Source organism: Impatiens glandulifera, chromosome 1 (assembly GCF_907164915.1).
Source record: "Impatiens glandulifera chromosome 1, dImpGla2.1, whole genome shotgun sequence".
NCBI lineage: Eukaryota > Viridiplantae > Streptophyta > Magnoliopsida > Ericales > Balsaminaceae > Impatiens > Impatiens glandulifera.
This window is the reverse complement of record NC_061862.1, coordinates 161341905-161413993: the sequence shown is the minus strand read 5'-3', so window position 1 is coordinate 161413993 and position 72089 is coordinate 161341905. Positions and strand designations below refer to the sequence as shown.

Sequence of the window (72089 nt, the reverse complement as noted above, 5' to 3'; positions counted from 1 at the left end):
CCCTAAATCTATCAAGTCATTAGTTATTAACCATTCTTCTCTATGTTCTAAAACACTCAAAATTCAAACTAAATCTGGTTTTGATATAGAGAAGAGAGATCACAAGTTATTTGATTTTCGCAAGGTAGAAGAGAACATGCAGCTAGGGCTAGCTCCATTTTATTTTAACGATAGCTTCTGTAGTTTGGGCTGTACATGCACTTCTCTGCATACGCCATTAGATCTTTAGGCTGTGGTAGACGAGTAGCCAAACCTATAAACATGTATATTTTTTCTTAGTTAAACTTCCATTTATGATCTTATTATGAAGGAAGAAAACATGAAGTTATGTTCTCACCAAGTTCATAAGCTTTGGCAGCCACCTTTGCAGCAATATGGGCTGAAATCTTCCTGATCTTAGTCAATGGTGGATATATAAGTCCTTTACTGAAGTTCTCCTCTGTCACCTGTTCTGCTAGAGCTTCCGCTGTTATAATTCGCATCACAAATGAACAGAAATTTAATTTGTCAACAACTAAAATAAAAACTCAAATCCAAAAAAGAAAGAAAATTACAGGCAGCCAGGAGCATGTCGTCGTGGACACGAATTGCACCGGACATTATCAGACCCAAACCAAGACCGGGGAAGATGTATGCGTTATTTCCCTAGGTAATAAGAATTACATCAAGAACATACATAGGATGCACTTTTTTATGTTCTATTGTCTGAAATAGTAATAGAAATTTGAAAGAAATTCATACCTGACCAGAGATATAAGTTTTTCCTTCATATTCCACAGGATCAAACGGGCTCCCACTCGCAAAAACAGCACGACCCTATACGAAATTAAACAAAAATTACACCCTTTTTTCCACACATATGGCTATGTTTGTTTGTTACCTGACTCCATTTATATGCTTCTTCTGCTGTACACTCAGATTGAGAAGTTGGATTAGACAAAGCAAAAATGACAGGTTTCTGCATGCAAACAGCTCGTTAATTAAGATAAATAACTAATTTGACAATCGTAGTTCTAAAGCGAAAAAACTGTAATACCTCGTTGAAGGATGACATAGACTCTATTATTTCTTTAGTAAATGTTCTTGCGGCTCCTGATGTTCCTATCAGCACCGTTGGCTTAATTATCTGACAATTGAAGAACAATGAGTGATCAGTTGACTAAACCCATTGATAATTTGTTTTGTTTATGAAAGAAGGAGCTTACTTTCACTGCATCAGCCAGATCTCTAACTGGTTCGTGTTCATGAGCCCAAGGCTTCTTAAAATGTTGCAGTGATTCTTTACGTGAACGAACAATTAAACCCTGCCAAAAGACACAGCGATGAATCGAAAGAAATCTAATTCAAGAAACGGGATTTTTTTCTTACCCTAGAGTCCACAAGCCAAATCTTCTTGCGACTCTCCTCTAATGGGACTCCCGTCTGCATTAAGATCCACGAGTCATTTATACACAACACCAAAAAAGAAAATAATCGTGAAAATCATTATTGGTAACCACAAGATATGCACTTACTTGCTTTGATATTTCAAGAGCTATAAGTTCCGCAATACCTGTCCCAGCCTGTCGTAAACCAACACACATAAGTACATACATATGCAAGACAAACATGTTTTGTTTTTTTCTTTATGGAAAATACTATGCCAGAATATGGGTGCACACACACACACCTCTCCAGCTCCGAGGAATAAAAAGGTTTGCTCGGCTAAGGTTCCTCCAACTAACTTCCGAGACGCCATAAGACCAGCAAGAACCACAGATGCTGTTCCCTGAAATCATTCAAATGTAAAATAAGAAAAATCCTACTAAAGGCTTAAAATATATATCTTCTAAATGTGATCAAGATATTACCTGAATGTCGTCATTGAAAACAAGATGGGTGTTGCTATATTTTGCAAGCAGATCAAAGGCATTATGATTTGCAAAGTCCTCAAACTGCAAAATCAACATGGATACTATTAAGAAAACCAAACCCCTAGGCCTTGGAAAATATCATTATTATTAAATAAATATTTCACCTGAATAAGGACTTTCTCTCCATAAATCTGCTTGACAGCAGCCATAAACTCGTGTACAAGTTCAGCATATTCCTGGAATGGAAAGGAGATCAAGTTTATTCATCTCTTTAACATAGTTTAGATTTAACTCAGATCGAAACATGAATAATGATCTTTACCTTGCCCGTTGCTCTTCTTTGCTTAAGGCCAATGTAAAACTCATCATTAAGCAACTTTTCATTATTTGTTCCCACATCAATCGTTACAGGCAAACACTGAAACGATAAAAGCTCTCGTATTCAACATTTCATAATTACGAAAAATAAATAAACAAATACTTACAGCAGAAGGACGAATTCCTCCAAGTGCAGTGTATAAAGAGAGCTTTCCGACAGGTATTCCCATTCCCTATAATAGTATTCCAAAACCGTCAAACTTGTTTGGGATTTTATTATGATACAACTGAACTCGCAATCTATAATCGAAGAAGATGCACTCACCTGACAACCAAGATCACCGAGACCCAAAATCCTCTCCCCATCAGTAACAACAATCACCTGGATGTTTCTCTGAGGCCAATTCTTCAGAACCTCAAGAATTTTGCCTCTATATAAAGAATTTAGTGTTACAAACAAAACAAGAAAAAAACGTTGAGCTGCAGTTGGATCTTACTTCTCTTTCAGACTAATGAAAAGACCCTGTGGACGCCTGAAAATGCTGCCATATTTCTGGCATGCCTCTCCAACAGTGGGTGTGTAGACTACTGGTAGCAGCTCCTCAACATTCTCAATCAAAAGCTTGTAAAAGAGGCTTTCATTCATTTCCTGATGATAGCCATAATAAATAAGTAAGAACAAAATGAACCATTACATTACAGATCGATTACTGATGATATAAGAATGAATACCTGAAGATCCATCATGGCCATATATCTCTGAAGGGGTACTTGATACTGGCGGATAGTATGCATCATTTTCCTGACCTGGATGTAAAAAAGAAAATAGGAAGAACAGATCATCAAAAAAGAGTGAATTCGAAAACAGAGGAAATTCATTACAAGTCACCTGAAGATCATGAGAAACAACAACTGGTGGAAGAAGACCACGCAAGTAATGAGCATCCCTCTCTTTATCAGAGAAGGCAAGCCCTTTGTTGTGGTTTGGATCACGCAACAATGAATAACCACTGCATCATATATATAAATAAGTTCACAGATAACAATCGTCGAGCCAGGAGGTGAGTGTTTTTTCTTCTCCATTGTCAATTTCCAATATAATTTACCCGAAAATAACACCAAAGAGAATGGAAACAAACATAAAGCAATACAAAAGACAATCAACCACACAACTATATGAGAATATAGAAGAGTGATTCGTAAAGTTCTCACCTTGCAACAGATGTGCTCCAGGGAGTTACAGCATGTTCTTCAGTGGCAGTGTCCTCACCATAAAAGTCCTCCATCCCACCGCCAACACTAGTCTTAGGTTCGTTATCAAGCATGGTAGTGGAAGATCCATCCAGCATCTCTTTCAAAGTGTTCTCCATCACAACAGAGAGATTTCTCTCCCCCGACCGTCCATTTGCATTCGTGGAAGCCACCACCATCACCTTCGGTCCTTGGATTCTCCGGTCCGATTGACATAACCGACTTCGAGAAATCCCCCCAGAAAGCGAATTGTTCTGCCCAGATAAAAAAACAAAGACATCAACATTAGTGGGTTATTGCTGAAAATGAAGTAAGTACTAGACGATCTAAATATCATCCAACGAAATGAAATAGAGAATTCAGGAACTAGCATCAAAATGAAAGGTGAGAATCTAGGAAAGTGAATTGAAATGGAGGGTTTAAGGTAGATCACCAGGAAAGCGCTTCCATTTAATGAGATCATGGTGAAATGAATCGATCAGATGCTTGTATCTTCCTGGAGCTGAAGATGATGATGAAAGATGAACGGATGAAGGAGAAAAATGCTTGAATATTTATTTACGAGAGAGAAAGAGGAGAAACCAAGAACGATTCTTGGTGGCAGCACTTCCTTCTTTCCTTCCTTTCTCCTCTTTATCTCTCTACTTTGGACAGCGCCCTTGCTTGCTTGCTCTGCTCTGGTGATGGTGAGCCAGTCCAGATGTGAGGATCCGAATTTGTCGGTATTTACCAAAGTGTCCTTCGGGTTTAAATCAATCTTTTGGGTTGGGTCCCGTGAGATTAGGGCTTTCCATAATTAAAAACAAAAGAAAAGTGTTTATGCGGAACATCGAATTCATCGCCGACTTCAGACCAACTCCTGTCTGACTATGATGTTAAGTATTTTTAAATCAAATCAAATCAAATTGTCTTTTATATTATTTATTTATATATCACAATTTAAAAAACAAACAAATCAAACTATGTCAAATACCATATATTTTAATATGAAAAATATTTTCAATTCAAACATCGGACCAAAAAATATAAAAAAAAAAAGTTAAAAAAATAAACATCAACTTAAATTCATGTAATAGTTCAACAACTGCAACCCATATAAAAAATTCATTCTTCTTAATTAGATATAGTTGAGTTATTTGACATTATCACCTAAAATTAATTTCTTATTTATTGATTTAACTGAGTAATTTAATTATTCTTTTTTAAAATGACAAAATAATTTTTAAGACGATTCTCATTTAAAAATGTCGTGTCTAATTGTGTTAGTTTAAAAAAATTAATTTATTTTTTACTTAAATTAACATGTTTATCTTGAGTGTGATGTAAATTATATTTATTATTTTATTTTTTAACATGTCATTTTATTGTATTATTGTGTAATTATAATATTTTATTATAAATAAAAAAATTATTAAATTAATTAATTTTGCTTAGAATAATTGGTCGGTGCTTTATTTGACGGAATTAACAAAGCTTGGATGAAGTTGGTAAGAGAGAGGAGAGAGAAAGGAGTAGCAAAATACCCCAACACTTGGAGGCTGGTGGACCCTACTTCCTGTCAATTGTTCACTTATAATATTGTTTAAATTCCATTATTTTGACAAGTCTTTATTAACAAATTACCAAAAAAAAAACATTAATTAATAGTTTTATTATAAAAAAAAAACAAACTATTATGTAATTAAATTAAGTTAAAGGAATTTTAAATTAAATCATTATCTATGCTTAATGATGTGATAATTAATTTTTTTTTGTTAGACATGTATGGTACTAGAGTAGTGGACATGCCTAGGACAAAATACAAGCCATTACTACATTCAAAATGGGTAGTTGTTAGGTAGGCCCACTCTTTTATACTATTTCAACCAACTTCATTTTAAATTTTTTTAAACTCACTCATTTTTTTATATAAGAAAGTTTCATATATATATATATATATATATATATATATATATATATATATATATATATATATATATTATTAAAAATGATAAAATAATCGTGTAAACAACAAAATAAAAATAAAAATAAACAATACTCAATAAGTTTTGGCTTGTAAATTCTCGAGAAAAACGATTAACTCTCTGACAGACTATACTCATTTTCTTAAACGAATCTCATAAAAAGTCATACTAATATTATTATTAATGATACGCAATGAGCAACCACAATCATTGACTTCAACCAGATAGTCCATCAAAAAGTAATTTAGATGGTAACCCAAATTTTTAGATCTCTCATATCAGCCGCATCAATTCAAATTTCTCATTACTACCCAAAGACTCGAGCATCACCAAATTAATCTCAGTAATACTTCACAATATACTTCAAATACTAGTCACCCTTAACAATGTAAAAGTAAGTGAGTTGTTGATTCAACCTCACATACGACTAGCCATAATATAACATTTTTCATGCACATATCATCCGTTAGAATCTCACTATGAATAATGCTTCATCCAAAAACAAGATCTTAGATGGAATTTTTGACTCCCAAACTTTTTCTCAACAATAATTTTATGGAGTCATTTTAGCGAACAACTTGTAGTAATGCTCCACATGAAAACTATCCATATATTGTCAACGCATAACGTCTTATTCAGACGGTGGCACTTGATTGCGTCCTATCAAAAGTAAACTCTATTATGAGACAAAGTCTTCATAATGTTTAATCTTCTTCTATATCTAATTCGGCTAGCGAAATCACTAGACCGATGATCAATATTTCCTTAATTGTGACATTTCTACCTATAGTAATGAAACAATTTAATGATACGTCGTAACTAGAATTTTGACACTACATCAAATGTCGTCCCAAAATTCAATCGAAAACCAATCCCCACAATAAAACTATAGTGATTACGAAAACTTTTCCAAGTATATATATAATTTTGTGCATTTCATTAACAAAAAAAAAAAAAATCAAAAGTATGAATTTTTAAAATTTTGGACAATAAAATATAATTAATATTACATTTTTATATAATAAAATAAAAAATAGATGAAATTGGGCTTGAGCTTATTTTACTATTCATTCTATTATTTTTATAGGCAAGACTTTAATTGAAGCTCAGCCCATGGAAAACAACCCGACCCACTTGTTTTAATAACCCAGCAAAAAAAAGGACTAAATTAGAATTAAAAAAAAATGAATAAGATTTAGAAAAAAATATAATTATAATTTGCCTCGATTGCTTAGTTGGGCTTGAATTTGGATTTTTTTTACTTATTTTATGAATAAGACTAAAATATATTGTCTTTAAAATTTAATAATTTTGATTTTTTTCAAATGAACAAAAACATCTATATTCTTATTATAAGATATCATTTTTGTATTTCTAATTAATTTAGTACGTTTATAAATGAAATAATGTTTAAAAAAATGTGGTCATAAAAGGTTAAACACATAACCCACAAACACACTTAACCATTTAACCAGACGCAAAACTTGTCACTTGACGGGCTCAAACACTTGATTGCGTCCTATTAAAAGTAACTCTATTATGAGACGAAGTCTCTATAATGTTTAATTTTCTTCTATGTTTCGACTAGCGAAATCACTAGAACGATGATCAAATGTGTCCTTAATTGTGGAATTTCTACATATAACAATAGAAATAAGCCATGATACGTCTTAACTAGATTTTTGACATTAAACCGAATGTCGTTCCAAAATCTAATAAAAACAATTCCACTAGACTGATCAAATATATATATATATATATATATATATATATATATATATATATATATATATATATATATATAATTTTGTGCATTACATGAACAAAAAAATTTCAAAAGTATGAATTTTGTAATTTTTGGACAATTAAATATAATTAATATTACGTTTTTATAAAATAAAAAAGAGAAGAAACTGGGCTTGAACTTATTTTACTACTCATATTATTATTTTTATAGGCAAGACTTTAACTGAAGCCCAGCCCATGGAGAACATAACCCAGCAAACAAAAAAATGGACTAAATTTGAATAAAAATAAAATAAAAAATGAATAAGATGTAGGAAAAAATATAATTATAATTTGGCTCAATTGCTTAGATGGTCTTGAATTTTGATATTTATTTTATAAATAAGATTTAATATATTGTGTCTTTAAAATTCTATTTAATTAGGAGCAAAACTTGTCATGCTCGAACAAAAGATTTGTTGTTACTAGGAGAAAAGAGAATATGAAATGATGTTTGGGATAAATGATAAATTTAGGACTATAGTTAAATATTTTTTTGTCAAATTTAAGCCTCTCTTAATTTTGTTATCGTTTAAAAAACTATCGTCACCGTATTTTGTTGTATATTTAATACTTCCATTAACACCATTAGTTAAATTGAAAATATTTGTATCTTATTTCATTTATTTAATATATTAATTTTAAACGTCATTAAACTTTATATAATTATAATTTTTTTTATTAAATTCTCATCCAACAACTCATCTCCACCGTCTTTCCCTATAACATCTCCTCCCCACCGCTACTGTACCATCTCCTGCGCTTTCCGTTATTAGGTTTTTGTGTTCATTATTATCCTCGATAATTCAGCCTTTAACCTGCATAACTCAGTCGATGTGTTTGATCGAATGTAAGAAACAACAAAAAGAAGTGACAAAATCAGACACGACAAATCCCAATGGGACATGAGCGGAGATGCTGGGTGAAGCATTAGTCGGGGCGGGTGGAGGTAATTGAGGAGATGGGGTTGAAAGCTTTCATTGAAATGTTGAATTTGATAAAATAAAAATTATAAAAAAATTAATGATGTGTAAAATAAATATATTAAATAAATAAAATAAGATAACAAATATTTTAACAGAATCTTAACTAAACTAACCGTAGTTAGTGTAAGTATTAAATATAATAAAATATGGTAAGTAGAGTTCTTAAAACAAAATAAAATTAAGATAGCCCTATATTAAACAAAATCTTTCAAACATAATTTTAAATTTGTAATTTATCCCAACGATGTTTATAGACAATATAATAAATAAATTACTCACCTTTAATGTGTAGTTGGTAGAGCTGAACATCGTGCATAAACATTCGTACTCGACTCAGGCAAGTCGTGTTAGACTCTTAATCGTGTCGTGTTGTGTCGTGTCTCAATCTTATGCGTGTCGTATCGTGTCTTAACCCACTCAAAATATTATGTTTCAACTCTTTCGTGTCGTGTTATTCGTATCCACGAATTTATTCGTGTCGTGCTAACTCGTGTTTAAATTTGTATTTCGTGTTATTTCAACTAGATTTTTCATCATGTCAACACAAAAGTGTTTTGACACACTCATGTTAATTATTTATTATTTATATATATTAAATTATATTGGTAGTAAAAATTATAAATTATGATTATTAATTTATTTTAATTTAAAATTTTAAATTAATTTAATAAGTTAATGTATTAAATTTATTTAAAAAGTTATTTAATATGTAAAATGTGTAAATATAAATTTTAACATATAGTTTCATAAATAATAATTTAAAGGTCAATTATTTAAAATGTGCTTTAAAATATATAAATAATTATTCAAATAAAATAGTTAAATTTTGTTGTTATAAAGTTATTAATTTATTTTTAAAAAATAATATCTTAAGTTAGTTAAATATGATAAATATGAAATTTTATAATTTTTAAAATATTAGATAAGAATTTAAACTTAATTATTTTATTAGGTATATATGATATTTATTATTATATAAAATTAAAAGTAATGGAGATTTTTTTATGATGAAATATAATTTTTTTAATGTTTTATTAACTTTAAAACTTTTAGAGTGATTTAACATATTTTAATTAATTTATTGATATAAAAATGTGTAATGTAAATAAATAAATTTTTTTTAGGAAAAAATTATTAAAATTAATATATTATTAATTTTTTTATTTAATTTAATTAAAAATAGTTAAAAACAATTTAGGTTATAAAATATTTCTATAACTATTTGCTATTGTATTTTTTAAATTAATATTAATTTTATAAATTAAAATTTTATTTAATTAATAAATTAATTTAATCTTTTTATTTCATAAATTATATTTTTTTGTTTGGTAAAGTTTCTTATTAACTTGTAAAATTTTGGAGTTATTTAAGATTTTTTAAAATGATATGATGATAAATAATTAAATATGTGATCAATTAGTAGGAGAGATAATTTGAAAATATTAATGTAAAGGTGGGTAGTTTGAGTAAGAAGGTGGGAAAGTTGGGTAGAAATTATAAATATATTATTATATTATTAAAATTAAAATTATTATTATATATTTAATATTGAATGTATTAATAATAATTTAAATTATAAATAATTTAAAATTTTAAAAATTAATAAGTAATTAATAAAAATAATATCGAAAAGAAATATTAATAAATTCATATTTCTATTCATATAATTTTTTTATTTTAATTTATATTATTTAAGTTAATATTTTATTTTAATATTATATTTTAGTATGTTTAATTTTAATTATGAAATTAAATAATTTATTAATTAAATAAAAATGTAATAGGTTTAGAGAATGTTAATGTGAGTAGTTTAGGTAATGTGACTAATTGTGTTAATGTCGTTTCGAGTGTATACTCGTGCTCGTGTCTATACTCGTGTTGTGTCCGTGTCGACTCGTAACCGTGTTACGATCATATAAACTCATAATCGTGTCGTGATCGTGTCGTCTCGTGTTAACCCAAGACTCGAGTGAGATAATATCGTATCGTGTTGTTCCGCATAAATATCGTGTTAGAATCATATTGATTCGTATTTATCCAACTCATTGCCCAGTTCTAATAGTTGGTAATGAGACTGCTTTTAACTCCTTTGATGCAATTACCTAATTAGGTCAAACTCAAATATGTTAAATACAATCAAGATTAATATTATTAATTCATCCAAACATGGTAAATATTATATTTACCTTAATGAAAAGGTCAACTTCTATAATTATTCCAGCATCTTTTTCTCTCTTTGCAAGCTCCATTAACATTAATATTTTTACAATTTTCAAACTCAATAATGAGATTTTTAAAAAATCTTAAACTAAAAACGTAAAAAAAACATCTACCATATCGGGATCCAACTCCCCAACTCCTTGACACCTAGCGGATAAATTTAGGGTTTCTTTCACGGTCATGTCTCCAACGTGGACATCGTTTTGACTGATGTAAGCAGATGTCTTTTGTTGGACAAATTCATTAACTTATGACCATTATATGTAATTTCTCCCTTCACCTACTATTCATTTCATAAGTGCTAAAAACTAAACCAAATGTATTTCTCCAACATTATTATTAATACTATTATCATCAAGAGATAAAAGATACAGAAAATTGGTGGCCAACCTTCAATCTGGGGTACAATTTTCCTGACAAGTCTAACAAAATGACATAGGTTGAGTATTAGTATGTCAATTGTAGAGCATCATGCATAAACGTTTGTATTCGACTTGGACAAGTTGTATTAAACTCTTAATCGTGTAATGTTGTGTCGTGTCTCAATCTTATTCGTATCGTATTGTGTCTTGACCCACTAAAAATATTATGATTCACGGACACTTTCGTGTTGTGTTATTTGTGTCTACGAGTTTATTTGTGTCGTGCTAACTCGTGATTAAATTCGTTTAGTATTATTCCGACTAGATTTTGTCATCGTGTAACACAATTGTGTGCGTTGACATACTAATGTTAATTATTTATTTATTTATTTATATATATTAAATTATATTGTTAGTAAAAATTATAAAATATGATTATTAATTTATTTTAATTTAAAATTTTTAAATTAATTTAATAAGATAAATATATTAAATTTATTTAATAGGTAAAATGTGTAAATATAAATCTTAACCTATAGTTTCATAAACAATAATTTGATTGTCAATTATTTAAAACGTGTTTTAAAATATAAAAATAATTATTCAAATAAAATTAGTTGTTATAAAGTTATTAATTTATTTAAAATGTATATATATTAAGTTAGTTAAATATGATTTTTTTTTAAAAAATTTAAAATATTAAATTAGAATTTATACCTAATTATTTAATTTGGTATATGATATTTATTATTATATATAATTAAAAGTAGTGGATATTTTTTTATGATAAAATAAAATTTTTTTTTAAAATGTTTTATTAACTTTTAAAATTTTAGAATGATTTAATATTTTTTTTAAAATGATTTAGTGATATACAAATATTAATCAATTATTACTTCAATTAGTGGATATTTTTTTTAAAAAATTAATAGAATTGATATAATATTAATCTTTTATTTAATATAATTAAAAGTAGTTTAGGTTAAAATATATTTCTATAACTATTAGTTATTGCATTTTTTAATTAATATTAATTTTACAAATTAGATTTGTATTTAATTAATAAAATTAATTTAATCTTTTTATTTTATAATTTTTTTTTGTTAGGTAAAGTTTCTTATTAAGTTGTAAATTTTTTGAGTGATTTAAGATTTTTTTTAAATGATTTAATGATAAACAATTAAATATGTGATAAATACTAGGAGAAACGTGATAATTTAATAATGTAAATATGTGTAGTTTGAGTAAGAAAATGAGAAAAAAAGTGAGAAAGGTGGGTATAAATTATAAATATATATTATTAAAATTAAAATTATTATCATATATTTATTATTTAATGTATTAACAATAATTAAAATTATAAATAATTGATTTTTTTAAATATTAATAAGTAATTAATAAAAGTAATATGGGAGAAAATTATTAATAGACTCATATTTTTATTTATATATATTTTTTTAATTTATATTATTTAAATTAATATTTTTAATATTGTATTTTAGTATGTTTACTTTTAATTATAAATATTACATTTATGAAATTAAATAATTTATTAATCGAATAAAAATGTAATAGGTTTAGAGAATATTAATGTGTGTAGCTTATTTCTTGTTACTAATTGTGTTTATGTCGTTTCGTATGTATAATCGTGTTCGTGTCATGTTTATACTTGTGTCGTGTCTATTCTTGTGTCGTGTCTATATTCGTGTTGTATATGTATCGACACGTAATCATGTTATGATCGTATAAACTTATAATCGTGTCTTCTCGTGCTTGTATCGTGTCAACCCAAGACCCGAGTGAGATAATATTGTAATGTATCGTTCTGTACAAATATCGTGTTGGATCATGTCGGATTGTGTAACACTAAGTTGGATAGTTCGGAGCCTAAGTAGGGTCGAAAGTTGGCATGTGGAGGAGACGTGTTTGGTGGCGGACCTAGAGTGGCAGGGTCAACTAGAAGGAGTATATGGGAAGCTGAAGAAGATGAGGAAGAACTTCGATGGGCAACCCTTGAGAATATGCTAGATTGAGAACAAGAATTCTTAAATCGGCTGGAGATGATGATACTAACAATAAGGTTATCCACGAGCAAATTCATGTTAGGGAATTGAATGAGTGTCAAACAAGACTTTATCGATAGGCTTTTTAGAGTCGCATAGGAAGATAACGAGAAGTACTTGAAGAAGTTCAGAGCCATAATTGAAAGGTGTGTAATTAATTATTTCATAGACTTCCCTTTTCAAACCCATGATGTTTTGGTCTTTTAAAGTTGTTTGTTTGTCTGAGACAAGGTTGATGTTTTGGTCTTTTAAAGTTGTTTGTTTGTCTGAGATAGGGTTGGGATTAGTCTACCGACAATTAAAGTTAAGTACGAGCATCTTACAATCGAAGTTGATTGTTACATTGGAGACAAAGCACTTCTCACGTTGCTCAACGTCACTAAGGATGAAGGATCTTCAATGGCTTCTAAGGTTGGTTGCACTTCAAAGGTTATGAAGGTTCTATTTCTTTGTAGAGAGAGAAAATGACATTACTAAGTAAATGAGTCAATAATGAGTATTATATAGTCTAAGGCATGGTAGGGTGGAATGGACAAGTGTCACTAGAATTTACTAATTATTGACAGTTGGAGGATATGTGTCAATAGAATTTATTGAATATTGATAGCTGAAAGACACGTGTCCTTAATCATACTAATTTAACAACTAAAAGACATGTGTCTTTACTAATTTTGACACATGGCTAAGGCATGGACATATGTATGAGTTGTCAATTAAACTATGAGCTGACAATGTAAAGTATGACAAAACTATGAGTAAAAGTCAAATAATTAAAGGAACTTGTTCAAAGGATCATTAGCCTCGGTCCTAATAAAAAATCCACGATCCGAAGGCAAATTTCTCGGTCCTAATAGAAATTCTTGGTCATAATTGGAACTCTCGGTCATAATTGGAATTCTCGGTCTTGGCTCTTGAAATTTTTGGGTTCCTATTTCCTTGGTCGTGTGTACAATTATACTCGGTCAGAAAGTGATTTTTGGGTGTTACAATTCTACCCTACTAATAAAAAATTTCGACCTCGAAATTAGACTTACCGAATAATTCTAGATAATCTCGTTGCATGTCCTGCTGTATTTCCCAAGTTGCTTCATCACTTGAATGGTTGCTCCAAAGGAGCTTAACCATCTTGATCTCCTTGTTTCTCAGCTTTCTAACTTATGTAGCAGTTATCTTGTTGTGATTTCTTTATAGGCCAGATCAGGTGTCCACTGCATTTCCTTATTATAAATAGCATGGGTTGGATTGGGAATATATTTCCTCAAGTTGGACACATAGAACACATTGTGAACTGTATTTCAAATTTGGAGGAAGAGCTAATCTATAATCCACATCTCCAACTTCTTCAAGTGTTTTAAAGGGACCAATATATCTGGGATTTAACTTGCATTTTCCCCAAATCTAATGATTCTTTTGCAGAAACCTTGAGAAAAATGTGATCACCTTTATGAAATTTCAGGTCACACCGCTTCTTGTCTACATAACTTTTTTTGTTTTTTTTTTGTTTTGAATTGTTAATAACCTTTCTCTATCTTACTTACAAGGGCCACTTCATCCCAATGCAAAGGTCTAACCCACTTCATCCCAATGCAAAGGTGTCCTCTATATATCATTTTATATGAAACTGGGCGTAAACTTATTTTACTGTTACTATTCATTTTATTATTTTTATAGGCCAGAGCAAGACTTTAACTGAAGCCCAGCCCATGGAGAACAACCCGACCCATTTGTTTTAATAACCATCAAACAGAACAAGAAAAATGGATTAAATTTGAAAAAAAATTATGTAAGGAAAATATATATTATAATTTGACTCAATTGCTCAATTAGGCTTGAATTTGGATTTTATCTATTTATTTTATGAATAAGAGTCAAATATATTGTGACTTTTAAATTTTAATAATTTGATTTTTTTTTTTTCAAATGAACAAAAACATCTATATTCTTATTATAAGATATCATTTAGTATTTTTAATTAATTTAGTATGTTTATAAACGAAATGAAATATATAAATATATTATTTTGAAATTGAGTATTTTTCGAGATCTATCCATTTTAATTACTTTAAATTAGTTTTTAAATTAATTTGGACAAGAAAATTTTGAAAATAGACAGATTCAGTATTTTTTTTATAAAATTTTAAAACAATATAATTTTGTACAGTTTAATAATTTAACTTATTTTTTTTGTTTTAAATTAAGTATTTTTTCGAGATTGTACTAAAATTTTACCTACACAATTTATATATTTCAAAATAATTATTTTAAATAAATAAAATTAAAATAATTAAAATAAAGGTCCAAAACACAATTAAATGATTAATTGAATTAATTATTATAATAATTAAACTTTAATTAATTAAAATAATGGCAAAAAAAATAAATAAAATAATTTAGAATAAATATTGTAATTATTTTATCTCAAATTAATTTTAAGGGATAAAAAAATTAAAATAAATAATTTAAGATAAATGTTGTATCCATTTTATTTCAAATAAATTATTTATAAAAGTCTCAAAAATATATAAAGATAAATTAAACAAAATATATGTCATATTTATTAAAAATATTTTGTAGGTAAAAAATAGAGCCAAAAGAGGTTGAAAAAATTCAATTTCAAATAAGCTCTAAGGCTGAAAAGGGGTCGGAATCTATTATAACCGAAATAAGAAAAATTAGTGGACCCAACAGTTATCAGATGAACGTTCGTGATTCATCAAACAAACAATAGAGGACTGTGTAGCCCGCTGCAACGAAGGAGAAACGTTTTCGCGCATCACTAGATCAACTAACCCGTGCCTCAACGTCTTTAGCCCAGATGCAACAGAACGCCCAAGTGTAGACAGAACGCCCAAGCATCCGCGCTTTGACCAGAAACAACATCATTTCTCTTCTAGTTTGTCTTCTTTCTCGCGACGAACAACCATGATGATCGGCCAAAACTTTTGATTTTTCAAAAGTGGAACTCGACCAATACTAAACTAAAACGGCTGATTTGAAAGCTAATATGATCACCCTACCACGGTGATCATTTCACCTATAACTCTAGGCTTCATCATCACCTACGTCGAACAATTTGATGAAGAACAAATAAAACGCCATTAATGGATTTTGACTGAAAATTGATCCATTTGGTCGATCAACCAACCTTACGAGACTATAAATAACTTCCTCTAGGAAACCAAAAGCAAGGAATCTAATCTAAAGCCCTCAATCAATTCTAAACAAAATCTGCAATTAAAATTTTCAAGCTCTTCTTGAAAATTTTGAATCTTTGTTTAAGGTTGTAAAACTCGGATCTAAGCATTCATAAAAATTCTAAAAGAGTTCAAGAGTATTCTTCAACTTACAGTAAACTTCATTCATACTATAATTCAATTTACAAGTTAGGATGTTAGGAGCATATTCAAACCAATTTCAAGTCATCCCGATCATGTTTAATCAAAAAATAATATTTTTTATAATAATAAAAAAATTCAGTTCCTTAATTAGTTAAAACGAACATCTAATATTCATGTTTTGGTTTCCTTCGATCTTATAAGGTATAAGGAATCTATTGACAAGCTCCTTACACTTCATCAAACCTTAAAAATCAAAAACTCATTTTTTACTTCAAAAATTGTTTGAGTTAAATAGAACATCATCTCAGTCAAATGATGCATCATGACGATGTTATAAACGATCCTAGGGATTACGTGAAGCTCCCCATGCCCTTTGATCGAAGGATTAGGGCTCAAGTCACAATCATTAAACTTGTAGTTTTATGTTCTTGATGACCGACTAAAGGTTTAACCTGGGTTCGATTTTCGACCGAGAAAAATCGAACCTCCCATGCACCCGACTAAGGAAATCTAGCCTAAGATCGAGAGCTCCTCGCACCCCGACCAAGGAATCTCGCACTCGTCCAAAAATTCCTAGCCTAGGACCGAGAGCTCCTCGCACCCTGACCTAAGAATCTTACACCCGACCAAGGAATTTCTTAGCATATAACCGAGAGCTCCTCGCACCCAACCGAGGAATCTCGCACCCGACCGAGAAATTTATAGCCCAGGACCAAGAGCTCCTTGCACCCTGACCGAGGAATCTTGCACCCGACCGAGGATTCCCAACCCAGGATCGTGTGCTCCTTACACCTTGACCGAGGACACTCTACACTAAACAAATTTACAACTCTAAACCATTTTTTAAAAATATGAAAAAATAAAAAAATTCAAAATATTTTTAGAATATTTTTTTAAAAAATATTTTGATAAGGGCCTGTTAGGGATTTATTTTTAGATCCTAATACCTTAAAGTGATATTTTTTAGGTACTTTCCTCAATAATTATCGACATAATCGTAGATATCAACATTTAACGTATAGATATTTTTTAACGTATATGGAGAATATAGTGCGAAAGTCCTTTCTCAAGTATCACCAAACACTAAATTCAAAATATTTTTTGACTAAATATACGTTTGTATATATATACAAAATATTTTATTGATAAATTAAAAATCAATTGGCGACTCTTCATCGAATTAATAATTTTTTTAATTAATTATCTTTAATTAATTTAAATACACATTTCTATTAATCAAATTATGATTTGATTATTCTAAATTTAAAAGATTATTTAAAATTTGATCAAAATTTTGTTATAATTAAATTCAAAATATCATATTTTTCATAAATCTTTTAAATGTTTTAATAAAATGATTTTCGACACGCAAATCAAAATTTCTCGAATATCGATTTTTTCTGGGATAAGAGATTTCTGGGGTTATAGAGATGTATGCGCTTAAAATTATCGATTCGATTTGAATGTTTAAAAGTGTATGATGTGGGTAAATAGTTGAAAATCGAAACATTTTTTTTTACAAAATTAGTTAAGAAAAGTAAATAAAAAGACATAAATTTGTTCTTTTGAAAAAAAAAATATTTTTGATAATGAAAACCTCTTATAACACAATTTAAAATTGGATTCCAATTAGTTAAAACAATTTAAAAATTCACATATTAATTTACCTTCTAATTTAATATAATTATTAGTGTTTAATAGTCTAGTGGTAAGAATCGAATTAAAAAATAAAAAGTCACGAGTTCGAATTCAACTGGACTTTGTATTGAAACGGGGATCATGAATGTGAGTGTCAGATTAGTTCTCCTTAATTAAAAACAATAATTATTAGTGTGTTTTATAGTTGCACAATTGTTTTCTTTATAAAAAAATAGTTAGTCTTATTTTTTATAAACTAGCATGTATCCCGTGCATTTGCACGAGTAATAATATAAAAAACTGTGAAAAAATATTACGGTAAAATTTTTATGGGCGGGTCAACACACAATCCGACCCAAGTATCCATTTACTCTCACATATATCCAAATTAACCACATCTCTCGACCCGGCAATCCGAACACATTAAAAATTAAGCATCATTATATATATAGATTAGTTAGTTAAAAAGTTGAACTTATATTGTTAAAATGTCACGCGTTTATCAAATTTTGGGTTGAATTTAAAATATAAAGTGTTATTAGCTTAGTTGGTTAAAGGTTGTATTTGTTTTGTTAGGTTGCAAGTTCGAACCATACCTATAGGTTTTGACACGTTTTGACACATTTCAAACGTTTTTCACCATTTTGGCATGTTTAACACGTTTTGACACATTTTCCACGTTTTGAGACGTTTAACACGTTTTTGACACGTTTTTCACGTTTTCGACACGTTTAATACGTTTTTCACACATTCAACACGTTTAACACATTTGACACATTAGACACCATTTTCATGTTTTGACATGTTTAACACGTTTTTAACACGTATAACACATTTTTCACGATTACGACACATTTAACACATTTTGACACATTTTTCACGTTTTGGCACGTTTAACACGTTTTGACATGTTTAAAATGTTTTTCACGTTTTTCACATTATTAACACGTTTAACACGTTTGTAACATGTTTAACATGTTTTTACACGTTTTTCACGTTTTTGGCACGTTTAACACGTTTTGACACATATTCCACGTTTTTGGCACGTTTAACACGTTTTCCTCGTTTTGGGCACATTTTGACACGTTTAACACATTTTTGACACGTTTAACATGTTTTTCACATTTTGACACGTTTCATGTCAAACGTGTTAAACGTGACAAAACGTGTTAAACGTGACAAAACGTGTTAAAACTTATCAAAACGTGTTGACGTGCAAAAAAATATGTTAAACATGTCAAAAATATGTTAAATGTGTAAAACATGTTAAAATGTCAAAAATGTGTTAAACGTGTCAAAAACGTGTTAAACATGTTACAAAGGTATTAAACATGTTAAACGTGTTAAGAATGTGAAAAACGTGTTAAACATGTCAAAAACGTATTAAACGTACCAAAATATAAATAAACGTGTTAATGTGTGAAAAACGTGTCAAATATGTCAAAAACGTGTTTAACATGCCAAAAACGTGAAAAACATATCAAATTTGTAAAACACGTGTTAAACGTATGAAAAACGTGTGAAAATGTGTTAAACATATCAAAAACGTGTTAAACGTGCCAAAACGTGAAAACCGTGTTAAACTTATCAAAAACGTGTTAACGTGTTAGTTATGTTAAAAACGTGTTAAACGTGCCAAAAACGTAAAAAAACGTGTTGTATTTGTCAAAAATGCGTTAAACGTATTAAACATGTCAAAAACGTATTAAACGTACCAAAATATAAAAAATATGTTAATGTGTGAAAAACGTGTCAAATATGTCAAAAACGTGTTGAACATTCCAAAAACGTGAAAAACATATTAAATGTGTAAAACACGTGTTAAACGTGTGAAAAACGTGTGAAAACGTGTTCAACATATCAAAAACGTGTTAAACGTGTCAAAACGGGAAAACCGTGTTAAACTTATCAAAAATGTGTTAACGTGTTAGTTATGTTAAAAACGTGTTAAACGTGCCAAAAACGTAAAAAAATGTGTTATATTTGTCAAAAACGTGTTAAACGTATTAAACATGTCAAAAACGTGTTAAACATGACAAAAACGTGTTATTAGTATGAAAACGTGTAAACATGTCGAAAACTTGTTAAACGTACAACAAACATAAAAACGTGTTAAACGTGTAAAAACATGTTTTAAGTGTAAAAACGTGATAAAAATATGAAAAACGTGTTAAACGTGTTAAACGTGTGAAAAACATGTTAAACGTGTGGAAAACATGTTAAACATATCAAAAACGTGTTAAAATGTCAAAAACGTGTTAAACGTGCAAAAAACGTGAAAATCGTGTTAAACATATCAAAAACGTGTTAAAATGTCAAAAACATGTTAAACGTGCCAAAAACGTGAAAATCGTGTTAAACTTATCAAAAATGTGTTATATATGTTTAAAACGTGTTAAACGTGCCAAAAACGTGAAAATCGTGTTAAACTTATCAAAAACGTGTTAACGTGTTAAATATGTTAAAAACGTGTTAAACGTGTCAAAAACGTAAAAAACGTGTTTAACTTGTCAAAAACGCGTTAAACATATTAAACATGTCAAAAACGTGTTTAACGTGACAAAAACGTGAAAAACATGTTATTAGTGTGAAAATGCGTTAAACATGTCAAAAACGTGTTAAACGTGTCAAAAACGTGAAAACGTGTAAAAAATGTGAAAACGAGTGAAAAACGTGTTAAACGTATGAAAAACGTGTTAAACGTGTGAAAAACATGTTATAAGTGAAACGTGTTAAAAATATTAAAAACGTGTTAGATGTGTGCAAAACGTGTTAAACGTATGAAAAATATGTTAAACATGTCAAAAACGTGTTCGACTTAAAGTTGGAAGATGATTAGTTTATATTGGATTAATAATAGAGAATTAAACTAAATTTATATAATTTGGGTAATTTGGGTAACCCTAACCCAATTCAAATTAAACTCAACTCATACTTAACCCAACTCAAACTCAACCCAACCCATATTAACCAACCCAAATTAATATTTTGGGTTTGGGTTAGGATTGGGTTTAGGTAAACCCATATTATGCTCACCCCTAGTTTGCAGTATGCATTTTAATGGTTTTATATCCAATTCCATTCACTTCAATGAATGAATCAAATGTTCAATTGGAAGTGTTATTCATTGTGCTCAAATAGTTGTAATGTTAACTGCTTACTGATCATCATATATATGATAATAATGCAGGAGATAGCGAAGCTGTTTTCTTCCGGGTATGGGTATGAACTTAATTTGTTGTTTTTCGTATCCATATCCAATCAATTTTGACATAGCTCTCACCAGCTGCTTCCAAAGTATAATATTTTCTTTTGTTTCTGTATTGCTTTAGATATATTTACTCATTTGAAAACACTTTTTTGTATTTCTAAGTTACTACTATTAATTTATTATTATTAGTAAGAAAAAAGACATCTTCATGCTGATGGTTATCATGCATAATTATGTTTATTTTGGCTTCAATTTCCATGCATTCAAATAATATGTATGGGAATGAATTATAAAACATATATTTTGGATGCAGGCTTCTACTAGGGGAGACGAAGGTATGGCATTGTTCTTCGTCTGCTGCAACACTAACTGTGGCCACCGTTGGAGGAATTGAGGATCGATATAACTGTGCTTGTTTTTGGGAAGAATAAAGAATTATCAAACATTTCGAAGATGGTTATTTTGCTCTTTTTTCATATTTTATTTTTAGCTTTGCTCAAGTATTTATCCTTTAATATTATCAAATAATTAAACCTGCAGCTATTTTTATTTAAAACTTATATATTTCTACTATTAATTATTCTCTGTGCTTATATTTTATTCACTGCTGCAACTGTGAGGGGACTTGACATATCTCAATCGTGCGGACGAGAGGAGTCCAGTCTTCGATCGAACGGTTGCCAGGCGCAGAGGGAATCGGGACAGATGATGACAAAAAGATCTTGTCCTTATCTTCTTTTTGAGGGGGCGGCGCGTCGTTTCATTTCTTCTCCTGACAGTCAAAGGGGTCCTTCTACTTTTCATATATGTTTAAATGAGCCTTACAACTCTTTCGTCTTTTTATTCTCCATCCTGAACTTATTTGGCCCGTATCATAGCTGGGCCCTTGACATTGATTGATTGAATGCAAATCTGGGCTTGGCTGATGGACTGGGCAATGCATCCATTATTTCCTAATTTCTTTATTATTACTGATTGGTATAATAGGAATTATATTGGATATTTTTATTTTATTCTCTATATGTTTGCTAATTAATTAATCACAACACTTTAGAATTTTTATTTATTTTTGTTTCAAATACATTTTCTTTATCCTATATTTACTTTTACTATTAAATTTGGTCCAAGTAATTCAGATACATTGTATTGTATTTATTTCAGTATTTAAATATTCATTAAGAGCTCAAGTATGCTAGTAGACCTTGTTCTCTTTGGGTTATTTAAAAAATCGATACAAAATCCATTTTCCAATCAATCACTCATCACCAATCACATCACTCATATCATTAACCAAAATACAAAAATACCCTATATTTTAAATTATTATTATTTTATTTATATATATCAATACCTTTTAAGTCTTTTTACCAAAAATAATCATTATTTTCTCAAAATCATCATTCATCGTCCAATCTTTCTCTCTCTTGGTTTTTAAAAAAACCCAGAACTGTTGTTGGTTAATTTGAATAATTATAATTCAATTCGACTTATAGACAAAACCGAAATAATAATATTTTAGAAATTGTTTTAATTAAATTTACCCATTTATTTATTTTATGGAGTCACAATTATTTTAGTTTCCTCCAAAATGTTATTTTTTAAAAATAAAATAATGATTATAACCGAAGCATACCATACTGCCATAAAAAAATCTTATCACACCATACTGCCATACATATAATTGAACTTCTTTTGAGAAGAAGAATACAAACAAAATACAATATAGCTTATTTTTATATTTTTACCACACACGGGAATGAGTTTGATAAATAAATAAAATTTTGATTATTTTAGTTATTTAAGTTAAATAAATAAAATATTTTTTATTATTTAAGATTTTAAAATATAATAATAAAATTAAAATGATAGTGAATGAAGAATTCAATAATCAATAGAAATCATTCACATATATAGACAATAATATTATAGTATAATAGTTACCATAGCCAACATTTCCATAGTCATGATTTTGTTCGGGATATATTATTGTTGGGTTAATTTATCCCAACAATATATAAACTTATATGTATAAATTTATATACAATAATGATTTTTTCTAGCTTTACCTTCTTCATTGTTAAATATGCCATACGTGTTCACATCCCTCCCTGGTGCAGACAAAGATCAGATTCTCCCCTGTTCTGTTTCTGTTTCTGGGATCCTACGTACATGCAGGGCGGGGCCAGGATTTGAAACTTACCCGGGCTAAACTTTTATTAAAAAAATTTATCCGGGCTAGTTTTATAGTTTGTTGTCACCAATGCCTTTTAGCGATGGAAAATAACCAATAACGACGGTAATTTACCGTCGTTATTGATAAAATACATACAGTATAAGGCAACCCGGGCTACAGCCCGGGCCGGCACGTACTTGGCTCCGCTGACACATGACACATAAAATTGAATACCACATTCGAATGATTGAGTCAGAACAATATATTATATTAGAGATATATATAATATAGCTTTATGATCTTCTCTCTTTTGTTAATTAACCAATTAAGAAAACCTACCTTGTAGAAAACCTGATCCGTTGCCACAATACTCACAATTCTCACCTCTCTTAATTGGAAGAGAGGGATTGCTGAGTATATCTCTTGCTTTTGGTAACATAAAGGAAGATTCTGCAAAATATTCATCCTTTATTTTTTCTTCTTCAGTGTAGCGACACGTGGTGCATGTCCGAACCAACGAACACTTCTTCCTCGTAGTTTCTTTCCGTTCATGTAAGGTACTGTTGTGGCTACAAAAATAATTGACTACAATATTAGTATATGTAATATTTATGTGTGCGTGCATGCATGCATAACATAGGGAAGATGAAAATTAAATAACCAAACCATTTGGGACAGAGCTTGATATTTGACTCCATTATTTTGGAGCTTTCTTGAAATGATTTCAGAAGAATGAAGAAGATCGAATTGACATGAAATGAAATGAACTTAAAGTACTACTTATTTATAAACTCTCTATTCGTGTTCCAAAAGTAAGTGTTCCAAAAGTCTTCACTTCTGTTTTTGGGATCTACGTACATGCAGGGCGGGGCCAGGATTTGAAACTTATTCGGGCTAAACTTTTATTAAAAAAATTTATCCGGGCTAATTTTATAGTTTGTTGTCACCAATGCCTTTTAGCGATGGAAAATAACCAATAACGACGGTAATTTACCGTCGTTATTGATAAAATACATACAGTATAAGGCAACCCGGGCTACAGCCCGGGCCGGCACGTACTTGGCTCCGCTGACACATGACACATAAAATTGAATACCACATTCGAATGATTGAGTCAGAACAGTATATTATATTAGAGATATATATAATATAGCTTTATGATCTTCTCTCTCTTTTGTTAATTAACCAATTAAGAAAACCTACCTTGTAGAAAACCTGATCCGTTGCCACAATGCTCACAATTCTCACCTCTCTTAATTGGAAGAGAGGGATTGCTGAGTATATCTCTTGCTTTTGGTAACATTAAGGAAGATTCTGCAAAATATTCATCCTTTATTTTTTCTTCTTCAGTGTAGCGACACGTGGTGCATGTCCGAACCAACGAACACTTCTTCCTCGTAGTTTCTTTCCGTTCATGTAAGGTACTGTTGTGGCTACAAAAATAATTGACTACAATATTAGTATATGTAATATTTATGTGTGCGTGCATGCATGCATAACATAGGGAAGATGAAAATTAAATAACCAAACCATTTGGGACAGAGCTTGATATTTGACTCCATTATTTTGGAGCTTTCTTGAAATGATTTCAGAAGAATGAAGAAGATCGAATTGACATGAAATGAAATGAACTTAAAGTACTACTTATTTATAAACTCTTTATTCGTGTTCCAAAAGTCTTCACTTCTGTTTCTGGGATCTACGTACATGCAGGGCGGGGCCAGGATTTGAAACTTACTCGGGTTAAACTTTTATTAAAAAAATTTATCCGGGCTAATTTTATAGTTTGTTGTCACCAATGCCTATTAGCGATGGAAAATAACCAATAACGACGGTAATTTACCGTCGTTATTGATAGAAAACATACAGTATAAGGCAACCCGGGCTACAGCCCGGGCCGACACGTACTTGGCTCCGCTGACACATGACACATAAAATTGAATACCACATTCGAATGATTGAGTCAGAACAGTATATTATATTAGAGATATATATAATATAGCTTTATGATCTTCTCTCTCTTTTGTTAATTAACCAATTAAGAAAACCTACCCTGTAGAAAACCTGATCCGTTGCCACAATGCTCACAATTCTCACCTCTCTTAATTGGAAGAGAGGGATTGCTGAGTATATCTCTTGCTTTTGGTAACATAAAGGAAGATTCTGCAAAATATTCATCCTTTATTTTTTCTTCTTCAGTGTAGCGACACGTGGTGCATGTCCGAACCAACGAACACTTCTTCCTCGTAGTTTCATTCCGTTCATGTAAGGTACTGTTGTGGCTACAAAAAAAATTGACTACAATATTAGTATATGTAATATTTATGTGTGCGTGCATGCATGCATAACATAGGGAAGATGAAAATTAAATAACCAAACCATTTGGGACAGAGCTTGATATTTGACTCCATTATTTTGGAGCTTTCTTGAAATGATTTCAGAAGAATGAAGAAGATCGAATTGACATGAAATGAAATGAACTTAAAGTACTACTTATTTATAAACTCTTTATTCGTGTTCCAAAAGTAAGTGTTCCAAAAGTCTTCACTTCTGTTTCTGGGATCCTACGTACATGCAGGGCGGGGCCAGGATTTGAAACTTACCCGGGCTAAACTTTTATTAAAAAAATCTATCCGGGCTAGTTTTATAGTTTGTTGTCACCAATGCCTTTTAGCTATGGAAAATAACCAATAACGACGGTAATTTACCGTCGTTATTGATAAAATACATACAGTATAAGGCAACTCGGGCTACAGCCCGGGCCGGCACGTACTTGGTTCCGCTGACACATGACACATAAAATTGAATACCACATTCGAATGATTGAGTCAGAACAGTATATTAGATTAGAGATATATATAATATAGCTTTATGATCTTCTCTCTTTTTTGTTAATTAACCAATTATGAAAACCTACCTTGTAGAAAACCTGATCCGTTGCCACAATGCTCACAATTCTCACCTCTCTTAATTAGAAGATAGGGATTGCTGAGTATATCTCTTGCTTTTGGTAACATAAAGGAAGATTCTGCAAAATATTCATCCTTTATTTTTTCTTCTTCAGTGTAGCGACACGTGGTGCATGTCCGAACCAACGAACACTTCTTCCTCGTAGTTTCTTTCCGTTCATGTAAGGTACTGTTGTGGCTAAAAAAAAAATTGACTACAATATTAGTATATGTAATATTTATGTGTGCGTGCATGCATGCATAACATAGGGAAGATGAAAATTAAATAACCAAACCATTTGGGACAGAGCTTGATATTTGACTCCATTATTTTGGAGCTTTCTTGAAATGATTTCAGAAGAATGAAGAAGATCGAATTGACATGAAATGAAATGAACTTAAAGTACTACTTATTTATAAACTCTCTATTCGTGTTCCAAAAGTAAGTGTTCCAAAAGTCTTCACTTCTGTTTCTGAGATCCTACGTACATGTAGGGCGGGGCCAGGATTTGAAACTTACCCGGGCTAAACTTTTATTAAAAAAATCTATCCGGGCTAGTTTTATAGTTTGTTGTCACCAATGCTTTTTAGCGATGTAAAATAACCAATAACGACGGTAATTTACCGTCGTTATTGATAAAATACATACAGTATAAGGCAGCCTGGGCCGGCCTGTACTTGGCTCCGCTGACACATGACACATAAAATTGAATACCACATTCGAATGATTGAGTCAGAATAGTATATTATATTAGAGATATATATAATATAGCTTTATGATCTTCTCTCTCTTTTGTTAATTAACCAATTAAGAAAACCTACCTTGTAGAAAACCTGATCCGTTGCCACAATGCTCACAATTCTCACCTCTCTTAATTGGAAGAGAGGGATTGCTGAGTATATCTCTTGCTTTTGGTAACATAAAGGAAGATTCTGCAAAATATTCATCTTTTATTTTTTCTTCTTCAGTGTAGCGACACGTGGTGCATGTCCGAACCAACGAACACTTCTTCCTCGTAGTTTCTTTCCGTTCATGTAAGGTACTGTTGTGGCTACAAAAATAATTGACTACAATATTAGTATATGTAATATTTATGTGTGCGTGCATGCATGCATAACATAGGGAAGATGAAAATTAAATAACCAAACCATTTGGGACAGAGCTTGATATTTGACTCAAATATTTTGAAGCTTTCTTGAAATGATTTCATAAGAATGAAGAAGATTGAATTGACATGAAATGAAATGAACTTAAAGTACTACTTATTTATAAACTCTCTATTCGTGTTCCAAAAGTCTTCACTTTTTTTTTTGGAAGAAGCTCACACTTAAGGCTGGTTTGTTTGAATGTAATAATCATAATCAAAATATTTAAAATCACCCTCCATAATAATTACATAACTATTCATTAACTAAAATATTATTTATTTTTATTTTTAATTTTTTAAAATATTTTTATTAAAACAATATTCATATCAAAATCATCACAAATTATTTGAATAACTAAACTATTTAAATAATTCAAATCCAAACCAGATCTAAGACTTTGTTTCATATTTGAGTTTTTTAAAAATTAAGGAGAAAAAGTTTGTAAAAATTACCGATAAAAACAAATTAAACAACAATATAAAACAAAACAAACAAACTCGAATCAAATAACCATTAGTCAAGGAAGTCTTTTTTTTAACAGTTTGCTAAGAAAGTACTTATACATTGTTTGTTTCGGGTTATTTAAATAATCTAGAGGGAGAAAACAATGATTATAATTTTGAAAAAATGATAATGTTTTTTTTTTGTTAAAAGACATAAAGGGTATTCATATATATAAATAAAATAAATAATAATAATTTAAAATAAATGGTATTTTAGTTAATAAATTGATTTATTTGATGAATGAGAGAGGGAGTGATGTGATAATTGATTTTGTTGAGTTATTTGAAAACCTCAATAAAAAACGGGAAGGCATAAGGATATCTCTGTTCATAATTATACAAATAAATTCAATTACTATTCATTAACTAAAATATTATTTATTTTTATTTTTAATTTTTTTAAATATTTTTATTAAAATAATATTCATATCAAAATATCACAAATTATTTGAATAACTAAGCTATTTAAATAATTTAAATCCAAACCAGATAAAAATTAACTAAGGCTTTGTTTCATATTTGAGTTTTTTAAAAATTAAGGAGAAAAAGTTTATAAAATTACCGATAAAAACAAATTATTTGTAAAAAATACAAATTAAACAACAAACAATATAAAACAAAACAAATAAACTCAGAGAATCAAAGTCAAACAAGTGTCGTTTTTATATCATACTTATTTTTACAGTTTTTATTTTTCTCTCTTCTAACAAACCTGAAAAGTGAAAACCGTTAGCCTCCAAAATACCCCCAAAGAGCTTGTTTGATAAACTGGTTTTTTGTTTTTTCCAGGATTTTATTATAAAACACAAACTTCGTTTCAACTATCTATTTAATCATTTTATATATTTAAATACCAAAGGATAATTTTAACTTTAAAAACTAGTTTTTTTAAAATTTCATCAAACAAGATTTTTTAGGACAAAACTAGGGATGGTAATTTGAAACCGCTCCGTGAAAACCGAACCGAATTGCCCCGTTTGGGACGGTTTTTCCCCGAAACCGAACGAAGATGGGGCGCGAATGGTATTTGTGTCCCCCGCCCCGCCCCGATTTCACCCCGATTCTGCCCCGAATACCATAAACATAATTAAATATATTAAATCACCAATATATTTATTTATTTACTATATTTTATAAGAGTATTAAAATTATTTCTTTATAATAATATAAAATTTTAATATATTATAATATATATTATATTAAAAAATTGGTTTATATAATTTTATTGTATAATATTTATTTATTTTTTTTAAATAAAAATTATTAACGGTATCCCGCGGGATTCCCCGAAATCGAAAAAAACCAAACGGGGCGGGAATGGTATTAAAAAAATTTCCGAAATTAAAACGGGGCGGGGATGATAATTACATTCCCCGCTTCGAACCGCCCCATTGCCATCCCTAGACAAACCCAGAAAAAACCCTAATAACCAAAGATCAAACAAGCCCAAAAAGTCTTTAATATTGTGTTCTGATAACCAAGAAAAAGAATGAAAAGAGGTTATTTTGGTGGCTTTTCAGCAGGTGGTTATTACAGAGTGATGTGTCTTTACTACTATGTTTTGACAACCAAGAAAAAGGAATGAAATGAGGTTATTTTGGTGGCTTTTCAGGTGGTTATTACATATTCTGTACGCTATCTTTTTTCTATTTTGGTATTTATTTTAATAGTTTTTTATTGTTAAGAAATGGGGTGAGCTTAAAGTTTTAGTTTAGAAAATAATTTATTAACTTTTATTATTTTTTTTATATAACAAAAGCTAAAATGATATAAACATCCTCTACTTCATAAATTGAGATAACGTTTAAAATAAAACTGGAAACCTTAACAAACCGTTGATGAATTTGAACGTTGGGCTTCATTAGAAAAAACTATATATGGCCTCTTATGTTATTGGTTATGTAAATCTATAACATTTTTGTTGTGGGCTGTTTGAAAAGAAATAGGTAATCAAATTAAAATATTCACTAATGAAAAAGTGAGTTTTTTTAATTATTTGATTAAAATTATTATAATGTATTTTTATATTTAAATTTTATAAAAATAAAATAAATATATTTTTATTAATAAATTAAATAATTTAATAGTTACAAAAAGATAGGTAATCTGATAAATATATTGTTTTTTAGAAAGAGTCAAATAACTAAGATCAATCATGCTCCTAGTGTCCATGAGAGTTGGGCCATAAAATTATTTTCAAATTAGCAAACTATAATTGAGAATTTGGAATCCTATGCGTGCATTTAAATTAAATGTCATGTCAACCAAAATAGGGGTTTATAATTTTGTAGGAAGTTTTTAATAAAAAAATAAATTATATATCAAATATTATATATTCAATTTTTATTTATAATATCTTAAATTGAATTCAACAGTGTGATACCTAATTTTCAACATTTATATATATATAGAAAATCATTGTTTCTCTTTTAACCATTTAAATTTAATTAATTAGTGTTGTATTTTGTTTGGCACAACAATTTATTTAACTGGATTAAATTTATCATTTTAATTTTTTTTAATCCAAATAATAATTTTAATTTTTTGTGGGTCGTTGCTGGATCATGAAATCAAACATTTTCTATCAAATTAAGATATGATCAATGTAATTTATTTATTTATTTATTTTTTGTTGTTGATAATTTAGTAATTATGATTTGAATGTTGAATGTTGAATGTTTAGTTTGATGATCACATTCATATGTATAGGTCAACTTTTTTTACTTTACTTATTTTAATTAAAAATGTGTTCTTAACTATATTTATTTTTTAGATTTGTAGTTTGCATATTAGTACCTAGGGTTGAATTGTTGAATTTTGTTTAAATTATGAACCCACCTAGTTTTGATAATTTAGTTTAAATAGTAAAAAATTGAGAAATTGTTAGATTAAGGTCTTAATTGAGTTAACATACTTTGTTTGGACAATGAATGGATAAAACTAAGTTTAATTATATATATAATATATATATATATATATAATGATGCTTAATTTTTAAAGTGTCCGGATTGCCGGGTCGAGAGTTATGGTTAATTTTGATACTTGGGTCGGATTGTGGGTTGACCCGTTTTTAAATTTAAAACAGTTAAAAATAAAATTAAAAATGTTAAAGATATGTTTCGAACTTGCAACCTAACAAAAACAAGTACAACTCTTTAACCAACTATGCTACAAAGACTTTATATTTTAAATTCAACACCAAATTTGATAAACGCGGGACGTTTTAATATTAATATAAGTTAAACTTTTTAACTAACTAATCTATATATATATATATATATATATATATATATAATGATGCTTAATTTTTAAAATGTCCGGATTGCCGGGTCGAGAGCTGTGGTTAATTTGGATACTTGGGTCGGATTGTGGATTGACTCGCTTTTAAATTTAAAATGGTTAAAAATAAAATTAAAAATGCTAGAGATATGTTTCGAATTTACAACCTAACAAAACAAGTGCATGACAATCAGTCCCATTTCAAAGTCAATTTGAAAGACATGAACTGCACTTGTAGAGTATTTGAAGTTTCGGGTCTTCCTTGTACGCATGCAATGGCTGCTGCCTATAGTCGGAATTTGGTTTCTTATGACTTCTGTTCAAGGTATTATTTAGCTCATATGTTCAATTTGTTTAACCAATTGATCAATCGTTATATTTGTTTAACCATGCACACAGGTATTACACAACTGAATGTTGGATAAATTCATATGCGGAGACATGTTATCCTCCTAGTGATGAAGAAAATTGGGATGTTTCTGAACATATCAAGCAACGTTCGTGTCTTAAACCAAATGTCAAGGTTAAGAAAGGCCAGCCACAAACAAAGCGTAGGTCATCCTAGGGTGAGGTCCGTAAGGTCCCGAGACGATGCAACTCATGTGTTGGACTAGGACATAATAGGGCAACATGCAAAACAATGATGCCTGCACCATCTACTGCAAGAGCATCATCATCTAAGAAGCATGAGTTATCTTCTCAACAGCCACCATCTTAACAATATGAGCCTTTAGATTGATTGATTGTGGTGATACTTTGCTTGAAAGATTATTATGGTTGTAATATATGTTGTTAATTGAATTGAATTATGGTAGTACTGGTCAGTTGAAGTATGTGTTGTTCACATCCAGGTTGTTTGGGATAAGTTGTTGTATATGATGTTCATTCAGTTTGTTTGGAAAGCACTTAGCGAATCGCTAAGTACCTCGCGATTCGCGAAGTACCTAGAAATTCGCAAAGTACCTAGCGAATCGCGAAGTACCTAGCGAAACGAAATGCACCAAAGTTAACATTTGTTTTTACATTTTTCCAAAGTTAACATTTGTTTTTACAACTTCAAAGGTTATCTTCAAGTAATTAGCGAAACAAAATGCACAAATATGAACCAATATTAACTCCTAATATTTTAACATTTCACCAAAGTTAAGAATATACATTTTACAATTTCATTACAATATTCCATGTTCTGCACTAAGGTTTGATAACTTGATGGAATAACCTAACCGCCATCTTCTGTCTAAAAAACCCCATGTTATCTGATGTCACATTCTGCACTCCTAGGTTAGCAGTCAGATATTCCATGTACATCAACGTGAATACACCGCAGTCCCCACTTTCGGATGCTCTTGGGACCTCCCCTATCTTCGCTACTGCGGTTTTGACTTTGGGGTGTGGGAACCTTTTGTATGTTATGGGTTTAATGGGGTCTCTGAAGTTGAAGTCAGGATACCTAATCCTCTCACCGTCAGTTATTGAGTGTGCAAATATGCGTGGAATCATCTCGCACAACGGTTTCAAAAAAGGATCCAGGTTCTTATAAAGATATGCATCGCAGTCATAGACGTCAATTCGATACTTCTGAAGACGTGCAACACACAGAATCCAATGCTTCTGGTTTATATTGACGGGCAAGTAAATCTCGTCGATTTCTGACCATTCAGGCATGTTTCTATGAGGTGCACCCATGTAGTAGTCTTTGAATTCATCGACTGGATAATTTGCAATATTGTTACTGAATTTCTTGTACTCTCGTTTGATTCTATCGGTCAAAAGGCAGTCCCCTATTGCTACTTTAGACTTTTTATACGTCTTGGGATATTCTACAATCCTTTTTCGCAAAAAGTAACAGAATGCATCGATTTCCTGCACAATGGGAATACATAAAGTATATGTCAAACAACATTGAACCGTACTTCGCGATTCGCTAGGTACTTAGCGAATCGCTAGGTACTTCGCGATTCGCTAGGTACTTCGCGAATCGCTAGGTACTTAGATTTTTGCGAAGTACATTAATAATGAATTGCACGACTTATACTGTCTTCAAGCCATGTCAACCTTGTTAGAACTCTAACAAACATATCCTTCCCCACTTCGCAAGTCGATACATCCCTTTTTGCATCATTTGTTTTTGGATCATCCAACAAATCTTTTACTTTATCCAGCAGCTCATCTTCAAATTTTTGAAGGGGATTGATTTTCATCGGATCATTTGTCTTTGGCATTTTTGACAAAGAAGGGTTGGTGTACGATTCATCTTTTTTTGACTTCCTCACTCTCCTCCCAAAATTCGCTTTAGGAGGAGTATTGTATAACTGGAAATCATCATTGTCATCTTTAACCTTCTTATTCTGAATTCCTTGTTGCACATCCTTCACATCCACACCCACACTCTCCTCATCCTTCACCTTCACTGTCTAAATTTAAAATATAAAATTTTCAGATTCGGCGGTTCGATCTATGATTTATCATTCATGGACGTTGATAAGATTCTTCTATTTAGCAGCACCTTAGAATGACATAGCCTTAAAGTTAAGGACGAGGTTCAAACGAGGAAAGGCTTATGGTGGATACCTAGGCACCCAGAGACGAGGAAGGGCATAGTAAGCGACGAAATGCTTCGGGGAGTTGAAAATAAGCATAGATCCGGAGATTCCCGAATAGTTCAACATTTCAAACTGCTGCTGAATCCATGGGCAGACAAGAGACAACCTAGCGAACTGAAACATCTTAGTAGCCAAAGGAAAAGAAAGCAAAAGCGATTCCCGTAGTAGCGGCGAACGAAATTGGAGCAGCCTAAACCGTGAAAACAATAATAGTATATATAAATTATACTATTTTATACCTCCTTATAATTTATACCAAATATGATGTACCTTGTACCAAACGCAGTATTAGTGTAAGAAACAATGAATTTACGGATAATCATCGAAATGAAGACATAATATACCTAGTTCATCTTAAGATCAATCACTAAATTATTAGTCTATTATAAAAAAATTTAAACAATTAAATACATTCAAATTTAGTAAATAATCAAAAAATAAATATTTGACAACCATGCATATATCCGTCCTTATTTATAAAGAGGTAGCAAATTATGGAAATAAATATTAATATTATTAATATAGGATTGTGATTAATATTATTTTATTTTATTTTGTAAACATTTTATTTATTTATATTTAAATTCAATTTGCATTGCATTCAGCCATGCATTTATAAATATTAAAAAATATATTTATTGATTTAATTCATATTCATATGAATGGATATTTTATGTTGTAAATGTATAACATGATTATATATAAAATGAGAAGTTTGTATCATCACAAGAAACTTTGGTTAGGGGCATAAAATGTCAATGATTGAGAACCATATCATCACAAGAAACTTTGGTTAGGGGCATAAAATGTCAATGATTGAGAACCATAGGCTTTAGACTACAAAATAATGGCATAAAATCCTATACAATAATTTTCAATAAAATTTAAGACAAAAGTATAAAAAAACATTTATGGACTAATTTGGTTCTCAATAGTCATGGCCAATAATGGATTAAAATCTTCTTTCATTTTTAACATTGTTTGTTCTTAAAAAAAAAACATTTTAAGCTCTACCATCCAATCATTCCTCAAATGTAACTGGTTTAAGTTCATTTCTGGAACAGATTGCTCCCACCACTTTTTCTTACCATGGTTAGCCATCTCCAATAACAACATTTTTTCCTTTCTTTCTCAAGTTTGAAATTAGCTCCTGTCTCTTTTATTCGAGCATTCATCTCTCGAACACGTGAAATCTTTTGTGCCTCAAGAAATTCATGAGTGCTCTCTGAGAATTGGCATGCATGAATTGATCCAATATGACATATACATTAGGATTTCCATAAGAGAAACTTTTCCTCCTTCACTGAATATGATTATTGCAACATCGCTTCCACATAGATTTGAAAGCTCATTTGCCTTCTTGAAAGCGCCAAACTTTCTCTTAGAGTTAATAATATAAAAAACTGTGAAAAAAAAATACGGATAACATTTTTAATTTTATTTTTAACCGTTTTAAGTTTATGGGTGAGTCAACCCACAATCCGACCCAAGTATTCATTTACTCAACATCATTATATATATAGAGAGATTAGTTAGTTAAAAAGTTGAACTTATATTAATATTAAAACGTCCCGCGTTTATCAAATTTGGTGTTGAATTTAAAATATAAAGTTTTTGTAGCCTAGTTGGTTAAAGAGTTGTACTTGTTTGGTTAGGTTACAAGTTCAAAACATACCTCTAATATTTTTAATTTTATTTTTAACCATTTTAAATTTAAAGGCGGGTCAAGCCACAATCCGACCCAAGTATCCAAATTAACCACAGCTCTCGGCTCAGCAATCCGGACACTTTAAAAATTAAGCATCATTATATATATATAGATTAGTTAGTTAAAAAGTTGAACTTATATTAATATTAAAACGTCCCGCGTTTATCAAATTTGGTGTTGAATTTAAAATATAAAGTCTTTGTAGCTTAGTTGCTTAAAGAGTTGTACTTGTTTTGTTAGGTTGCAAGTTCGAAACATACCTCTAACATTTTTAATTTATTTTTAACCGTTTTAAATTTAAAAGCGGGTCAACCCACAATCCGACCCAAGTATATAAATTAACCACAGCTCTCGACCCGGCAATCCAGACACTTTAAAAATTAAGCATCATTATATGTATATATATATAGATTAGTTAGTTAAAAAGTTGAACTTATATTAATATTAAAACGTCCTGCGTCTATCAAATTTGGTGTTGAATTTAAAATATAAAGTCTTTGTAGCCTAGTTGGTTAAAGAGTTGTACTTGTTTTGTTAGGTTGCAAGTTCGAAACATACCTCTAACATTTTTAATTTTATTTTTAACCGTTTTAAATTTAAAAGCGGGTCAACCCACAATCTGACCCAAGTATCCAAATTAACCACAGCTCTCGACCCGGCAATCCGGACACTTTAAAAATTATAAAGTATAGATATTTTTTAACGTATATGGAGAATATAGTGCGAAAGTCCTTTCTCAAGTATCACCAAACACTAAATTCAAAATAATCTTTGACTAAATATACGTTTGTATATATATACAAAATATTTTATTGATAAATTAAAAATCAATTGGCGACTCTTCATCGAATTAATAATTTTTTTAATTAATTATCTTTAATTAATTTAAATACACATTTCTATTAATCAAATTTGATTATTCTAAATTTAAAAGATTATTTAAAATTTGATCAAAATTTTGTTATAATTAAATTCAAAATATCATATTTTTCATAAATCTTTTAAATGTTTTAATAAAATGATTTTCGACACGCAAATCAAAATTTCTCGAATATCGATTTTTTCTGGGATAAGAGATTTCTGGGGGTTATAGAGATGTATGCGCTTAAAATTATCGATTCGATTTGAATGTTTAAAAGTGTATGATGTGTGTAAATAGTTGAACATCGAAACATTTTTTTTTACAAAATTAGTTAAGAAAAGAAAAGTAAATAAAAAGACATAAATTTGTTCTTTTGAAAAAAAAAATATTTTTGATAATGAAAACCTCTTATAACACAATTTAAAATTGGATTCAATTAGTTAAAACAATTTAAAAATTCATATATTAATTTATCTTCTAATTTAATATAATTATTAGTGTTTAATAGTCTAGTGGTAAGAATCGAATTAAAAAAATAAAAAAGTCACGAGTTCGAATTCAACTGGACTTTGTATTGAAGCGGGAATTATGGATGTGAGAGTCAGATTAGTTCTCCTTAATTAAAAATAATAATTATTAGTGTGTTTAATAGTTGCACAATTGTTTTCTTTATAAAAAAATAGTTAGTCTTATTTTTTATAAATGTGAAGATATATATGTATATTATATAAGTGTAGGAAGTTACTTGAAATATCCATTAAAGTTTAATGGTCATTTTTCTTGTTCTTTTTATCCGGGTCGATTGCTCGCACACTTGTCGGTTTCAGTTCAGTCCAATCCACAACATCGGAAGCTTTCAATCGCCGGAAAATCGTCAAATTCTCAGGATGGTTCTCTCGTTGCCGATACCCATTTCATCCCTTTCATCATCAAGCAACCTATGCGGTTCCGAGCTCCTAAGTCTCTCATCAAACTTCTCCACCCTCTCTATCTCCTCCAAATCCAGCCTCATCCTCTTCCCAAAACAACCCCTAAGAACGACAATCCGAATGGGTGGAGGCCCTCGGACATACCCAGGAGGTGTTTCCAAGTGGCAATGGAAGCGAATGCAAGCAAAGAAGGCTGCACAGCTCCTTAAAGCTCGTCTTGCTCGTGAGCGACAGATATACGAGATGCGGAAGCGGGCGGAGCTAAAGGCAGCTGTTACCGATCTAGAGCGGCCGTGGGAGGTAGTGGAGAAGGCGCCGAAGCTTTTCTCAGTCGGAGCTGACGAGCAAGTTAAGGTATTAGCCGATCGTTTTCAAAAGCCTGGTGGGTTTGATATGTGGTCGGAAAAGGACGGCCCCCAGATTTTTTCTCCTGTTAACGGATCCCCTACTGCTAGATTTTTCCCGAAAGGGGTTGTTCATAGCATCAAGCCATATGGTATGATTGAGAGTGATGATGGGATGGGGAATGAAATCAATCAATCTCCCAGACAAAGTAATTCTTTGAATGGAGATATGAATTCTAAAGGGAGGAGATATGAGAAGAAGGGGAGAAGGACAAGGTCTGAAACAAAAGAATTGAAGAGTAATAATATGAAGGGGTTGTCTTCTTCTGTAGGAGGTGTTGAACAAAGAGGATCAGGAGATACTCTGTCTCCTGCGAATTGTGATAGAGGTGGTCGCAAACAAAGTGCTAAGCCTTCAAAAGTGTATGATTTGAGTTTGCAACAAGATGGAAGATATGAATTTAAAGCACAAAACTTGAAATCTGGTTGACTGAAACTTTGGATTTCACTATATATATATATGTATGTTTGATCAAGAATGATCATCGTTGGCATGTGTATTACAACAGTTAGCAGCACTTAAGGTTTGATATTCAGTCTTAGAAACTTATTTGTATATTCATTTTGCAATCAAATTGTGCTAGATGATATAATAATAGTGTTACAGAAAATGAACATGATGATCTGGATTCTGTTGTTAATGAAACTTATTGTCAAATACATATGTAAACTTTAGTAGAGACAGACTAGAGTGATGCTCATTCTTTTTGTTACTTCTTTCGTACAAGAATGAATGGAGAATCAAACTTGTAAATGTTTATACCCATGAGAATTAAAAACAAGAATGAAGCCAATTTTTTTAATATACATTACTGAACTGCTTCTTCCTCTTTGTGTACTTTGTCCTTTTCATTTCTAAAGCAATAAGTGTTTAGAATTCCCAACAATAAGTATGTAACAAACACATGAAAATGGTTTATTGACACATATATGGGTTATATGACAGTGACTATCTTATTTGAAAATTTTCCTTAATGAGTTCTATATATATTGCAATGTGCTTAGATTTGATAGATATGATGGAATGACCTTATTGATCATCAATAATTGCAGCTCATTCACAAATAAGAAGAGCAGATGTTGTAACGAGGCAGGGTAAAGGAAACCAGTTCAAAACATTAAATTCTTGATAATTAATACACACATATTCTAGATATGTTTCCATCACTCACTGTCTTTCTCTCTATCTATAATTACACATATATATTCATCATGAGCTTCTTCTACCTTGTCTGGAAGTTTAAGGTCTTGATGCAATAGGCATACATGAAGGCAAAAAAGACACAGAAAGCCACCAGTCCTCCTGCAATTCCGCCAATGAAATCTGGGTCATAGCCGAAGTGACTTTTGATGTATGATTGAATGGTCGGATTGGGAGTCACTCCAGGAACGATAAGTTCGCTCTGTAAATCACCGTATTGAGATACAATCAATCCATAAACAGTCCATGCAACTGGGCATATCCAGTAGTACCATATCCACCACTTTGGAATTTTCTGTAAATTCAACATTTGCCATCAGCAAAACAAATTTTGTTTCAATTAAGTTGACAACTAATACTAGTTTTATAAAGGTTAACTAATTACTTACAGGTTTTGGAATGAAGAATCCAGAGAAAAGGTTGAAGAGCGCGTAGAATGCTGCTGCAAATATAGCTGCCACTTGATGGTTTGGCGTTATGGAGACAGTCATCATTCCATAGTAAGTGAAGTAGAGGAAGGAGAAGAAGGTGATGAAGAAAAACCAAAAGAATTTCCCAACTGCCCATTCGAATCCAATCATGGCATAAACGATGAGACTGAAGTACATCGTTTGGACAAACACATATGGTAGCTCAGCAATCACCTGAAAGTATATATTGCAAGTAAATAACTTTTCCCTTTTTCTTCCCATGTTGAAATATCGATAAGATCTATCTTTTAATTTATTACCTGGGCAAATGCATAAGGTAGTGCAGAATACATTCCAGCTGCTCTTTCTCTGTAGAAAACTGTTCTTTCAGTAGCTACCAATGGCTGTACTGTTCCACAGTTGTTAATTCCAACAAACAGGACAGCTGAATACATTGCTCCTATCATTGTTGTCAAATCCGATACGCTCTTTTGGCTGAATAGAAAATGATTGTTAGACAACGTGTCTTTTCACTATCTAAAAATAAATGATAGTTAGAAACTTGTTCCCACCTCTTATTAGCAACTTGCCAGAAAATTGTTCCCACCATTAAGGCAGCTATCAAAGTGAAGAAGTTCCTAACGAGATTATAGTCGGGGCTTCTCCAGTAAGTTATCCATTGTTTCCATAGACAGGATTTGAATTGCCCCCACGTAGACTGAGAGTATTGTGTCGAGAAGAAGATATTTTTGTTTCCTGGTGGAGGTACGCTTAACTCCTTCACTAAAGTCTTGTTTCGCCTAATTAATATATAACGCTCCATGTCAGTCCAGTATAGATGTGAAGCCACAAATTTTTTGTTTTAAATGTTTCACTTACTGGAACAACGCTGACGATCTGTAGTGCTCTGCAAAATCCATCCCAAGCCTGACTTCTGCGGCAACCGAGCTTACTTCTAGCATCCATGTTGCTGGATTGTACATTTCTTTAATTTTTGGAATGCCAGGAACAGCCTGCCATGAATACCAACCAACAATATATATTCAGGATCTTTGATTCTTCATACAAATTCCATTTTAGTTAGTTAGATAAAAGAATACCTCGAAATATTCAACAATCTTTTGAGAGTTTCGACCGAGGGGTCCAGAGTAGATAACCTGTCCTCCCCTTTTCATCAACAGGAGCTCGTCAAAGGCTTCAAAGATATCAATGCTGGGCTGATGAATTGTGCACACGACAGTTCTTCCTGTGTCCACTGTGTTTCTGACTGTCCTCATAACAATGGCGGCCGCTCTTGCGTCAAGTCCAGATGTCGGTTCATCCATGAATATAATGGAGGGGTTAGCAACGAGCTCAACCGCTATCGTCAATCTCTTTCTCTGCTCCGTCGACAGTCCAGAAACCCCGGGAAGCCCAACAATGGCGTCTTTAAGGTTGTCCAATTCCACCAGGTCCATCACTTGATCCACAAAAAGCTGAGAGAAATTATATAATCTGTCGTTAGAGTTCAAAGCTCCCCATTTGTTCTCTTTAAGGTTTTGTTTTGACTGTGATTTAACATACCATTTTTTCACTCTTGCTGACTTCTTTGGGGAGTCTGAGGAAAGCCGAATAGATTAAGGATTCTCGAATCGTGACTTGTGGAGAATGGATATCGGTCTGTTCACAGTATCCAGAAACCCTGGCAAACGTTTCTTGGTTCTTTGGGAACCCGGAAATTCTGACGTCACCTTCAATGTATCCTCCGGTTTTCCTTCCTGCTAGGACATCCATGAGAGTGGTCTTTCCAGCTCCACTAACTCCCATAAGCGCGGTGAGAACTCCAGGCCTAAACGCACTTGTTACGCCTCGGAGTAATTGAAGCCTGTCTTCGGTTACACCTTGAGCCTTCATTTCTGGCGGCATGTCCACGTAGTAATTCACTGTATCAAAAGACATGGCTAGAGGAGTGAATGGTAGCACCATTCCTTTCTTGGGCGCAATGCCACCCACAGACTCGAGGATCGGATCGTCGTTTCTACTCAGTCCGTTTGGATTTGATTGGCTACTCATCCGTCGAACTGCCATTTCTCCTGAAAGTTGGTTCACTCACACGTGTAAGACTCCAAAAAACTTATTACATACAATTTGTTTGTTAGTTAGTAGGATTCTTACTTGTATTGTTTCCATCCGCAGCAGACAAGGAAGGAGAGGATGTCTCCCTAACTGATCCGTTAATTCTGAGCCTGGGAGGTTCGTTGGTATGTTCTTGGTCATTTTCCATCTCCATGGCTGTCTCTTTGGAAAGCACAGCTTGTGCCTTCCCAAAAGCTGTTATTCAATATTTTGAAAGAAATATATTGGTTAGCTATGGTTGGTTTCAACGTGGATCGAGTCTAGTGCAGGATTAGACGAAGACTTACGACTTAGGTAAGTGAGGGCGAGGGTGAAGAGAATGTTTAAGATAACTATGAAGCCCAAAAGCGCTCCTACCCCGATCCAATACCAGTTTGGTTCAGTAGGGACATCGAAGGTATTTAGAATCGCAATTCCCAGAGTTGTATTACTATTGGGAGATACCTACAATTATAAAATTGAAATTTTCTTAAGACAAGTTTAAAAAGTAAAACTTTATCAATTAAAGCCAAATTAAACATACCATTTTATTCATCCACCTTGGAGCAAACATTTCATTTACAGCCAATGCATTGAAACTATAAGTCAATGGAGATAACCAGTATGCCCACTGCCACCACTTTGGAATTTGATCTGTGAAATAGTATTTTTGTTTCAACCATCTTTTAAAAATTACGTCAAATGAAAAATGTAAATTTTGATCTTGATTTCTCCTTCTTATTCGAAGTTGAACACTAACCGTATGGCAGGATGAAACCACCGAGTAGGAATATGAGTAGTAGAATGAGAGCCCCGCCTGTACTTGCAATGACCATTGTTCTGCAAACTCCAGAAATGAGCCTGAAGACCCCAGCAGCCATTTGTTGGATCAAGAATACTATCAACAGTTGCTTGAAAAACCTGGTAAAGTGAGAAACAATAACAATTTTTGATAAGCTTCTGCGGATTTGAATTTATCTTTTACTAATCAATCGATATGACGACCCACCTGTCTGCCTCAGGAGCAAAACCGATTGTGTAGTAGGACATGACAATCCAAATGACGGATTCAAACATGGTGATTGGTATCCGAAGCAAGAAATTGGGTAAAGTGAAGGCCCAAGCGGGATGAAGAAGAAGATCCCTATGTTTGTAGAACACTGGAAGTCTCTGTATGGTTAGAGACAGTTCCGCAAATCCGTTAAACATGTTAATGATCATAGCGAACAGGAGCGCTCCTACGTAGATTAACCCATCGTCTAGAGTATTCGTGTGCATGTTTGTCCTCAGAAACAACGTCGATGCAATAATAGCAATGATTATGATCTGAACCGTCTTGAACACATAGATAAACGAGTTACGCTTGATCAACAGCCATTCCTTATCGAAGCACGCCTTGAGAAGCTCCATTTTAGGGACGGAGTACCTATTAAACACAAGTGCAGCCTTATGGTTCTGCGCCCTATCGAAAGGAACCGACAGCTCGTTCTGGATGCGAACTCCCACATGGAAGTTCTTGAATCTCTGGGCAAACTCGCTCACAGGGATGTATCTATACTGCCTGTTTCTATCGGCCCAATACTGCTCCTGATCCTTCCTGGAGGTAACCTCTTGTAAGAAATCTGCAGTCCCTTTCCTCTCAGGGCACCTGAATCCGCAGCTTTGGAAGAATTCAATGACATGTTCTCGGGGACCCTGGTAGACGGTTTGACCTTCCGATAACAAGATGATATCGTCGAAGAGATTGAAGGTCTCGGGTGCAGGCTGGAGCAGGGATACAAGAATGGTGGCTTCAGTCAAGTGTACTATTTGCTGTAGGCACCTCACGATCTGAAACGTCGTGGAGCTGTCTAGTCCGGTGGATATCTCGTCCATGAAAAGAGTCTTGGTCGGACCAACGATCATCTCTCCTGTAGTAGTAATAGTAGTGCATGTATATTAGTCGCTAATCCATGCATTTTTTCTTCTTCTTAAATTTACCACTACCCCTCAAATTTTACCTGTGGTAACTCGCTTCTTTTGACCTCCTGAAACACCTCGAATCATTTCATCCCCGACAATAGTGTCACGGCATACGTCAAGCCCCAATAGCTGCAAATATCATTAAACTATTATGACTTTTGCAACATTTTCCTACTTTCAAATATAAATTATTTGATTTGATTTTATTTGATTTTTTAGTGTATGATAGCTATGTTTGGTGAATTAGTCAAGGAAATGTTGAACTACCCCTATATATATATTATTATTATTACTCACCCTTAATGTGTAGTCGGTAATGAGACTGCTTTTAACTCCTTCCATAGCAGTTGCCTAATTAGGTCAAATATGTTAAATACAATCAAGGTTAATATTATTAATTCATCCAAACATGGTAAAATTATTTTTTTTTACCTTCATGAAAAGGTCAACTTCAGCCTCCGGAATTATTCCAGCATCTTTTTCTCTCTTTGCAAGCTCCATTAACATTTCTACAATTTCCAAACTCAATAATGAGATTTATTTTTTTTTTAATTAAAAACGGATAAAAAATAATATTGTACCATATCGCGATCCAACTCCTTGACACCTAGCGGAGAAATCTAGGGTTTCTTTCACGGTCATTTCTCCGACATGGACATCGTTTTGGCTGATGTAAGCAGATGTCTTTTGTGGGACAAATTCATTCAACTTATGACCATTATATGTAATTTCTCCCTTCACCTATTATTTATTTCATAAGTGTCAAAAATTAAACCAGATGTATTTCTCCAACATTATTATTAATATTATTATCATTAATTAAGAGATAAAAGATAGAGAAGATTGGTGGCCAACCTTCAAACTGGGGTCCAATTTTCCGGCCAGGGCTAACAAAAGGGTGGTTTTCCCAGAGGATGGTGGACCCAATAGAAGTGTCATCCTAAAGAAAAGTCATATGTTGAGTATGTTCTGTCTATTGTAATGAAATTCAACAAAATAAGAATTGTTATTTGGTTGATTGATTGATTACCTTCCCGGTTTAATGACGCCCGAGACATCCTTCAAGATGGTTAGTTTGGTCTTTTGGGCGCCTATCCCGATGCAGCCTAGACCCGACTCAACGAGGTTCCTAGTGACGTTGAGCAAAGTGGGAAGTGCTCTGTCTCCAATGTAACAATCAGCTTCGATTGTAAGATGCTCGTACCTAACTTCAACTGTCGGTAGACTAATCCCAACCCTGTCGCAGACAAACAAATACACTCGGTTAATTCTTATTCGACTCTAAGAGACCAAAACATTACGGGTTTGAAAAGTTACATACTTTTCAATTCTGGCTCTGAACTTCCTCAAGTACTTCTCGTTATCTTCCTCGGCCACCCTGAAAAGCCTATCGATAAAGTCTTGTTTGGCACTCATATCCAATTTCCTAACATCAATCTGCTCGTGGATAACCTTATTGTTACTATCATCATCTCCGACCGATTTGAGAATGCTTGTTCTCAATCTAGCATAAGTTGGCAGTTTCTCAAGGGCTGCCCATCGAAGAGCTTCCTCATCTTCCTCAGCTGCCCGGCTACTCCTTCTAGCTGACCCTGCCACTCCTGGGCCGCCACCAAACACATCTTCCACGTGCCAACTTCCGACCCGACTCAGGCTCCGGACTATCCGACTGCCTCTTGTCGACCCTGACCGGAATCTCTCACCTTCCATATCCCCTGTTTTTCTGCCTGCAATCTTAAATTTTGTTCTAAGTAAAGAGAAATTTATTGCTAAACAAATTAATAATTGAAGAGGAATTGTAATAACTTACTGTTAATTCGATCTGGGTTAGTTAATATCAAGGTTCAGAGATCATCAATGGAGATTTGAATTGAGTTTCCAATTGCTGGAGATGGATTGGATCAGATGTATCTTTCTTGGGTGGTTGTTGATTCTTCAAAGGGAGAACGAGAGGATTTGAACTCTCTAGCTATAACTCTCTCTTCTTCAGAGAGTGGAGTATTTATATACATGAAGATGATGAAGAACAAGATAGACATTTACAGAGACGGAGAGAGAGTGGGGGTTGTTGGATTTTTGATTAGGACCGGAGAGCTTAGTGCATATATTTCATTTACTTTTAAATCAAATTATTTTATTTTATTCACTAATTTAATAAAAAATATACAAATACTAATATGTCATAAATTTATTTGTTTTTTTTAAGTATTTATTTTTGGGATGATTATCACGACACTACAGTGACTATTAGAGATAACATTAGGACGGATCAGAGTGATAAATATATTTATCAGTGCGAGATCCTCGCACTGAATGGAATTCCCGCATTGCCGGAATACCCTTTACCACGTCCTCTAAATTTTTTTTTATCATATATTAAAAATTTATATTATTTTAAAATATAAATTTAAAACTCTTATAAAATATGTATAATACACATTTCTGGTGATAATTTATATATTTAATTGTGTTTATTAATTTTAAGGAAAGAATTAAGGTCAATTATCGGTCAAATTGAAAAAAAAAATGTTTATAACGGAATAATTCAGATAAAAACCGCGTAGCGAATTATATTTATCATCCCTAATCACGATCTTCATTTAATTAGAGTATTCTCATTCAGATGAAAACCTATGAATTAAATATTATAACTTATTAACCTATTTAAATTAAAATCTTCATAACTTTTTTTATTTTCTTTTTTATGAATAAAAAAGAGCTAGCATGACACTCCAACAACTATGTCCTACTTAAACTCAAATCGTTTTCAGATGGAATCGAATCCGTGACATTTTAGTCTCTTAAGCCGACTCTTACTAATGAGCTATTTTGGTGGGATAAATTAAAATCTTCGTAATGAATTTTTTAGTTTTAAAAAACAACGTAAATAAACTTATATAGAAATTAATAATAATATCAAACTATTGCTTTCTTTATTTGTTGGTGCCAATACATATTTTTAATTGATCACAGTAACATTTATTTTTATAGAAGTACAAAACTGGAAAAGAAATAAAAGAAGATTTAAAATGAGTCAAATTATAAATTAGTAAAGGAAAAAAAAAAAAAAATTCAAACCTGATCGGCCATAGACCATGTTAGGATGGGACCGGTCAACTTTACCGGCGGCCTTTGAAAGATCCATCCTCTCTCCCATGAGGAACTTTCCTAGATCTCTTTTTATTTTTATATATATTTTATTTTCTTTTACTTTTTATATATTTTATTTTCATTTAAAATATTATATTTAAAAGACTCGATTCTTTACTGTTTGGAGTAAAATTTTAATGACAATCTAAATTACAATGTTAGTCTTTTTAATCAAATAAAACTATTCACTTTAACTATATGGAAGCGTTGCTAATTAAATTTAATATAATTTAGCAACAATACCCATTATTTAAACATTAGTCTTATTTAACATTGATTGATCAACTACTTCATTTTTAAATTTAAACTATATACACCAGCTCAATTCACAAATACTATTATATAGTTGTATCTCTTCATATATAAAATTAAACAAATAATCATTATAATTAATATATTTATATTAAAAAACACTATTAATGTCAAAAAATTATTGAACTTTGCTTTACTAAATAAAAAATAAATTATAAAAATAAGTATTACAAATTAATTGTTCACATTTAATTATTAATTTATATTTCATAAGCAAACACAAATAAATTTTAAAATTAATTCACAAAAAATATCATATAATTTAAAATGATTATAATATTTATATGATAAATATAATTTAAAATTTCATATTATTTTAAAATTTAATCGTTTTAAATTTTATGAACGGGTCAACTCACCAACTCGACTCGTTTATTCTAACCTAACGGATAGTATGTTGTGAGAATCCAAGTGATTTGAGTTTCTAAATATCTAGATTATAAGAAATAAATACAAAATTTTAATGAATATAAAGTACTATATATTATTTTAGTTTATTACCTTATAGTTAAGTGTTGTATTTATATAGTTATGTTACATATTAATGACTTATATATATATTTATATATATATATATATATATTATTTTTAATTTTAATTTTTAAATTTAACAATTTTTAATTTTATGAACTGTTCAATCCGTAAATTAACCACTTGATTCATTAATCTAATCAAACATGTTATGTATTGTTAATCAAACGTGTTATGTGTTGTGGTGCAAGAACATACTTATTTGAGAAAACATTGTTTATATATATAAATATAATATTTGATATGATATTATTTCTTAACTTAATATATATATTTTTGGTAATTGTCTTTTGATATAAAATAACAAAACGTGCACAAGGTACTTGGTAACTAAATTCAAGTTTCAAAGAAAGGGATTAATTAATTAATAATATACCCTACATATATATATATAATAATCAGTTACACATTTTAATTATACATTTTATTGTTCTCTTGCATATTGCCAGGCAAAAGTTAATCAATCAATACAAATACAAATAAAAATGATCAAAACTAATAAATTAAAGAAATGTATCCATCTAAGTGCCATTGTTTCTAAATTATGTACCAATTAATTTCATGGTTGGTATAGAGAATATTTTTTTTTATAAAAATGATCGAGTTAGTTAATTTGTTAATTGACTAATTTAACAAATAAACGAATCTATTGTTGGATGAATGTTGAATGAGTAACATGTTTTCGTGTTGCTTCATAGATTTAGGTTAATTGTATGTGTTTTTTGTTTTCTAAATGTTTAATTTGTCAAAGACTTCTTATTAGTGGATATGGCCGGCTACAATATATCTCAATTGTATGTGGAGCAATTAATTAATTATTATCTATGTTGAAAAATGTTATTTTGATAAATGTGTTGGTGAACTAGGCAATTAAATGGATCTTGTTATTTTTGTTTTGTAATTTTTTTTTAGGTAGTATTATAAATCCGCAACAACTTGGGCGAAATAGGTTCTACCGGAAAACCATAAATTTTTTAATTTTCGCCATTGGTTACTTGCCTAGCCATATAAGTTACCCATCATTTTATCCATCATTAAATAGAATCACATAAATGTCTACACACATACAAAATATTATTTAAATTAATATATAGTTTTATTTTAAAGGGTGACCATATTATATATATATATATGATGGAGGATAAAACAATAGAGAGGATGGCCGGAAGAGTCGATACAAATGTGCACATTTTGTGTCATCCCTATTTAAATACAAATATTCCTTTTTCTTCTGTATTTGACTGAGATTAAGATTACCGATTGGAGTAAATTAATTAAATAGTTTTAGAAAATTAATACTTTACAATAAAACTCAAAAAGGGTTCCAATTATTACAAGCAAAAATAGAAACAAAGTAAGCTAGTAGAAGAAATATTGTAAGTAAAAACACTTAGACAATAAATTGAAATGAATTTGGTCGATAATTTCAACAAATTTATTGCATTGTCACATTTAACTTTGTTCTATTATAAATTTTTTGGTATATTAATAACTAAAAGTTGATGAGTAAATATTAATTAAAATACAATATAATTAAAGTGACTAGAAAATTATTTTATAAGTAAATAAAGAACACCTGCATATAATTAGGCAAGTCGTAGGAGTGTTTTGGCGGCGATAACCGCAAGCAAACGAAATAACTGAAACTTTTCATGTTTTTTATTTGATTTATTGTCTATCTCAAAAGTATTCAAATTATCATTTAAAAAAATATATATTAAATTATTAACTCAAATATTATTTATAAAATACACATGGAAGAATCAATGATTAATTTTTTTATTTCATTTATTTCTCTTAATAATGTTAATATTCTCTATGTTAAATATTTCAAATTATAATTTTAGTGATTCTCGTTTATAAATCCTTATATTGAATTTATATTGAATGGTGTGTTATAACTATTGGGGGTAATGTTAATATATTTAGAAGAAAAAAACAAACTATAATTTGATAGGATCAAATACAATTAAAGAAAAAGATTCTTATTCATATAAATAAAAATTATTCACAAAAACTAAAGCTAATAATAATGAGTACTTATTATTATAAAATTTTATTAGTACTTATTTTAATTTTCGGAATAATTAGTACTTATTTTATAAAATTTTATTTGTTAAGTTGGTGATTACTAATTAGAGACTAATTGCCACGTGGACGGTGGATCTAAGAGGTGGCTTGATTTGACCCCTCTTAATTAATTAAGTCTCATTTGGAATCATTAACAAGAGTTGATACTTATGATAATTGATATAATCATTTAATTTTAATTTTAATTTCATGAATGTTCACCAACCCCATAGTATACTTTTTTTAATATTTATTAATTAACTAATTGTGTACATTCATTCTATAATTCATGCATAAATGTACAAATCTTCAGCCTGCAAATACAATATATATATATATATATATATATATATTATTTTTTTTACTACACATAAATACATTAGTAGGGCCCATTAATTTGGTATCAAATTATTAAAATGGATTAAGGTAAGTTAATAATTCTGATATTAATATATAAATATGTTTTTTTCACACAGTTCCTCAATAGGTTTAGGAATTTTATTTTAACTTCATAAAAATCAATCAATTAATTTATAACGACAAATAAGCAATGTGTTTTAATTCAAAATTTTAAAAATAATAATAAGATATAGTGTGACATAGGGCTAAATTTTAATTAATCACTTGAATGACAAAGCATGCTTCTTCTTGGTGATGAAGAGATTTATATTTAATTAACTAATTAATCCTTTGATTAGCCTTAATGCACATGTTCAATTATGGGTTATATAATTACAGTACTATAGATTACAAGAATAACTGTCGACCATGATTAATTAATGTTACAGCTAGTGGCTAATTAATTAAGTTTCAATTTAATGGATGATCGATGGCTAATTATTTGACTTTTAATTTTATTATTTGCATGAGGGCCATATTGCCCAGTTGGAGATTCATGATTATCTAAATTTTAATTCAAATTAAATATTGTTTTCATTGTGCCATCTAATTATATCCATATATTAGAAGGAGCTGGAATCCTTTACCAATAGTCATTTAATCACTTCTTATTCTATCCAAATTATTCGTTATTATATTATTAGTACGTTTTCTAATATTCGCTCCGGAAAGAGTATAGTCTGTCGGGAGTTAATCGTTTTTCTTTAGAATTTACGAGCTCAATAACTTATTGATTAACGTTTTTTTTTATTTCATGTTTTTTTGTTGTGTTTAAACGTTTTTTAAATTATTTTTAATAAATATATTAATTTTTTTTTTAAATAAAAAAATATGTATTATAACTTAATTGTTATTTTTATGACCCCAAATTTAATTTTAAAATATTTGAGTGTGTATTAAAATTTGACCTATTTGATAATATATATATATATTTATTTATTTATTTATTTTTACTTAATAAGCTATCATGATAAGAGAATTGTTTTGTTCAAATAGGCTTGTTTTTGGTAAGGCATGATATTCTGATGAAACATAAAGATTATAGGTAAAAGTAATTATCACCCAGAAAAATGATACCTATTTTGAAGATTTAATTGGTCAATAGATATTGTAACTTAATTAATTTAAAGAAAGTACATCTATATATGTACATTGTAGTTTATTTATGAATGATATTTTACAAGTCATGTGTCTCAAAATGACATAGAGATATTTATAATAATTAAATAATTTAAGAATAAACAATCAATACGTCTTCGTCTTCGTCTTCCTAAAAGAGTAAACAAATATATTTATATTTTCTATATATAAAATAATGGGTTCCTAAAGAATATGAATGCTCCTTAATTATAAGAGTACACTATTTTATACAAACTGTGCATTACATTTAAATGAACATACAAATTAGGATAAATAAATACTGAATTTACTAATCACATTTTTAGCCATTTCAAAACCACTCAACATTTCCCTTCCATATTAAGTTTCTGAATGAGCTACAAATAACATTTATAAATATAACATTTCTTTAAAATATATAATAATTGTATATTTTTTTTATATTATAAATTTTCAATAATTCCTTAATATATTTAAATTTATAAAGTACACTAATAATATGTTGTTTTTAAACTTTTTAATATATATATATATATATATATATATATATATATATATTATTTTGTAAATTTTAAAATGATTGTGAGTTAATAAGAGAATTTACAAAATTTAAAAATCTTAAAATATTCGAATTTTTTATTTCAAATTTTACCATTGAAAGTTAATTGAGATATTAGTCAACTATAATTATAAAAAAATTTAACATAATTTTAAATTTCGTTAATATAAAATTCGAAGTTAACAAGACTTTTAAATTCTGATTTATTTTTTAAGTAAACGTGTAAGCCTTCTAATTATTTTAAAATTTAACTTACTAAAGGAGCTCAAATAGTAAGAATACTATAATTAAGAACTCAATTAGAACCAATATTATTGAAGTGATTGTCATAATTGTGAAAGGTAACGCTCGTTTAAAAAATAATAATTGTAATCTCAGGAAAATTCTTGTCCCGAAAAAAGTTCGAGATTCGAAAATTTTTAACATCGGTTACGTGTCACGAAACTTTTTTTAATAAAACATTATTTTTAAAAGATTTATAGAAATATGTTTGACCTTTTGAAATTAATTATGATTAAATTTCAAATAATATTTTAAATTTGAAATAATCAAATTAAAATTGATAAGAATCGCCAATCGTTTTTTAAAATCAATAAATTATACGTTTACAAACGTATTTTTAACCAGAGTCTCTTTTATATTCGATGTATGGTGATACTATGGAAAGAACTTTCGCGTTATATCATTCATACTCATTAAAAATGTCTCTACTTTATAAAGTTTTGGTTTTTGAAAATTGGTTTATTATGTTTTATTTAACCAATTATTATTCAGATCCTAGACATGCACAAGTTTCTCTTGTATTTAAAATTATAGAAATGATATTTAAATGTTGATACCTAAGACTGATGTCGACGATTAATGAGGAAATTTACCTGAAAATAATAGTTTTTAAGGTATTAAGATATAAAAATAAATCTCAAACATGTCCTTATCAAAATATGCTTTATGAAATTATTCCAAAAAGATTTTGAAATCATTTTTTATTTTTTTCTTTAAATTTTTAGAAAATAGTTTGGGGATTCAAAATTGTAAAAATAATTTCAAAATTATAAAAATGAAACCTAATAGGCCCTAAGATCGGCGTCCTCGGTCCTGAGTGCGATTTCCCTCGGTTCTAGGTCGAGGTGCGAGAGTCCTCGGTCGAGTGCATAAATTCCTCGGTCGGGGGTCAATAAATTCTTCGGTCCTAGGCTAACCCTAGGCTAGTTTTTCTCGGTCCTAAGTGCAAAGAGCTCTCGGTCTCGGGTTAGCCTTGGACTAACTTTCCTTAGTCCTGGGTGTGAGGTGCACTCAGTCCTATGTTAGCATTGGGCTAATCTTCCTCGGTCTTCAAGAACATCAAAGCTTCATATGGTCTTAAAGATCAATTATAACATTATCTTAAAGTTTTAGTTTTTAAGTTTTAATGAAGCGTAAGGAGCTTTTCAATAGCTTACTTATGCTTTACATGGTTAAATGAAACAAAAAATGAACATTGACAGTTCGTTTTAACCAATTCAAAATTGAAAATTATATTTTTGTAAAAAAAATTAGTTTTTGATCAAACATGATGAGATGCCTTGAAAACGGTTTGAATATTTTCCTAACAACTTAGAAACATGTTGAGAAGCTTTCTGAGTTGTTGTTCTTGTAATAACCCTATAACAGAAAATCGATTTTAAAAATTTTCAAAATCAAATTTGAATTTTTCTGATTTAGATTAATTGATTTTGTTTTGTTTCAACAAAAAACTTATAAATGATCATAGGATCGTTTTTCAATTAAGAAATCAGATAATCGAGTAGTATATGAAACTAGTAAAACTATAATATAAAAATTTCAATTCAAACTTGTAATCTAAATTGCAGTGTGATTGGAAGCTTATTGTAAATTGGAGAACACTCCTTAACTTTTTTAGAAGCTTCTTTGTTAGGATCGACTACAACAATAGAAGGGGGGTTGAAATTGTTGTACAAACTAGACTTTCAATTCGGTTTTAATCTTGTTAAAGATTAAAAACCTGTTTTTATTCTTCACAAATTGTCGCAAACTCTTGAACGATTTCAAGTGCGGAAGTGCTTGCTAGATTTGAAGCTACGAATGTAAGACGTTAAGATGCAGAAAGTAAATAACACGAGAGTTTTATGAATGTTCGGAAATAAGACTCCTATGTCATCCATTCTTCTGTTTCTAGAAGGATTTCACTAGAAAACTTTGATTTGTACAACGTCTATACAAACCCAGTTAGAACTCAAGACTTAACAACTGTCTGTTTTGAACTCCTTAACACTCACTCTGTTGAACAGACAAATCTATGTTCAACTTACAACAATGAATATACTCTCAACTTATACAATTTATGTTTCTTATAGTTAGAGAGAGAGTAATAATTTTGAGCTCGTTGACTATATAAATCTGTAATTGTATAACGTGTCTAAGAACCAAGGGAAATCACCGTTTTACTCTGAAGTTTTTTTATAGTGAAGTGTAGCAATGGTCGACTCTAATTCTTGGATTGTGAAATGACCGGGAAAGATTTGTCGTACCTCAAATCCAAATATTCGGGGATCCTCCGTACCTGAGCTACAATGATCCGCCCGTTCATAAGTCTAGGGATTCGACATTGTACTTTGATGTCCTTTGATGTAGGCAATGGTCGAATTTGATACGTGTATACGTTTCGACTTTCTAATGGTTGAACACTTGTCGGAAGTTGTAATAAGCTGACTAGGAAGTCTGCTTATAACGAACTTTGTTGTTCGTTGTGCTGATGAGCTATGCAAATAAGAAAAGCATTTCTTCAGACGACCGTTGAAGTAAGGCTGCTGCTCACGCTTCTTCAGACTGTTGTTGAAACAAGGCGTCTGCTCGTAGTGAGACGTTTACTCGCGCTTCCTCAGCTCTGCTATTGAAGTGATATATCTGCTCGTAGTGAGACGTCTGCTCACGCTTCTTGAATTGTACATACGCATAAACATTTGCACAACTTACTTTTATTCACTTATTAATTCATCATCAAAACATTTATGTCGTATTGATTTAACTTAGTTTTATTTACTTAAGTTCATTTTAATCAATTAATGCATTTAATCTTAATTCATTCTTTCTTTTTCTTCATTTAACTTATTCTAACATTCTTGAATGTCTACATTAGAGCCTTACAACCCTTATACGAAATTTTAAATTTTTTGAACAGCTTGAAGATTTTCAATGGCAGATTTTTGTTAGAGAGTGATTGAGGGCTTGAGAGTGGGTCTCTTGCTTTCGATTTGCCCAGAGAAGGCTAGTTATTTATAGTCTTCGAAGGTCGGTTCATCGACTAAGTGGATCGAATTTCAGTCAAAAATCATCAATGACATTTTGTTTGTACTTCATCCAACTTGCCCAATCAAACCATGATGAAGCCTATGATTGTAAGAGAAATGATCACCGTGGTAGGGTAATTATTTTAGCTTTCAAATTAGCCGTTTTGGTGGACTAATGCAGGAGTTCCATCTTTGAAAAATAAAGGATGTGATTTGTTCTTATCATGTTCGTCATCGCGAGGAAGAAGAAAAACTAGGCAAAACGACATTGTCTCGGGAGAAAAATCAATGTGGGATGCTTCGTCCGCATTCCATTAGCGTTTGGACGTTTTGTTGCGCCTAGGCTAACGACGCTGATGCGCGCGTTAGTTGATCTAGTGCTGCGCAGAAGCGCTTTTCTTCTGTTGCACTAGGCTACGCGGATGGCTGTAGGGCGTTGCTTGATGGCTGTGAGGTCTACTGCACTATTCCTTTTGGTTTCGGCTGCAACAGATTCTGACCATTTCCCAGCCTTAGAGCTTGTTTGAAATTGATTTTTTTCAATCCTTTTTACTCCATTTTCAACCTACAAAATATGTAATTTTTTTAATAAATTTGATATTTATTTTGTTTATTTATTTATTTATTTTTTTTATATTTTTAAGGTTTAATAAATAATTTTTGGGATAAAATGAATACAAATTTTATTCTAGATTATTTATTTTAATTCCCTTAAATTTGTAAAATTATTTTGAGGTGAAATCTGAGTACAATATTTCTCCAATATTATTATTTTTGCCATTATTTTAATTAATTAAGATTTAATTATTATAATAATTAATTCAATTAATTATTTAATTATATTTTGTCTTAATATTGATTATTTTAATTTTATTTATTTAAAATAATTTATAAATTAAATAACTAATTAACGCTCACAATCATATATATATATATATATATATATATATATATATATATATATATATATATATATATATATATATATATATATATATATATATATATATATATATATATATATATTTGTTACAAAGTTTAAAATTAACCTATTAAAAGTACTATGTTTAAATTATTTATTTTACTATTTATTTAAAATTTTATATTATAAAAAAAATATGAGAAATGATTGGGAAAGAGAATTTGAGGGAGAGAATAATGTGGCGTAATTTGATTAGCCAAAACAAATAAAAAAAATTCTTTTTCTTCTCTCTCACCTTTTATCCTTTTTCCAACTAGTTAGTGATATAGTGACACATCATTCCCTCTCTCAAATTCCCTCCCCCATCACTTCTCAAAAAATATACATCAATGTATATTTTAATAAATGTTATAATTACAACATTTTATAAGGGTTGGAATCATGTCATTGAGCTCATTCAATTTAGTATTTAAAGTGTTAGACATTTTTTTTACAATTCTAATGTTTATGGTAGTTTTTTACTTGGGACTAGAGTTGGGCACCGTATATAAATGTTTGTATTTAATTTGGGCAAGTCGTGTTAGACTCTTAATCGTGTCGTGTTGTGTTGTGTTGTTTCTCAATCTTATATGTGTCGTATCGTGTCTTGACCCACTCAAAATATTATAATTCACGAACTCTTTCATGTTGTATTATTCGTGTCTATGAGTTTATTCGTGTCGTGCTAACTCGTGTTTAAATTCGCGCTTCATGTTATTCCAACTAGATTTTGTCATCGTGTCAACACAATCGTATCTTGACACACTAATATTAATTATTTATTTATATATATTAAATTATATTGTTAGTAAAAATTATAAAATATGATTATTAATTTATATTAATTTCGAAAATTTAAATTAATTTAATAAGTTAAATGTATTAAATTTATTTAAAAAATTATTTAATATGTAAATTGTGTAAATATAAATTTTAACCTATAGTTTCATAAATAATAATTTGAATGTTTAACTGTTTAAAATATATTTTAAAACATACAAATAATTATCTAAATAAAATTAGTAAAATTTGTTCTTATAAAGTTATTTAAAAAATATATATTAAGTTAGTTGAATACGATAAATGGATAAATGTGAAATTTTATAATATTATATAAGAATTTATACCTAATTATTTAATTAGGTATATGATATTTATTATTATATATAAATAAAAGTAGTGGAGATTTTTATGATAAAATAAAGTTTATTTTTTAAAATATTTTATTAATTTTTAAAATTTTAGAGTGATTTAATTTTTTTTAAACAATTTAGTGATATATAAATATAAGAGTAATGATATATACAACACCACACTTTGTACAGCACCTACCTCATTGGGCAATAAAGAGAAAATATATCTTGAAAAAAATACAAGAAAGATAAAAATATTTTCTTTTTATTTAATATAATTAAAAATAATTTGAGATTTTTTAGATTAAAATATATTTCTATAATGATTCACTGTTACATTTTTTAAAATTAATATTAATTTTATAAATTAAATTTTTATTTAATTAATAAAATTAATTTAATCTTTTTATTTTAATTTTTGTTTTGTTACGTAAAGTTTCTTATTAATTTATAAAACTTTAGAGTAATTTAAGATTTTTTAAAAATATCTTCATAATAAATAATTAAATATGTGATCAAATATTAGTTAATAATGTTAATGTAAATGTGGGTAGTTTAAGTAAGAAAATGAGAAAGATGGGTAGAAATTAAAAATATATATTATTATATTATTAAAATAAAAATTATTATTCTATATTTATTATTTAATGTATTAACAATAATTGAAATTATAAATAATTAATAAGTAATTAATAAAAGTAATATCGAAGAGAATTATTATTAGACACACATTTTTATTCATATAATTTATTTATTTTTATTTATATTTCATTTTAATTTATATTATTTAAGTTAATGTTTTTATTATCGTATCTTAGTATGTTTAATTTTAATTATAAATATTACATTGATGGAATTAAATAATTTGTTAATTAAATAAAGAGTAATGATAGGGGGAGCGAAAAAATTGTAGCGAATGAGGCAGCGAATGATGTGGCATTGTACATGTCACCTAATAAATAGACGGCGTATTAAATTTTTTTTCTCTTTCATTTTAAATTGTACATGTCACCAAACTGTATTTAATAATTTATCTCTCTTAATTCTTTTTTATTTAAATAAATTATTTAATATTTTTCATTCTTTAATTTTATTATAAAATTATTATAAATATTTACTTAATTTAAAATTGAAAAATATAATTTATAATTTTAACTTAAAATACAAATTATTAATATTTATAATAAATAAAATTCAAATTACTAATCTTCAAAATATATATATATATATATATATATATATATATATATATATATATATATATATATATATATAAAAAGAAACGTTATATAAAAATGAAAGTTATAATATTATTTAGAAGGTGAATTTTAATATATATCTTATAAAAAATTAAATAAAAAGAAACTTTTTATTTTTTTTAATAGAAATAAGAATGATTTAAAGAAGAGAAATAATAATTTAATATGAATATTTTTTATGAGAAATAATTCAAATTATGAATATATATATTTATATTTTATTTTTTATATATTTATATTTATAATTTAATATATATTTTAAAAAATATGTGCATTTATATATTTTATTAATTTTATTTATTCGTTCTCCTTAATATTATTTATATTAAAAATACATAAATAAATTAATTAACTATTCATCACAAGAAATTAATTAAATTAAAAAAATTAATCATATTCATATTTAACTTCTTATTCTTTTTTATATATATGTGCATTAATTTTTACAGTTATTATTTTTAAATATATATATATATATATATATATATATATATATTAATTTAAATATACAATTATAAATTAATAAATAAAAGGGGGAAAAAATATAAATGAATAAAAGAGAGAGAAATTATTAATGAAAGGAGGAGAGATAAATAAATATATTAAAGAAAACCTAGTCATCAATCCTAATCACTTTCACATCTACACTTTCGTTACAATATTTTCGCTCCCCCTATTATTACTCTTAAATAAAAATGTAATATGTTTAGATAATGTTAATGTAAATAGCTTAGGTCATGTGAGTAATTGTGTTTATGTCGTTTCGTGTGTATACTCGTACTCGTGTCGTGCATATACTTTTGTCGTGTTCATACTCGTGTTGTGTCTGTGTCGACTCGTGACCGTGTTGCTAGTGCCAGACCTGAGATTTCGAGGCCTGAGGCGGGCACAAAACTTGGTGCCCTCAAAGCTTAATATTCATACATATATTTTTTATCGATTTAAATATAATAGTATTTGTAACATGAATTCTAGAAATAAAATATAATCAAAACAATATATCATAAGTAAATACTAAAAAAACAAAGAATATCCAAACAAAATATAAAATTCATGTTCCGAACTAGTACATAGTCATTTGAATATTACTCGTCTCGCATTTTTTGAAGCGAAAGTATTGATCAAGTTTGCATAATCTTCCAATGTTATCAAGAAGAAACAAAATATCATCATATCTTTTAGGACCTCTTTCAACCAAAAAGTCCCTAATATTTTGTATTGTGTCCCAATTTCCTAGATCATCAATATTTAAAGGAAATAAAATCTTTTGATTTATATCTCCATCAGTGTCATTTTTAGGCATACTTACATCGTTCTCATTTTTAGACTGTTTTGGGTCTTCATTGCGAAGTTCATTCAATTCACCATGTTCCCGATCATTCAACTTATCATCGATGTCATTCTGGTTCACTTGTTCTACTATTTGATCGCTTGTGAAATATTTATTAAGGCTTCCTACTTGGTTTTGAATTAAAGCATCTTCCTTTTGTTTTTTCTTTCTTTTTTCTGCCCCAGACAATTATTTTCTTATAGGAGGCATGCTTGATAAACCTCAAAATACTAATCTGCATTAAAAATTTATGGATTAACCAGCATTCTATGAATTTATGATTAACCATAATGTTGCACTTCCGCTATGCAATAATGCAAGATACAAATTGTAAATCCATCATTTCACCAGACAAGTCCTCAACAACCAAAAATAATCAAGTAAATTGAACCAAAATCTCACCGAAATCGGAGGAAGAACTCTAGTGGGCAGTGGCGCAGTGCCGAGAAACAAGGTTGGAACGAGCGAAAAATGCCCAAGAGCTCGGGGAAGGAGACGATCGAGTTTTCTGCTCCGATTCCAGCAAGTTGGAGGATCGACGACGGGCTTGGGGTTTGGGGGAAGTGTTTCCTTTTCTTTTTCCAGAATATTTGTTCTTACATTTTTTATTTTTATTTTAAAGATTTTGGTGCCCTAAAAATATTTGGGCCTGAGGCAATTGCCTCACTTATTACACAGCAGGTTCGGGCCTGCGTGTTGCGATCGTATAAATTATTATCGTGTCGTGATCGTGTCGTCTCGTGCTTGTATCGTGTCAATCCAAGACCCGAGTGAGATAATATCGTATTGTATCGTTCTGTTGTTGAATCTCGTATTTATCGAACCCATTGCCTAAGTCTACTTGGGCTGTGAACTCTACTTATGGCTCATGTGAGCTCTACTTGGGGTTGTGTGATGAGTATTGTCACTAGTTTTTTTACAACTAATTAGCATATATAATAATTTTAAGAAAATATTTGAATTAAAAGTAATATTTTCTTAAGAAAAAGTAGGGAATTAAAAGTTGTTTTGCAAAGACTAATGTGGTCTGAAATGATCACAAAATAAGAAAGCTAGCTGTCATTTACAATCCAAGAAAGGTGGACAACTTCAGTAAATGAGCCACTTAATTTCTTTAAAACACTAACATAAACAATATAAAAGAAGTAACTGTCATGATTAAGTGTAGACAAATATAGAAAAAATTATTTATTTGATATTTACTAAAATATCAATTCTTTTATATATATTTAAATAACTAGGTATGAAAATCCAAAAATTCAAATCTAGTTTTTTTTTTAAATAAGTTCTCACGCCTTGTAAATATAATAGAAGGTACACAATACGAATACAATAATTCGAGTTAAAGTAAACTTAAAAATTTAACAGAAAAATAATGAATAGATAAACATAAATTTTGTCCTAATTTTTTTGTGAATTAATAAAGAAATTAATAAATTAATTAAAGAAATCAAAAGATTATATCAAAATATAGGGTTTCTGAAAAAAAAAATTATATTAATATATTTTTTTTCATAAAAGACTGTAAAAATCATTTAAAAGTTAAAAAATAAAATAAGAAGAGGATATTGTTATATACAGCCACTTGCAGGAAGAAGAGTTGACAGTGCTTGATGGAAGGATATATGGTGTTTTTTTGGACATATGTACCAAACAAATAATAAATAAATAATGGTGGCTATTCCCACTTGCACAATTTGGATAATTATCTTATTATATATTATAAATTTATAATAATTTTTTAGAATATAAAATTTAGTTATGGTTAGAAGTGATTGCGAAAGTTGGCAAATGGGATCTTCTTTGCTTAAATGTTCCCCTGTGTACACTGTGCCCTCTCAAAGGGAATATTAAAAAAACAAAACAAAAAAAATATAGGAAGAGGGCACATGAAACATTTGATCCCATTTGAAAAGTTGGATCAATTAGGTTAAATGTTTCATGACAATAAATATTACAAAAGTGTCTGAATTAAAATAAAAAAGACAAGCCGCCTTGGGTTGGATTTTTTCAACTATAATAAAAAAATCACTTTATTTACTCATTAATTATATTATCAAATTCATTAACAATAATATTAAAATATTTTTTATTTAAATGTATTAGATAAATGTATTTGGAACTTAATTGGTAATCAATTCATTAGATCTATTTATAGATTTAATTATTTTTAAATTGAGACATGGAAAGGCCTTAGTGCAAATTGAAACTATCATAGAGAAAACTCCATTTTCACTAATAAAAACTAGATATTTATCTACCAACCATTACAAATATTGTTGGTAAAAATCTCGAATTACTGTCAGGTGGTAATATTGTCCGTCGGTAAAACATTGATTTAATTTACCCGACAAAAATACCCTCTAAAAACGATGCAAACTCATTCCTAGGCATTTTTACCCGCTAATATACCATCGTTAATGTTTTAATTAAAGACCTTTGTCGGAATGTTCTAACCGTTTGTAATAGTAAATGAGCATTCCGATGACCAAAAACATGTATGATATGCTCGTTTTTACCGTTACAGATGAAATAATCGTTAGACGGAAATTACCGTAGGTAATAATGTATTTTTAATTTAGAGTCATTTGTAAGGCGATGATATTTTCTATTAACCTTCGGTAATAGTGAGAATAGTTTTGCTAGGAACAAAATTTTCTATCAAATTAAATTTAACTATATATGTAAATATAAAAGACTAATGCTTTTTACCAAGACTAGCTAGCTAGAGCAATTAATATATTTTATTCTATGTATTGGTTCAATGTTGATGGCTGTGTTACTATTTAGCTCAAATAAAGGCATGTGACAAGTTGTAGTTGTTTCTTCCTACTAAACAGTCAAATTGAAAATTCATTGTTTTACTTTTTATTTTTATTTGATAAAAACTCTTACATATTTTCAAAATATCTAGATACTAACATTTAAAATTTAGAATAAATAAGTTATGGTGATCATGAATATATTTACAATAGAACATTTGAAGTTATATTATGAGAATACAATAATCTCAATTATTAGATCAATTATTGAGTTTAATTAAAAATGTAAGAAGACAATTGTGGGCCTCAAGCATCATATGTTATCAGAAATTAGACCAATTAGAGCTAGGTTAAAAAGTAAAATAAAACAAAAGAATGATGGGAACATCTTTATAAAACAGACAAATGAAGAATTCATGTGACTATAATATAAAACTCTAATTTATTTGATAATTTCTTCCATTTTCAATGGAAAGTCAAGCAGCCCGATGGACCATATTTACTTTGGTGAGCTTATTTAGAAAGAATGTTTTTTTCTTTAAGTAAATTTATTCATTTTTTCAGAAAAAAATAAATTGATTCAGTGTTTAAAACAAATATTACTGCAAAAGTAAAAGTGAAACCCTAGTAGAGACTGCAGGTCTAAGCATATAGATATATAGTGAAGAAGATAAATAATGTTGAGACTTTAATTAATTTGTTGCACTTAACCTTAAATTCAAATATAGAATAGGATGATTAATAAGTGATTTGACATAAATATATAAAAAAAAAATCTTTGATCTTGAATAATATTGGTTCTTGCGTTTCCAAGACGATTTCTTAGTTTTTTCATATCATATTAAAGTTTGTATTTTCAAAAGCTTCTAATTTATTTCCTCTTCTTCCAACAAAATAAAACAAAAAATTAGTCTTATTAGAAAAGACCAATTCCAAGTTGGTTGATTGGTGGGGTAAATATATATATATATATTCCATCTCTCTAGAAAAAATATATTATATATAAAAAAAAAGTTGTAAATTAAATTATATAAAAATTAAAAAAGAAAAAAAAGTTGAAAAAGTCAATTAGTAGTCTCTAGTATCAAATGATCTATCATTATATCATTTCATTCTTCACTCAGATTTGAGTTGATGTTTTGTTCGGTTTAACATTATGTTTAGTTGAATTAATTTTTTGTCTTGGATTTTTATAATCAGAATAATACTCTTAATCGTTGGTGAATCGATTGTTACTCATACCCTCTGATTGTGTTGGTAATCATTTCACGAGTCTTTGTTCGTCCTTTTCTTAGCAACAAAAGAGACGAAATAATCGAATTTAGAGTTATTTTTTATTTTTTTAAAAAAGAGATACTCGATTTGATATTTCATATGTAGGACCTTTTACAAATATTCTCCTATTATTTATATGGATTTTTCATTTTTTTTTCTCATTTTTTTTTTTTGTCATTTGTATGGTTCATATTTACTTATAAGGACTTTTCTAGCATTACTTACCCACCATCAGCTAAATATAATTTTAATGGTCGTTTAGAAAAATTGGTAGAGATTCTTCTGACACAATTTTATTGTTTTGTCTGACTTGCTCTATTTCAACACTAATCGTTCAGAAATTCAAATGAGTTCGTTTTTTAAGACACCCTCAACAAATTGATTAATTGTTGAATTTTTTCCATTTAGAGTTTTGTTTTTATAAATTGATATTTCATTTCGATCATCAATTAAATATTTTGATTTGTAGATGTTATCCGGTATTATTTACTAATTAATTTTTTATTTTATTTTTTTTTGTATAACTCTCATTTTAAATTTAATAAAAATTAATTACTTAAGAAAAATATTAATAAAATGGATTGATCTAAAAATTAGTTTGATAGAAAAATTAAGTAGATTAATTTTGGAACCGGCCAGACAAACTAAACAGAAATTAAACTTCATGTGCAGGTACTGAACAAACCGGAACCGGAAATCGTGCATCAATAACCAGCTGCTATCACTTCAAAGAAACCGGTTTCAAGTGATCAAGATAAATGATCACAGGAACCGGCTTCACCTTCTCAAGCAACCGGTTAGCCAAGACAGAAGAATACACTTCAACCGGATCATAATGCACAAAGACACAGAAACCGGAAAGTACAGATCAAAAGTCGGAAGATTCAAATCTCAAGAGTGACGTACTGTGACGGAGGAAACGTGTCTCGAAAGAATAAAAGAAGATCGGATCCGATCAGAAGCATGGGAGGAAAGCAATGATGCCTTGGTGATCCGATGCTGACGACCGGAAGCGGATGCTCAACACGTGTATCAATCTGAAAACCGGTTATGTCATCATCTGCTCAGAGTCACCTGCATGAACGCCAGGTGTTGAGGAAGTTGAAGCGTGCAAGAAACCTTCCTGCAGATAGGCGTGCTAATGATCAACCAATCCGCAAGAGAGAGAAGAAAGTAGCCGTTAGCTACTTTCAGCTATAAAAGGAAGACGGATCGTCTTCATTAAATGCAAGTTCTACAAGTAACGGATTACGAAAACAAAGCATCAAAGCATTAAATTCTAGAGAGATAAAGTTTTATATTCTAAAACCGGTTTGCCTAAAACCGGAAATCCTTGTGTGTGATTATTGTGTTGTGTTGTATTACATCAAAGTGTGAGTTTGGTGTAACCGGCGAGTAGCGAAGTTGGGCTCGACCGGAAGTGTAAATTGTAACTCTAAAGAGTTAGTGGAGATCCTTCTCATAACCTGAGAAGAAGGGGTGACGTAGGAGGGTTTGCTCCGAACATCCATAAACAAATTCTGTGTCTTGTGTTCTTTCATTTCGCTTTCATTTCCCGCTATCCTTCCATAAAACCGCAAACAAATCATACTTCCAAAACCGGTCACTCACTCTCGTTATATATCCTCCTTCTTAAACATCATCTAAAAGTCGCAAACGTTACTTCAACCTAAAATAGACACTTCCGCCCTTGAACACCGGTTCAAGAGTCTGTGACAGGTTGTGCAGTGCTGAGAACGGTTTTAGTCTTTAACCGGACTATCACCAAGTTGTGTGTGTTGTTGTAAGCGGCCTCCCTTACTCAAAACCGGAAAATACACCCCGGTCCTCCAAGGGCGTCCCCGATCCTAACAAGTGGTATCAGAGCCAGGTTCTTAGCACTCAAGTAACAAAAATGGTGGGAAGCATGACTCACAGCGACAAGCCGCCAATGCTAAACAGCGAAGCATTTAGCAGTTGGAAGAAGCAGATGTATCTACATCTAATAACACTAGATGATGAGATGAGCCGAGTCCTGAAAGAAGGACCGATCAAGATTAACAAGGAGGAAAGCCAGTGGACAAGTGAAGATCGGAGAAGAAGCAACCTGGACAACCATTGCATGAGGCACATCTACAAAGCCATAGACAACAACACTTTGAACAAAATATCGGAGTGCGAAAATGCAAAGGAAGCCTGGGAAACGATCATCCAGATCCACGAGGGAAACGAAAGAACCAAGGAAAATAAAATCTTGGTGGCTACGCAGAAGTATGAGAACATAAGGATGAAACCGGGAGAAAATATGAAAGAATTTAGCAACCGGTTCACCAGCGTAGTAAGCGAGCTTCAGACACTCGGAAAGAAGTATGACAACCGAGAAGTGATCATTAAAGCTCTAAGATCCTTGCCGAGCACGTGGGATATCAAGACCATGGTGATGAGGGAGTCAAGCAACCTTGGGCAGATGAAGTTGCATGATGTATTTGAGGACTTGAAAGCCTACGAGTTCGAGATCAATTCTCGGATCGAAGATGAAACATCTACATCAACCGCAACAAGAGCTTTAGTCACATCGGTGGAACCGGCGGCTCCAGTATCAACCGCACCGGCTCCAGTCAAAAACACCGATCAAATAACCGATGATGTGATGGCGATGCTAGCCCAGAAATTCGGAAAATTCATGAAGAAGAGCCAGCCACCATCTAACAATGACTTTAATTATAATTATGTAGATAAATCAAACAAAAGATGCTATAACTGTGATGGTTTTGGACATTTCAGGTCGGAATGCAGAAAACCAAGAAGAGATGATAGAAAACCGGAAGGAAACTATCAAGGGAATAACTATCAAGGCAACCGGTATCAGGGAAACAACTATCAAGGAAACAACTATCGGGGAAACAACAATAATCAACGAAACGACTACCGAAGAAATGATGATCAACGTGCTGATGAAGGAAAGGAGATCCAAAAGGCTCTCATTGCATCAGACGGTGGAAGTGAATGGGCATATTCTGACAATGAAGAAGGTGAAGAGAAAGTAACCTGTTTCATGGCAAACGACGAAGAGGTATTTGATTTCTCCTCTGATGAATTTACTAAGGAAGATCTAGTTTCTGCACTCAACCAAATGGTTGCTGAGTTCAGAAATATATCTGCGTATATACCAACACCTGTAGAAGCTAAAAGCGAACAAATAAATGATAAAAACAATGAAACATATAAGATTAAAACACATGAACCGGATGAATTATTCTCGGATGATGAGAAGACAGTTCAACCGGAAATGGAAACTGATGAACGAGCAATGTATGTTACGGCTGCGTGGGAGAGATCACGTCAAGCAGTAAAACAAATGTGCAATTATAAAAGACATCCGAAATGTAGATATGGTATCGGCTATGATCCAAGTAAACAAAACGAAACGAAACAAACTAACGGGATAAAACTAACGAAAAATAACCTTCCGTTTATAAAATTTGTCAAGAGTTCACAAACAGAAAATGAACTAAAACCGGAAGAAACGCTTAAGTATGTAGGTCCCAACGAATCTGAAAAATGGCTTCATCCTGAGAGAAAGAAAGCCAACCGGAAACCGAATAAAAATCGATATCGAAGAAGTCCATCACCACATAAGGCATTCTTGAGCAACGGCCAAGAAGTTAAGCCAAACACTATCAAAACTGTAACCGGGAAAGTGATCCGACTTATTCAAGTCTGGATCCCAAAGGGACTAATCAACCATGGACCCAACTAAATGTGGGTACCAAAAAGTTGTAAATAATTGTTTGCTGCAGGTTAGGAGGAGCAACCGGTTGAAGAATTCTGAATGGTACTTGGACAGTGGATGCTCAAGGCACATGACCGGAAACAAGGAGCTACTGACCGACATCAAGTACGAAACCGGAGCGTTCATCACATTCGGGGATAACTCAAAAGGTAAAACCGTGGGCAAGGGTAAGATTGTCCATGGTGAACTTTCCATAAACAATGTGCTATTGGTAGAAAAGCTAAGTTTTAATTTATTAAGCATAAGCCAGATGTGTGATGTGGGATTTAAGGTTGAATTTCATAAAAACTCATGCTTAGTCAAGAATCAAAATGATGAAACCCTGTTAACCGGTAATCGGATAGGAAACATTTACAAAGTAAACTGGAAAACGGATTTCGAAAAACCTGTGTGTATGATAGCCGGAAATGATCCAAATTGGCTTTGGCATAAACGGTTAAACCACTTGAATTTTAAAACGATTAACTTTATCTGTTCCAAGGAACTAGTTCATGGTTTTCCAAATGTTAAATTTTCAAAAGATAAAGTATGTGCTGCATGTCAAATGGGAAAACAAGTGAAATCATCTTTTAAAAGTAAAGGAAATTATCAATCTGAAAGATGTTTGGAACTGCTGCATATGGACTTGTTTGGTCCGGTTAGAGTAACAAGCTTAGGAGGCATGCATTACACTATGGTAGTTATTGACGATTACTCTAAATTTACTTGGGTTACTTTTCTAGTTTCTAAAAATCAAGCTGCTTCAAACTTGATTAAACTAATTTTGAGAATACAAAATGAAAAGTCTATTCGAGTAAACAAAATCAGAAGTGATAGAGGAACTGAATTCATTAATAGCAACTTAACTACTTTTCTTGATGATTCCGGTATTAGGCACGAGTTGTCTAGTGCCAGAACTCCTCAACAAAACGGCCTGGCTGAGAGAAGAAACCGAACTCTCAAGGAAGCCGCAAGGTCAATGATAGCCGATTCGGGTATAGCTCAAAAGTTTTGGGCTGAAGCTATCAACACTGCTTGTTATACACAAAACCGGTCTCTTGTGACTAAACGGTTTTCGAAAACTCCTTTTGAAATTTATTTTGATAAAATTCCAAATGTACGGTATTTTCGAATTTTCGGTAGTAAATGCTTTGTTCACAATAACGGCAAGAAGTACTTGACCGCTTTTGATGCTAAATCCGATGAGGGAATAATGTTGGGATATTCAGCTGTAAGTAAAGCATACCGAGTATATAATACTAGGACTTTAACAGTTGAAGAAACCGCACACGTTGTTTTCGATGAATCGGTTGAGCGAAACACTGCATTACCCTTCGATCTTCACAACAGAATGGAAAATTTCAATATCTATTCTGATGATGAAGACGAGGTTCCGGTTTTTAGACGTTTTGTCAAGGACCAAGCGGTTGATGTTGAAATTCAACCTGATCAAGCTGCCTTACCGCAGAAAGTTGACGCTTCAGTTTCTACTGAAGAAATCGGTCGGTCTGACTCTGTTCAACCTACCGATCTGTCTAACCTTGATCAGCCAGCCGAAAGCTTGGTAGACACGTCTCGGATTAACCTCAGAAGGAACAGAAATCATCCTCTTGAACTAGTAATAGGTAACATATCCTCACCCGTCCGAACTAGGCAACAAAATTTGGATCACTATGGAAACTCTGCTTTCATATCACAAATTGAGCCGAAAAAGGTGGATGAAGCACTGTCAGATCCAGATTGGATCTTGGCAATGCAAGAGGAATTAAACGAGTTTGAGAGAAATAAAGTCTGGTATCTAGTTCCTAGACCGAAAAATAAACCGGTTATAGGCACACGATGGGTATTCAGAAATAAACTCGATGAAAACGGTTTAGTTACGAGGAACAAAGCCCGGTTAGTGGCTCAAGGATATAAACAGGAAGAAGGAATTGATTTTGAAGAATCATTCGCACCTGTAGCTAGACTTGAGGCCATTAGAATATTTTTAGCATATGCAGCTTTCAAAAAGTTTAAAGTTTATCAAATGGATGTAAAAAGCGCTTTTCTAAACGGTAAAGTCAATGAAGAGGTGTATGTCAATCAACCTCCAGGTTTCAAAAATTCAGAACATGAAAATCACGTTTACCGGCTGAACAAAGCCCTTTACGGTTTGAAACAAGCACCAAGAGCTTGGTACGATACCTTGACTCAATTTCTTTTTGATCACAAATTTACAATCGGTTCAGTAGATAAAACCTTATTTAAATTTGAAAGAAAGGAGCAAATTTTACTTGTTCAAATTTATGTTGATGACATCATATTCGGATCAACCGATCCAAAGCTATGTGACAAATTTTCGAAAATGATGACTGATAGATTTCAAATGAGTATGATGGGGGAAATGAGTTTCTTTCTAGGACTTCAGGTTAAGCAGATGGAAGCCGGAATCTTTATCAGCCAACCGAAGTATACATCCGAATTGCTGAAGAGATTTGGGATGGATACTTGTGCCGAAGCGGCTACGCCAATGAGTCCTTCCGTGAAGCTGGACAAAGATGATGATGGTCAAGCGGTTGACATCACAGCATATCGAGGAATGATCGGTTCGCTGTTATATCTCACAGCCAGCCGACCCGACATTCTGTTTGCGGTTGGAGTATGCGGGAGGTTCCAGGCAAATCCAAAGCAATCTCATTATACGGCGGCTAAGAGAATCTTAAAATATCTAAAGGGAACTCAAGAAGTGGGACTCTGGTATCCAAAAGACTCGAGCTTCAATCTAATAAGCTACTCCGATGCCGATTACGCGGGATGCAAAATCGACAGAAAGAGTACAAGTGGAACCTGTCAGTTTCTGGGTGACCGGTTAGTTACCTGGAGCAGCAAGAAGCAAACGTCCGTCGCAACGTCAACCGCAGAGGCAGAGTACTTAGCAGCTGGAAGCTGCTGTGCACAACTCCTCTGGATTCAACAGCAACTCAGGGACTTCGGAATAGAAGCAAAGGAGTCTCCTATCTTCTGTGACAACACCAGCGCCATAGCAATTACATACAATCCGGTGTTGCACTCAAGAACGAAGCATATCGACATTCGACATCATTTCATCCGGGAGCATGTTCAGGAGAAACACATCCGGCTGGAATATGTGTCAACCGAGCAACAAGTAGCGGACATCTTCACGAAACCGCTACAGGAAGCTAAGTTTTCACATTTTCGAAATATTCTGGGTCTTACTAATTTAAATCAATTGATATAATCATGATGCATGTAAAACCGGGATATGTGTTCAGGGAGAAGCTAAAGCTTCTCAATTTAATAGGCCATTAATAAAATCAAACATGCTAACCGGGAGGAAAACTCCGGTTATGCCCGACTACTTCATTATTTCAAATCAAATGTATGCTTACTTAACGGCTGAAATAACCAGGTTGAAGTGAATAAGATAAATCCAAATTGAACAATTGTTGATATCAATCAACTATTTTTCATAAAACGGAATTATCCTACTAAAACCGGTCATGGAAAACCGATTAGTACGCATGCACTCTGATCTGATGAAATGAATTTTTCCGGTTAACCTGAGATGACTAACCGAGTTTTCGTGCATGTTTTGATAAAAGCCTGTGATAAATCAAAACAAGTTTCCCACAATCGAGATGACGACATGTGTCTATCATCAAGAGAGGGAAACTTACATCTTGTCAATGGATACTTTTCATCATTGCTATCTTAGTAATTATTAGATTTACCTTGGAAATAACCATTAGTTACTTCAACAAGTTAAGTCTATTTAATAGGCAATGACATCATCAGGCATGCTTAACTTCATTTAATACTGAGCCGAATCCACGGGCTATATAAACCATGCTTAATCCTTGTCAAAACATCACAAGTTTACTATTCACAAGAATCATCCTTGAGATAAAACCACCCTTTCTCTCTCAAAACAAACATGAACTCCAACCCTTTAGCTAAGAAGATTCTACTGGCAGATTTTGAATCAATCTATCAGTATGAGGACCATGAAGTCAAGGAGATGTTCTTAGCCATTGAAAGGAGCGGGCTAAGAAGTTTCCTTGAGAACAGGTTTATCATCGACTACCTTGTAGTCGAAGAACTGTTCGAAACCGTGAAAGAAGTGCACCGAGAGATACTCGTGGCACAGGTTTACGGCCAAAAATTCCTCTTCAGCGAGACGGATTTCGCTGTCTATTGCGGTTTACCCAATGAAGGGGTAACCGACTTGACCTACTCATCGGTGACAATGGAAGAAATGTGTCTCCGGTTTTCTGGATCTAACATCCCGGTTAAGCCCTGGGGTGCTAAAAGTAAACTTTCTCACAAGTACCAGATTCTCTGCGAGATTCTGGGAAAATCTGTGTTATGCAGAGAGAAAAGTTACTACTACACTCAGAGGGTCTTCGAGATGATGATAGCTGTAACGGTTGGGACACCGGTCAACTGGTCCTGGATCATCTTCAGCAATCTGAAGAGGATGATTCTCTCCAACAAAACCGGATACGCTCCTCAGCTGAGCGGTTTCTGCGCAAGTCTGGAGATTCACACCGGAGCCTTCGTTACTCTGCATCCAAGGCACGTGCTCACCAAAGAACGAGTGCAGGAGATGATCGACCGATGGGAAGCGGTTAAGGCGAGAAGAATTGAAGCGGCTGAGGCTTCAACCGCTCGAACAGCTGAATCATCGAACGTTTAAACCTGTCTTCTTTTTTGTCTTTCTCTTTTCCCTACAAAACCGGTATTCTGTTGTACCACCGGTTTCTGTATTTGAATTAATGAAATAGATTTCTCTTTCTTTCAAATCAAAATCTACAACATTAAATGCGCCGTATCAAAACAAATCATTCCTTTCTTGGAAACATAAATTCTCAGTATCAAAAGCATGCCTGAATTGATTTGACAATACATGCTCTTATTCTCTTGGAAAACCACAAAATCATTAATACCTAAGCATAAACGGCTACATTTTTAAAATCC

At 31.0% G+C, this 72089-nt stretch overlaps 3 protein-coding genes across 4 annotated transcripts in view; 1 reads left to right on the top strand and 2 right to left on the bottom strand.

Annotated features, from left to right (window-relative positions):
• Positions 1-4109, bottom strand: part of LOC124920523 (NADP-dependent malic enzyme-like) — a 4138-nt gene extending 29 nt beyond the window's left edge. Inside the window, exons 1-20 of the mRNA XM_047461023.1 lie at positions 3856-4109; positions 3384-3676; positions 3061-3181; positions 2904-2978; positions 2669-2820; positions 2497-2602; positions 2339-2404; positions 2176-2271; positions 2018-2089; positions 1851-1934; positions 1670-1768; positions 1515-1562; positions 1369-1422; positions 1206-1304; positions 1037-1126; positions 881-958; positions 742-816; positions 555-645; positions 338-466; positions 1-253 (exon numbers count right to left, since the gene is read on the bottom strand). The exon at positions 1-253 is cut by the window's left edge and continues 29 nt beyond it. Coding sequence (XP_047316979.1) covers positions 165-253; positions 338-466; positions 555-645; positions 742-816; positions 881-958; positions 1037-1126; positions 1206-1304; positions 1369-1422; positions 1515-1562; positions 1670-1768; positions 1851-1934; positions 2018-2089; positions 2176-2271; positions 2339-2404; positions 2497-2602; positions 2669-2820; positions 2904-2978; positions 3061-3181; positions 3384-3676; positions 3856-3885 — 1947 coding nt within the window. The 5' untranslated portion in view covers positions 3886-4109 and the 3' untranslated portion in view covers positions 1-164. The remainder of the gene's footprint in view (positions 254-337; positions 467-554; positions 646-741; positions 817-880; positions 959-1036; positions 1127-1205; positions 1305-1368; positions 1423-1514; positions 1563-1669; positions 1769-1850; positions 1935-2017; positions 2090-2175; positions 2272-2338; positions 2405-2496; positions 2603-2668; positions 2821-2903; positions 2979-3060; positions 3182-3383; positions 3677-3855) is intronic.
• A 32908-nt stretch (positions 4110-37017) lies between these two features.
• On the top strand, positions 37018-43430 carry LOC124920522. Of its 2 annotated transcripts, XM_047461022.1 has the most exons (3): positions 37018-38071; positions 38601-41670; positions 42023-43430. In XM_047461022.1, exon 1 carries the CDS (start codon positions 37102-37104, stop codon positions 37975-37977), a length of 876 nt encoding a protein of 291 aa, XP_047316978.1. In that variant the 5' UTR covers positions 37018-37101; the 3' UTR covers positions 37978-38071; positions 38601-41670; positions 42023-43430. The 2 variants fall into 2 exon arrangements, with proteins under 2 accessions (XP_047316978.1, XP_047316977.1); XM_047461021.1 differs by having other exon boundaries at positions 38601-43430.
• LOC124920521 (ABC transporter G family member 35-like) lies at positions 38644-45043 on the bottom strand. The gene is made up of 20 exons (XM_047461020.1): positions 45025-45043; positions 44536-44941; positions 44245-44451; positions 44070-44154; positions 43796-43955; positions 43647-43723; positions 43512-43565; positions 43253-43343; positions 42262-43162; positions 42013-42173; positions 41797-41906; positions 41561-41717; positions 41313-41468; positions 40722-41230; positions 40259-40633; positions 40038-40171; positions 39731-39958; positions 39479-39653; positions 39138-39392; positions 38644-39043 (listed from the first exon to the last, which is right to left on the bottom strand). Exons 2-20 carry the CDS (start codon positions 44922-44924, stop codon positions 38771-38773), a joined length of 4497 nt encoding a protein of 1498 aa, XP_047316976.1. The 5' UTR covers positions 44925-44941; positions 45025-45043; the 3' UTR covers positions 38644-38770.
• Between the last annotated feature and the right edge of the window lie 27046 nt (positions 45044-72089).

What these genes read in the sequence shown, in the direction of transcription:
- LOC124920522 (XM_047461022.1), top strand. Translation starts at nt 37,102, where the DNA reads ATGGTTCTCTCGTTGCCGATACCCATTTCATCCCTTTCATCATCAAGC.
- LOC124920521 (XM_047461020.1), bottom strand. Translation starts at nt 44,924, where the DNA reads ATGGAAGGTGAGAGATTCCGGTCAGGGTCGACAAGAGGCAGTCGGATA. An exon ending in TGGTTTCATCCTGCCATACG is followed by an intron (nt 41,907 to 42,012) that starts GTTAGTGTTCAA and finishes ACTATTTCACAG; the next exon opens with ATCAAATTCCAAAGTGGTGG. An exon ending in CAAGGTGGATGAATAAAATG is followed by an intron (nt 41,718 to 41,796) that starts GTATGTTTAATT and finishes TTATAATTGTAG; the next exon opens with GTATCTCCCAATAGTAATAC.